The sequence below is a fragment of the Marmota monax genome, unplaced genomic scaffold (assembly GCF_021218885.2).
Source record: "Marmota monax isolate L192 unplaced genomic scaffold, Marmota_monax_Labrador192_F-V1.1 WCK01_AAM20220418_F8-fsc00052, whole genome shotgun sequence".
In the NCBI taxonomy this organism is placed as follows: Eukaryota; Metazoa; Chordata; class Mammalia; order Rodentia; family Sciuridae; genus Marmota; species Marmota monax.
In genome coordinates, this window is record NW_026693473.1 from 7,712,296 (window position 1) to 7,784,384 (window position 72,089).

A 72,089-nucleotide genomic window follows, 5' to 3' on the forward strand; every position below is an offset into this window, starting at 1 on the left:
ACTGTGGGACCCTGTTTGCTTAACCGTATAGTTTCTTTCCTCCAGGCTCAGATTGGACAGGTGGAACTCATGGTAATCAGACAGCAATATGCTCCACTGGCAGTAATGGAAAATGAGACCCCTTAATAATTATGATCTATCACTTTTAAGATTAAAAGTAGTCAGAAAAAGGAGTGGGGAATGTAAGAGTAAAAGAAATTGAAGTTAAAGTGTAAAAGACCAGGCATTGTAAAGTTTCTAAGCTGCAAGGCCTGAGTTAAAAAGTAAAGGACCAGGTATTGTTAAGTTCCTATGCTACACCCCCAAAACCTGAAATTCCTGTAGCTGTTAGGACAATACCTGGAACTGCCCAGTAAATATTCCCCCTGACCATCTGGTTGTTTAATAACTTAGGACCCTGGGCGGCTTGGCACATAGGCATCGCAGGACCTAAACCAATCAGTTTGAATGTGTACCCCGATTTAGAACTGACCTATCACCCCCGCCCAACCTGTTTCCGCCAATGAATGAACTAATCATGTTTAGGAATTGTTGTTTGATTTTCCCTCAGTGTATGATGATTTGTTAAAGGAGACTGTGATGTATGCAAAGCCCCCGCCCTCCCCCAAAAGTGTACTTAAACACTGTTCAAGCCCTGCTCGTGGCTCTGGGCTGCTCTCCCTTCTTGAGTGAGCACGGAGCCCCAGCACGCTGGATTGGATCCTCAATAAACCCCTTTTGCTGTTGCATGAGCCGCGGTCTCTTGGTGGTCTCTTCCTCCGACGTTCGCCGGACCCTTACAATATGTCTGATAATAAAAACTGATCACAAAAGATTCTGTCAGGGGGCTGGGGTTTTGGCTCAGTGGCAGAGTACTTGCCTTGCACATGTGAGGCACTGGGTTCTATCCTCAGCACCGCATAAAAATAAACAAACAAAATAAAGACATTGTGTCCATGTGTAACTAAGGAAAAAATTCAAAAAAAATTCTGTCAGAACTTTAGCCTTACACAAGGCCACCAAAACATTACATAGAAAATGCTTCTGTAAGGCCACCACAACATTACACAGAAAATGCTTTCTGCCCATCAATTGTCTATTTACTCTAAGACTAATGCCACCCTTATTATTGACACTTGTAACCAAGAAATATTGTTTCAAAATCTTTCTCTCCCCCCACTCCGCCTTTTTTTTTTCAGTCCTATAGATTAAACCCAGGGCACTCTATTACTTAACTACATCCCCAACCCTTTTTATTTTATTTTGAGATGGGGTCCTGCTAAATTGTCTGGACTAGTATTGAATTGACATCCTGCTGCCTTGGCTTCCCAAGATGTTCAGATTACAGGAATGTGCTACCATGTCCAGTCCAAAATGTTTCCTATAATCCTTTTTATTTCACCTTTAAAAACTTCCCCTTGCCTCTCTGTGAATTTTCCCATGTTTTCCTGTTGACAGCCACAACTTAGTCAGAATGACACCTGGCATTTTGCCAGAGGGAATGGTTGAAATGTGACCCTGCCCCGGGGAATAGGGCGGCTCCAGGATTAGGGCAGATCCTGCTGCCTCGGGCACCGGCTACTTTGGAGTTCCTGTTGAGTTCTCACAGGGTTCTGAGAGAATTGGCGCACGGAGCCCGGTGGGGGGAGTATGTTCCCGGAAAGTGTGTGTAGAGTGCTGGTGAGAGTTGGGGAATAAAGAGTTGCTGTTTGAACCTACAAGGCTTTGTGGCGGCTCAGTTATTTTGTGCCCAGCCAGACTGCGGCATTTTCCTATGGCATGTGTATTCCCATTGCAATGCTCTGCTATTCCCAATTACATAAAATTATTCTTTGGAAAATCTCCAATTTTCAGTTGCCAGTGTTTTCATTTAGGGTTAGGATTTTCTATTCCTATGGATTTTGCTATTTCTAGAATGTTATATAAATAGAATCAAATAGAATGTAGCTCTATGAATCTGACTTCTTGAATTTAGCATGATGCATTTAAATTAAAATTTGGCCAGGCGTGGTGGCACGTGCCTATAATCCCAACAACTCAGAGGCTGAGGCAGGAAGATTGTATGTTCAAAGACAGCTTCAGCAATTAGTAAGACCCTGTCTCAAAATAAAAATGAAAAGGGATGAGTGAAGGGAAAGGGAGGAACGAGAGACGGGTAAACGAGAAAAGAAAGATGGAGACCAGGTAGAGATACACAAAATTGACAAATAAAGGCCATCTCTCTACAGGAGAGAGAGGCAATACAGGCTTGGGTTCTGGGACTTTTATGGGGGAGGCTCAGGAATCAGAGCAGGGTGGGTCCTAATGTGGGTGGTTAAAGGTTGGATTGGTATGAGGGAGCAGTAACCCTTTCTCAGAAATGCCTTTGGGCGGGAAAGCAAAACTTTTTCTTTAAAATAGTGGCTGTCACTTAAGATTGGCCATCCAGATGCTAAACAAGGACCTTATACTGTGGATATTGCTCAATGGTTAAGCACTCGTGGGTTCAATCCCTGGTATTGAAAAATTAAAAAATAAAATTGGTGTTGGGGATGTAGCTCAGTGGTAGGTAGCATATGAAACCCTAGATTAAATTCCCAGCACACACACACACACACACACATACAAAACACACACACACAAACACACAATCATCATGTTGTTCCCTGTTTCCTCTTTAATCCCTGAGCAAATTTCCACTGTAATAATGTATCATAATCTGATTACCCTTTTACCAATTAAATAACATTTGAGTTGTTTCCAGTTGGGGCAATTTTGAATAAAGGTACTATAAAGTCATGTACAACTATCTGTATGAACATGTTTCCATTTCTCTGGGGAAAATACCAAGGTGTAGAATTGCTAGCTTATATAGTTACTATGTAATATTTTTGACTTTATAAGAAGCTGGTAAATTGTCCTGTGACTCTTTAATTTCAAGTTTGGAAAGATAGCAATCATCACCTTAACCAAGTGATCAAATTTAACATTACTAAGAGTAGGGCAACTTAACATTTTTTGTTTTTAATGTGATGTGTTAGGAATCACAGCAGCAACTATGTCTTATTCTTAGCAAAACTGTTACCAATCAAACTTATAGGTCTGTTTTTCAAACTACAAAAAAATACAGGAAGATCAAGAAACAAGTTAAAAAACACTATGGGGGGCGGGGGTATAGTTCAGTTGATAGAGAGTGCTTGTCTGGCATGCACAAGGCCCTGGGTTCAATCCCCAGCACTGGGGGGGGGGGGGCGGGAGACTATCAGGGAGCACTCAGGCAAATCCAGGAAATGGGCATTCACAAGCCTGTCTCAGTCATTTCAAAAATTAGTGGTGGGCTGGTTTATAGTTTAATCAGCAGAGCAATTGCCTAGCATGTCCAAAGCCCTGGGTTCAATCCCTAGCACCACCAAACAACAACAACAACAAAACTCAACATGGGTAGAGACAGGGCGGTAAGAAGGAATAGCAGTGGACAGTTATAGATGAAAAGAAAGTGAAAAGGCATCACTGCATCCATATGCAGTGGGCTGGGGATGTCATTCAGTATAAAGCACACAGAGAAACATAATAAAGTGTGATGCTTTGATTAGATCTTGGTTGCAAAAAGAAAAAAAAGCTATAAAAGACTTTTTCGGGAAGCCAAAAATTATGTGGACTCTATATGAGATAATATTAGGAAATAATTTTCTTGAATGTTATAATGACATTATAAAAGAAAATGTTCTTATTTCTAGGAAATATACTCTAAATGTAGGAATAAAATATGATTCTGCAACTTTTAAGTGATTCAGTAAATTTAAAAATAAATAAAACAACTATAGTAAATGTAAATAGTTGTTGAATTTAGGTATTGATTACATAGGTATTCATTGTAATGCTCTTTTCCCGCCCATGCTAGGTGAACGCTGTACCATTGAGCCACAATCCCAGCCCCTGAAAATCTTATTATTTTTATTTCTAGAAGTTTTATTTACAATCTTATTCATTACTTTAAAAAATTCTTGTTTCTTGCAAATGCTTTCAAGATAGCACTGTTTGATTTCTTTAAACATGGTAGTCATATTTTATAATCCTTGTCTGAGGAGACCATGTGAAGATAAAGAGAATTACCACATCTAGGCCAAGAAAGGGGGGCCTCAAGATGAAACCAAACCTACCAGGGCTGGGGATGTGGCTCAAGCGTTAGCACGCTCGCCTGGCATGCATGCAGCCCGGGTTCGATCCTCAGCACTACATACAAACAAAGATGTTGTGTCTGCCGAAAAATAAAAAATAAATATTAAAAAATTCTCTCTCTCTCAAAAAAAAAGAGAAGTACATTCAACAATCTAACAACAACAAAAAAAAAAAAAAAAAAAAAAAAACCAAACCTACCAACACCTTGATCTTAGACTCCCAGATTTCAGAACTGCAGGAAAACTGTGAATGTGTAAAGGTCGGGCGAACGTCAGAGGAAGAGACCACCAAGAGACTGTCTCATGCAACAGTAAAGGGTTTATTGGGGGTCCAGCATGCTGGGGCTCCAAGCTCACCTCGAAGGGGTAAAGAGCAAAGAGCCCCAAGAACAGCTTGAGCACAGCTTATATACATTCTTTGGAAAGGACTTCACATACAGCATAGCAAATCATCACACGCTGCGGGAAAATCAAACAACGCTTAACCATGATTAGTACATTCACTGGCGGGAACAAGTCGGGTAGGGGTGATTGGTCAGCACAAAGAAGGGTATACATTCGAACTGATTGGCTTAAGTCCTGAGGTGTGTACGTGCAGGACTGCACGGTTTCTGGGTGGGGAGGGGGTTGTTTTTACAGAGCAACCAGATGGTCAGGGGAGATTTCAACATACATTTCAGTGGCTTTTCCGGGAGTTGTTTTAAACTTCCACATGAATTTCAGGTTCCAAATACAACTTAACAGAACTTAAAAACTTTACAGAACTTGAAACAAATCTTATCTTTTACATTTCAAATTCTTTAACCTTTCAAATGGAACCACCCTATGACTCAGTATCCTCAGTATTTATCCTAAAGAATTAAAGTCATCATACTGTAACAATATATGCATACTACATTTATAGAAGCACAATTCACAACAGTCAAACTATGGAAACAGCTTAGGTGTCCACTGATGGTGGATCCATTCCTGTGATTTAAGCCACCCAGTCTATAGTATTTTATTATGGCAGCCCTAGCAAACTAATACAATTCCATACCTGTAGTAACTCTGGCCTTTCACTTCTTTATTCCATACCCCATGGTGCTGCACTTTGACTACATATCCCTTGTGGCTCTGAAACTTACATGTTTTTTTTTTTTCCCAACCTTATCCCTGACCTCCTCCCTGATTTTCTTTTCCTGTTGAGAGCCACAGCCGAAGGGGCCCCAGCAGACTTCCAGCTGCCAGCAAACTTCCAGCTGCTGGCTGGTCACGTGGGTGGAGCCAAAAAAGTCCCCCAATGAGCAGCTCCGTGGTCTGAAAGGGCAGGGAAACAGCCCAAAGAGCATCACCGCAGAGGAGCCAATCAGCTAGATGTTGCTCATTGGGCTGTTTCCCTGCCCTTTCAGACCATGGAGCTGCTCATTGGGGGACTTTTTTGGCTCCACCCACGTGACCCAGCCAATCGGCCTCAAGAGCAGGAGGATTGTGGGAGGTGGAGAGAGGCTTGTGTGGGAGAGAGAGGCTTGTGGGAAGCCGGTGGGGGCAGTTGGGGCTCTGAGGGTTTTTCCTGAGAGGCTGTTTTGTTTGGCGTGTGTGGTTCTAAAAATAAAGTTAGTTTCTTTTGACAAGTGGCTCCTGATTGTGCCCAGCCAGACTGCGGCATTTTCCTTAAACTTTTCCTTCCTCATCTTCTCCCTGATCTTCTTTTCCCTGTTCTTCTCCTTCCTGATTTCTCCTGCCTAATCTCATTTTCTCTGAATTTCATTACTTGTAATCAATTAAAAGCCCCCTGTTCCAGGCTGGGGTTGTAGCTCAGTGGTAGAGCCCTTGTCTCACATGTTTGAGGCACTGGGTTAGATCCTCTGCACCACATTAAATAAACAAATAAAATAAAAATTTAGAAAGATATGAAAAATTGTGCTCTGTATGTGTAATAAGAATTGTAATGCATTTTTCTGTCATGTAGTTAAAAAATAAAATCAATTAAATAAAAAATAAGTAAATAAAGTTCTTCATTCAGAGACTAAAAAAAAGATATAGTGTTCATCTACAACAAAATATATATATTTAAAGCCCCCTGTTCCTGCTGATGGGCAGAATCACAGTCTTTTGGACAGGAGTCCCCCTGTGTTTCTCCTTTGCTAGCAAAGCAATAAACTTTCCTTTTCCTTTTTTTTTTTTTTTTCAAAATCATGTCTTCATTATTGGATTGGCACCCGGGACAAGGACCAAGCTTTCAGCAACAGTGCCATGAAATTTTAAGCTCAAGTTCACCAGGTTTGACAAATGTCCTCAAAGAAAGTAGGCTTAATGTTTTCCTTTCTGGGATTCCACTTTCCTTTTAATTTTGTCTCAATAATTTGTTACATCTTATCTGCTCTGCAATGGTCTTGTTTTTTGTTTGTTTGTTTTTGTGGTACTGGGGATTGAAACCAGAAACATTCTATATTCCCTGTTTTTATTTTTATTTATTTATTTTTTAGTTGTAGATGGACATAATACCTTTATTTTATTTATTTATTTTTATATGGTACAGAGAATCAAACTCAGTGCCTCACAGTGCAAGGCAAGCATTCTACCAATGGGTCACAACCCCAGCCCCCACCCTGTTTTATTTTGAAATAGGATCTCCGAAAGTTGCTGAAGCTGGCCTTGAACCTGTGATCCCCATTTCTCAGTCTCCCAGGTAGCTGGGATTGCAGGATTGTGCTATCACACCTGAATTCTGCAATGGTTTTTAAAAATTTCTGTGGGCATTTTTTTTGTGTGTGTGTGTGTGTGTGTGTGTTTTGCATCTTGTGGTGCTGGGGATCAACCCTAGGGCATTCAATACACTAAGCCAGTGGTCTACCACCGAACTATACTCCTAGTTACTGTTTGTTTTAAAACAGTATTCTGCATTTTTAGTGATTTTCTGTGTCTAAATACCTCCCCCTACAGAATAGTTTTGCAGAAGCTGCAGCTGCATTGTAATTGAAAAGTTAATATATTAAATGCATTATCAGTTCTGGTAATAAAAGACTTTAAAAAAGAAAGAGGGAGAAGGGGGAAGAAAAGGGGAAGAGAGAGAGAAAAGAATGAAATGTCAAGAAAGAAATAATAGTTAGAGAAGCTGAAGAAGAAGCAAAATTAAAAATAAATATCAAGATTGTAAGCCTGAAAGGAGAAAAAAAGGGATTTCTAGTAAGAGATCAAGAAGAAAAATGAGTTTTCTGGTACGGGAGGTATTGCTCAATGGCAGAGTGTCCACCTATCATGTATGACGTCCTGGGTTTGATCCCTGGCATCACAAAATAATAATTTAAAAAAGTGAAGTTTCAGAGAATGACTACAAGTATGGTTTAGGGTAATAGTAAGACATCGAAGGGCAAGAAAGGAATGACATTTTCAGTCAAATGAGAGTTTCTGTATAATGTAAGTATAAATTTTACTTCACAAACTGATGTAACAATTAAGTATAATTTTATTTTTCCATAAATCAGTTTAACTTTTATTATTCCCAGACCAGGATATCTTTATGGAACCTAGGGATGAGGTAGTCTCATTACTTGTAATCAATTATTACATTATTACAACCATCTGTAAGACGGAGTTCCTGTTCTATAGAATCTTATCTGGGACAAAAACCCAGGTCCCATCATCTCAAAGTTGGGACCTAATCTGTTGTCCATATCCCGAGTTTTTTAATTTTTGTTTTCCCACCCTGAAGCCTTAGGTTTTAAAATTAAAAATCTAAGAATGTACCCCTTTTCTTTCCCCTTGCTTTCTACTACATTGATAGCAATAAGCATAATTTTGACTACAAATATTAGAAAACTTGAGTGGGGCACCGTGGCACACACCTGTAACCCTAGTGGTTCGGGAGCCTCAGACAGGAGGATTGCAACTTCAAAGCCAGCCTCAGCAACAGTGAGGCACTAAGCAACTCAGTGAGACCCTGTCTCCAAATAAAATACAAAATAGGGATGGGGATATGAGTTCAATCCCCTACAAGAAAGAAAGGAAGTGTTGGGAAAAGTATAAACGGCAGCCATACCCCAGAGAAAAAACCCCAACATGGCGCCTAAGCACCTCTTCTTCCTACCTTCTTCTTTTCTGCAGTGGCGCAAAAAGTTCCCGCCCGTGTGAACTCTCCCGCCGGCGCCAATTTCAAATCTCGCTGGCGGGGAACCTTAGCCCCAGTGAGAACTAATTCCTGGGCTCCAGAGCTGATATCTGAAAGAACTTGCCAATAAACGGGTTGCCTGCCATTTATCTAAACCCTACCATCTCCCCCTTAGTTCTATATAAGCACACTGCTTTTTGCAATAAAATTGGAATTCTCCCGGCGAAGTGTCTTTGCGTGGGGAATTCTTTCAGGAAGGAAGGAAGGAAGGAAAGAAAACTTGGCTATCAGTGGCTAGTAAAAGAGGGTCACTTCTCTTATATAATAAGATGTCAAGAGGTAGACAGGCTGGTAATTGTTCAGTGAAGTCAGGGCTGATAATTCTGTCTTTTGCTCATGTTTGCAGGATAGCTTTAGCAAAAACTTTCTCAGAAACTCCCAGCAGAGTTCCCTGTTTTTCTCATTGGCTATGATTGTGTTATAGGGCATAATTGCAAAGGAAAATATTTTTTATCCAAAAGCCCCTACCTTTGTGATGAGGTGACCTGGCTATTTGTCCCAAATTAGATTCCACAGGACAGGAACTCCTCTTACAAAGCAGTTCAGGGCTGGGTTAGATACTACCCGGGGTTGTTTTAAAATATTATCTACAAATTCTTTGACCTGCCTTCCTTCAAAAAAGGGTAACTAATTCCTCTCCTCTTTAGAAGGGGCCAGATTTAGTGACTTACTTCTAATAAAAAGAACATGTCAGAAGTATGAGACTTCCAAGATTATGTCATAAAAGGAATTGCAGCTTCCATTTTGTTCCTTCTTGCATTACTCATATCATGAGGATACTCAAGAAGCTCTGTGGAGAGACCTGTGTGGCAAGGAGCCAGGCCTTCTGCCAACAGGCAGCACTGATTGACTTGCCATCACCAGTCTTTCATTCAGAAACCACAGCCAATTGACATCTTGACCATACTTGCCGCAGTCTGGCCGGGCACAAATAACCGAGCCGCCACAAAGCCTTGTAGATTCAAACAGCAACTCTTTATTCCCCAACTCTCACTGGCACTCCACACACCACATGGGAACACACTCCCTCCATCAGGCTCCTTCCAATCTCTCCGAACTTCATGGGAACTCCAAAGTAGCGGGTGCCCGAGGCAGCAAGAGCCGCCCTATTGCCTGACAGTAAAGGTCAAATATACAATTCAATCAATCCAGCATCACAGCAATTATATATAGCTTAACTCAAATCATCATCTCAATGGTTCGCTGGCAAATGCCAGGCCTCATTCTGACTGGGCCTTGGCTCTCAGTCTCCCCCCTTCTGTTTAATTAAACAACGAGCATGTGGTTTAGGGACCGTGCCTGTCTTAGGTTGTCCAAATCTACATATGGTGCTTACCCGTCATCAGATGAGCTGACCTCAAGGCGTCAGCCTCCTGTCTTAGGTTGGTACCATTGCAATTGGATCTTACCTGTCATTGACTACCAGTCCAGCATACAGCCATACTTGTGGATAGGCCTTTGCACCAGTGTGTGTGTGGGGGGGTGAGGTTCTTTGCCTCACCTCTGTTGGCCCCCAAATTTGGCCTTCACAAGCAGAAGGGAGGAGGATGCAAAATGCCACGACACCAAGCCAATTGGCGGCTCCTTTGGAAACATTGTACCACCGATGACACCATCAGCAAAGATACTCCAGCACTACCACAATTCGCTGCACCAACTGATAATTGACAATGCATACAAGTGATACATAGTCCCCGCAATTTCTGCAAGCAGTTCAAAGCAGAGGAATCTATTAATATGTCCATTTCCTCCCAAGGTAAATCAACTCCTTGATTGAGCATCACTTGTTGAGTTACATTATTCATTGATGCATCAGTTTATACAGTTTGTTGTGATAGCTATCGCAGAAGCTGTAGTTTGGTTTTATCTTTGTCTTCACTGGCACTGGGATGAAGATAGGAATTCTGGCAATGATGGATAAAAAAAAATTATGTAACATTCCAGCAGGCACTAAAAGAAAGCAATTTTCTGAACAATTTATATTATCCTGAACAGAATTATTAAATATAATGAAAAGGAAAGGTGAAAGTAAACAAACACATCTGTTAACCTCCTTTTTTTGTTCACATATTAAAACAATCCTCAACAGTTGTTTACCCAATTTAAATTAAACCATTTAAATCACGTGAATAAAAAAAATATTTGGATCCATTTTTTCATGAGCGCTCCTCATATATGATATAGACATACGCACATACAGACATACAACACAAAACACTAGTGTGCACACATGACACAATACATACAACACATAACATAATAAAGGCCTTGTAGCTTTTTACAGGTGAAATCTCCATTGCAATGTTTAAAAACTCCATAGTCAAAAAATAGAACTGATCAGAAAAACATTAACCTAGGTCTGTATGAGCTCAAAAAATAAAATAGAACTTCATGATGTGGGAAAGGGCAATAATAATAAAATAGATATTGAAAAAAGCATCCTGGTTACCACCTAGGTTTGACTCTTCTTTTGATATCTCATCCTTCTTCCTGTAACTTGCATATGGGTCTGAAGGTATTCCCACAAGCAAGCCCCAAGGTTTCTTACATTTGAAACAGGCTTTAATGGTGTTTATTATTCATTAGCCTCCAGGTGTGGGAGAACCACTGTTGCAGATGTAAGGATATCAGCTGTTATGGATTTGAGCCAAGTCATCTTCTTTTTGGTCTGTAGAAATCGCTTTAGTTAATCTCTCTGGAATCCAAATCGGCTGCTGTTCTCCCTGTGGAAACACACAAACAGACCCCCGACTCCAGACAATCACTGGGTCAGGACCTTGCCACTGTCCTGTTAGAATATCCTTCCAAAGTACCTTGGGCTTATGTACATTTTTTGGACACATATGCCTTTCCACAGCACTAAGTCCTGATGAATCCAAATTTAAAAAGTTTAGAGTAAAAAGGGTTATTTTAAGTTTATCTTTGGGGGATATATACCCCTTTTGGGGGATATATACCCTCTTTTTGCTTTAATAAGTACATTTTAATAGTTTGATGAGCTCTTTCAACTATGCCTTTTCCCTGTGGATTGTATGGGATTCCTGTTATATGAGTAATGCCAAATGATGAGCAAAATTGTTTAAAAGAGGTAGAAGTATAACCAGGACCATTATCTGTTTTTAACTGTTTTGGAACACCCACAGTGGCAAAATTTTGTAAGCAATGAGCTATAATATCTTTAGTTTTTTCTCCGGCATGAAGGGAGCCCATCAAAAATCCAGAAGAAGTATCAACTGTAACATGCAAATATTTTAATTTTCCAAATTGTGGCAAGTGTGTGACGTCCATCTGCCAAATATGATTAGGTATCAGTCCTCTAGGATTGACTCCAAGATTAATTTGTGGTAAAAAGGTCACACAATTTTGACATTGTTTTATTATTTGTCTAGCTTGTTCCTTAGTTATTTTAAAACAATTTTGTAAAGTAGTAGCATTGACATGGAACCTTTTATGAAAATTTGTATCTTCTTCTAGTGTAGAGAAAATATGTATGTCATGTGTAGTTTTATCTGCTAAATCATTGCCCAAACTAAGGGCTCCAGGCAATCCTGTATGTGCCCTGATATGTCCTATAAAAAATGGATCTTTTCTGTCCCAGATTAGACTTTGTAGAGTGGAAAACAAAGAGAAAACAGTAGAGGAAGGGGAAATCCTACCAGCATCTTCAAGGGATACTATAGCATTAACTATATACTGACTATCAGAAAATAAATTAAATACAGAATCTTTAAACATCACAAAAGCTTGTAATACTGCATTAAGCTCTACCTTTTGAGCTGATTGTTTGGGTACTAAAAATGTAAAAGTTTGATCAGGGGTAACTACTGCTGTACCATTATTTGACCCATCAGTGAATATATTTGGAGCATTCATGATAGGCGTTTTTCTTGTCATTTTTGGAAAAACTACAGGATGCGAAGACCAAAAAGACAATAAAGGATTAGATGGTAAGTGATTATCAAATGAAACATTAGATTTACACATAATTACAAGTATTTAACTCATTAGCTAACTCATCAATTTGATCCATAGTATATGGAGTAATAATTTTATTGGGAGAAATTCCAAACACTCCCTTTGCTGCTTTTATTCCTTTGAGTATTAATTGTCCTACAGCCTCAGGATACCTAGTAAGAATAGTGTTAGGAGAATAAGATAAATGTATCCACAATAATGGACCTTCTTGCCAAAATACTCCTGTAGGAATATTTTTTGTTGTTATTACAATAAATAATAAAGGCAAACTTATATCAATTCTATCCAAATGCATATTTTCCATATGTTTCAATAATTTTTAATGCCTTTCTTGCTTCAGGCATTAACACTCGGGGTGAATTTGGATCTGATGGACCTTTCAGGATATAAAATAAAGGTCCCAACTCTCCTGTTGGTATGGCTAGATAAGGCCTTTTCCAATTTATGTCTCCTAATAACTTTTGAAAGTCGTTAAGTGATTTGAGTTGATCTACTCGTATTTGAATTTTTGGTGGATGGACCATGGTTGAGGATAATAGAACTCCTAAATAATTTATTGGAAAATTTAATTGTACTTTATCTATTGCTATCTCTAGATTATAATTTTTTAATAAGTTTGTAAGTGTGGCATAACATTCTAGCAATGTGTTTTTATCTTTGTGTGCTAATATTATACATCATCCATATAGTGAAATATTTGTAGTTCAGGATTTTGATTTCTAAGTGGCTGGATTGCTTTGTTAACATAGATTTGACACATAGTTGGGCTGATATCATCATGGCTCAATGATCTGGGATCACCTGAAGCAGATGAGACTCTTTCTGACATCTCATCTGAAGGGCAACAGTACTCTAACTTTTTTTTTTTTTGTTCACCTCACTTCATCTTATCACCTCAGCATGTTATTCTCATTTTAGCACAAGAAGAGTGAGTGGAGTACAATAAGATATATTTTAAGAGAGAAAGAGACCACATTCACATGACTTTTATTATAGTATATTATCATAATCATTCTATCTTATTGTTATTAAACTTACTGTGCCTAATTTATAAATCAAACTTTATCATAGGTAAGTATGTATAGGAAAAAACACAGCATGTACCATGTTCAGTACTATCTGAAGTTTCAGACATCCACTGCGGGGGGGGGGGGGTTGGAATGCATTCCGTGTGGATAAAGATGAACTACTAAAGAAATAAAAGAGATGTTTGTCCTTTTTAAACTTTTTTTTTCAGTGTTGGGAATTTTTTATTTTCTAGGTGAATCCTTTTCTGAAGGAACCTGCCCAGTATCCCACCTTGATAAATGCAGGAAGGACCAAATAGTGCAAGGACCAGATAAAATATTGGTTAAAATATTTTAAAAACTTATTCTCTCATACTTATGCTAGTCATAGAATCTTTTCAACAACTTTATGATTTAACCATTTAGGAAACATTCAGAGAGGCTGGGGCTATATATACAACTGGGAGCAGAATTTGAATTCATGTTTATCTGATTCTAGAACCCAGTTCTTATCATCTTACCATAAACTACCTATAGGTTTTTAGAAGTGTAACTTGAATGTTTCAGACCTTATCAGCCTATGGGTGCAAATGAGTTCACAATAATATTTATCCAAAATTTTGCTGGCAGGTCACCCTTACTTGCTCACACAGAATCTCAGCTTCCTTCAAAATGTATCCCAAGAAGACCAATAGAGTAAAGGAATAGGATCAAGAGGGAAGAAGGAGAGGAGGGGATTGAAAGTACTGGAGAATGAAACCTACCAAATTATGTTATGTTCATTTATGAATGTGGTATAATGAATCCCACTATTATGTTAGTTTAATGCACCTTAAAAAATGGGCAAGTGAATTAACACACTTCTCAAAATAAGAAATACAAATGGCCAACAAACATCATAAAAATGTCCAACATCTTTAACAATAAGAAAAATGCAAATCAAAACTACTCTATCTTGCTTCAATTTGAATGGCAGTCATCAAAGTACAAATACTAATAAATGCTGGAGAAGATGTGGAAAAGTGGACACTTTTCCACTCTTGGTGGGATTGTAAATTAGGACAACCAATATGGAAATCGGTATGGAGGTGCCTCAAAAAACAGGAATGGAACCACCCTATGACTCAGTATCCTCAGTATTTATCCTAAAGAATTAAAGTCATCATACTGTAATAATATATGCATACTACATTTATAGAAGCACAATTCACAACAGTCAAACTATGGAAACAGCTTAGGTGTCCACTGATGGATGAAAATGTAGTATAAATACACAATGGAGTTTTATTTGGCCATAGAGAAGAATGAAATCATGTCATTTACAGAAAAATGAATGGAAGTTTAGAGCGTTATGTTAAGCAAAATATGCCAAACTCATAATGTCAAGGGTTGCATGTTTTCTCACATACATGGAATCAAGTTGTAGGGAGGATCTTATGAAAATAGAAGGGAAACCAGTAGAATAGAGGAAGGGGATTCAGGGGAGGGAGGAGAAGAGGGAAAAGGGAGGTAATGGGAAATAAAGTTGACCAACTTATATTACTAAATTGTGTGCATCTACAAATACGTAACAACAGTGAATTTTGTTATTATGTATAATTATAATACAGGATTAAAAAGAAAAAAAGAATAAATTCACTCTATTAAATATTGCTACTCTCTTGTCTCTTTGAAGGAAAACTGATACACAAATGCAGGTGTTGTGCTAAGGTAATAAAGTCCTTGTTCTCTGACCCAAGTATCTCATGTCTTCTGCCAACATCCATGAAACAGTAATAGGCTCATTTATTACAAGTAGAGTAAAATCAACTCCCAGGCCTGGCACATGGCACAGGCTGGAAATAAGGTGTTATGTGGTGGAAGGAACTCTTCTGAGTCCAAGTAGAATTGGCTGCTATGAAGTGGCAGGCATAAAAAGCAGGTAAATTTAGGGGAATCCAAAGAAGAGCCCTTCTTCTCTCTCTTCAAGTCTCTTAAGCCATCCTACCACTCGCTTGAAACTGAGCCACCAAGCAAGAGTGGGTTGATACTAAAACCCAAATCTATACACAAATGCATTCTGTTCCCTCTTTCTCTCTCACCACAGAAAAGCCATCTTTCCTCCAATGTGACACTGTTTCCTCTTTTGCCTGCATGTGTATAAAAAAGTTTCTTTTCAAATGAGCCTTCTCCAATGACATTTAAAGACACCCAGGTGTTCTCTTCCTCACTCTAGCTATGCCCTAGCCCCAACACCACCTTCAGAATCAAACTTCTCTACCTTATTGGCTATACTACCATTTCCATTTTATCGCTTCATATTTGCTTCTGAACCTACTCCAATCTCATCTGCTCACACTGTATGATAGACCCAACCTGATCTTTTATTAAAATTGGGAGCCATCTTGCCAAAAAGCCATGGAAAGATAATTTTGGATTTACTATAAATTACTGCAAATTCTGAACCTGCTTGGAATGCCTGCCCGTGCCTTGAACTCACGCATGCCTGGCTCTCTGACCAGATAGCAGCCCTCTCTGAAACTTAGTGACACCTCATAAATATTGGCCTTCCCTGACCAGACAATGACCCTCTCTGAGGCTCTAATGGTCCTCATAAATTCTGATGTTGGGGCCAGCAAAAAAATGTAAACTACCATTAGTGTGATGCTTGTCAGAGTTCTGTTATCTGTAACCCCCCCCCTTTGTGTAACTTTCTGGGCTACAAAGCTGGGCTGAAGGAAAGCTGGGGTGCTGTCTTGTTCCCGCCGTTTTGGGAGGGAGAGGCAGCCTGGCTGGTCGAAATAATAAGCTTGCTTTAATTTGATTTTAATTGGAGTCAGTGGTCTTTTCTTGCGTCCTGGTCAAACATGTACCCAACCCAATTTTACTGGGGTCACTCACCCAAGACCTCAAAGTTGCTAATTGCTATAGATGTTCACCAGTCTTTTCATTAGAATCTGGCTCACACCTTCCTTAGTACAGTCTCCTATTAGCTTTGATAGTGCCACACCTGGCTTTTCTCTAGCTCTCTGATCTTCTTCCCCTCTTCAGCTTATGCTTCTTTATGGGTCACTCAATCTGCCCTCAAGGTTGCCCAGGCTCAGCTCTCTCTTCCTTTTTTTTTTTAATAGTTGGACACAATATCTTTATCTATTTATTTATCTTTATGTGGTGTTGGGGATCAAACCCAGGGCCTTGCCCTTGCTAGGCGAGTGCTCTACTGTTGAGCCACAACCCCAGCTCCCCTTTCTCTTCTTTTTTAGGATAGGAAGTCTTACCATATATTCAGCATAAATTACCAGAAATAAATCAAATGTGATTTACACATTTCAATTGTTAAGTATATTTAATTCTTGTATTTTTAAAATTTATGCATTTATGTATTTATTTATTTGATACTGGGAATTGAACTCAGGGGCATTCAACCACTGAGCCACATCCCCAGGCCTATTTGTATTTTATTTAGAGACAGGGTCTCACTGAGTTGCTTAGTGCCTTGCTGTTTGCAGAGGGTGGCTTTGAACTCCCGAGCCCCTGGGATTATAGGCATGTGCCACCATGCCCGGCCTTATGTTTATTTTATATAATTCATATTTCACAAGGCAGCACATGAATTGCTTGAAAGAACATGAGTCTTAGACTTATTTGGATACAAATCCTGACTTTTCCTTCTGTCAGAATCACCTCAGGAAGTGTCAACTGCTCCAGTCTCAATTTCTTTATAAAACTGGGAGAACTATTCCTTTTTTTTTTTAAATCCTCTTACAAGGTATGTAGAACTGCACTTAATCCCTTCCTTTTCTCCTAAATAATGTTAAAAAAAAGAGATCGTGCTTCCCTCTCTATACCAGGTTAAATAACAAATTAATTAAACATTTAAATATGAAAAATAAAACTACAGTATTGGTGAGAGGGAGTGAAAATTTGTATATGTAGTGAGAAAATATTTTAAACAAAAATTCAAAATTCATTTTTAAAAAATTGAAAAATATCAAGATTAAAAACTTCACCATGGCAAACATAAGAAACAAAAAGTTTCATAATCTAAGTCAAATGTCAAAAAAGATCTCCTCTCTCCGACCCCAAATCTGAGTTTATACTTAAGTCCCACGCATAGTCGCATTGCACAAAGCAACCTGTCTATCTAATTGATGTCATATGGTTTTAGGAGGTGTGATTGCATCAGTTGTGTTGGCTATAGAGGCAGAGGAGCTTTAGAGGTGTGTTTCCTGAAGTGAGACCACCAATGATGAGCTGATTTCAAAACACGAGACCATCACCGATTGGTTTCCAGAAGTCAGTGGTTTATAGAAGTGTGTTCAGTGAACCAAATTGTCATTGATTAAACAGGTGTATAACCTATAACCTATTTTAGTGGTTGCTTGTTAGAATGGTGCTGGTCATCTATTTATTTATTTATTGGTACCAAGGATTGAACTCAGGGGCACTTGACAACTAAGCCACATCCCCAGCCCTATTTTGTATTTTATTTAGAGACAGGGTCTCACTGAGTTGCTTAGCACCTCACTGTTGCTGAGGCTGGCTTTGAACTCGAAATCCTCCTGAGGTTCCTGAGATGCTGGGGTTACAGGTGTGCACCACCATGCCCTGCTCAAGTTTTCTATTATTTGTAATCAAAATTATGCCTATTGCCATCAATGTAATAGGAAGCAGGGGGAAGGAAAAGGAGTCCATTCTTAGATTTTTAATTTTAAAACCTAAGACATCAGGGTGGGAAAACAAAAACAAAAACTTGGGATATGGACAACGAGTTAGAAAAAGATCCTCCTGCTTCAGCCTTCTGAGTTGCTGAGATTACAAGGCATGCACCACTATGCTTGGATTGTTTTCCAGTCACTCTTGAAATCCTGAGATTTTAAACACTATTTTCAATTCAATACATTTAGAATTGAATTAGTGACAGCATTTCAAGTTTGTAGAAGTAGAATCTCTTGCACATTAAAACCAATTTGATTTAGTGTCAGTGCCTCTTGCTAGCATTGTTACACATGTCCTCTATCCTGATCTTTTGTAATCTAGGTTTACTCCAGAGGGTTACTTCATTATGTTCTAGTTCCAATTACTTAAATGCCCTCCTTTTAATAAGAAAATGAATTGTATCCTGGTGTTCTATAATTTCTAGGGGGTACCCTACTAGAAGCTCTGGGAATTTAATGATGATGTCTAGAGGATTGATTTTATATGGAGAAAACAAGAAAGAGGAGTTCTTGGCATCTCCGTACATGAAGAATTGCAGGGAATTGTAGGGTTTATAGGGAGTCAGGAAAATGGGACAATGATAATGGTAGCTTCAAGTGACTGCCAGTCTGTGTGGGGGTGAGGCACACACAATTTTGTTTTCTGAATCATCAGTTCTGGTCTTAATCAGGGAAAGAGAAACTAAACAATTGGGTTTTCTACAGGTCCTTGAAGGTTCTCCACTTTTCTTCCGTTGATCTTTAATGAGATTTGACCTCTCCTGGGAATTCGTGGATAAGCATCTTTAAAAAAAAATTAGAGCTTTATAGTTATACATAATATTTGAGTTCATCCTGACAAACTCATACGTGCATGTAAATTAATTTCAGTTCATGACCCACCCCCCTTGGGTAAGCATCACTTCCCCACACACAATACTACTCCATCTTGGGGCTGGGATGTGGCTCAAGCGGTAGCGCGCTCGCCTGGCATGCGTGCGGCCCGGGTTCGATCCTCAGCACCACATACAAACAAAGATGTTGTGTCCGCCAAATACTAAAAAATAAATATTAAAAAATTCTCTCTCTCTCTACCTCTATCTCTCTCACTCTCTCTTTAAAAAAAAAAAAAAAAGAATCAATTTAAAAAAAAAAAAAAAAAAAAAATACTACTCCATCTTGTCAAGATAGGAGCTTCCAGGTTTTTGCCTTAGAAATTTCTGGATATATTAGTCTAAAATCTGTTAAAGGAAAACATCTTTGATGTGTTTTCCTACCCCCATGTCTTATTTCCAAACCTGCTATTCTAAATTCTGCTATGATGTTAAAAAAAAAATCCCAGAGTCCTTTGCCAGCTGGCTTCCTACTAAATTTTATTAATGAGTTTCTTTTTTTATATTCCTGCCAGTATAACTCAGGCAGTGGTAGTTGACTCAACCTCCAAATTCCTTCAACTCTAGTTCTAGAGATAGACTAATTGGGCCATTTAGGAAGTACCAACAGCAACTGGGAGGTGTTTCTTCTCAGATGTCTACATACCCAGGCTTCAGGATCCAACCTACCCCATACTCTAAGCTCCTACATTCTAGTAATCAAAAATAAAAATGACCTTTTTGTTTCTCAGCTTTGAGGGTGGCAGCCACTTTCTGCAGTTATCATCTTTGGCTTATTTCAGTGTTCCTTTTTGTCCTATCACCTCTATAACTAATTCCCTATGCTGAAAGCCCACTGTTGAAATACTGTGGTTTTTAATTTCTTAACTGGACCCTGATCAATATACCCAGCATAACCTACCTTTGTTATATATAACTGAATAGGAATCAGACCTCCCTTCCTGATCCTAGAACTCAGAAAAATTTTTAGTTTAACCTTAAGTAAAAGAGACAATTTTTTTTTGGGGGGGGGTACTGGGGATTGAACCCAGGGGTGTTGTACCTCTGAGCTACATCCCTGCCCTTTTTATTTTTTAGTTTGAGACTGGGTCTTACTAAGTTGCTTAGGAACCTAGAGGCTGGCCTTGAACATTTGATCTTCCTGCTTCATCCTCCTGAGTTGTTGGGATTACAGGCATGTGCCACCATGTCTGACCCTTTTATTGTTCTTAATATAAATGAGACAAATGATGGGTAGGACAGACTCAATTTATGATCCCTGAGAGTGAGCCTTCTTAATTGAAATCTCAGGAATGGATCCTAATTTGTTGCAGCCTGGGACCACATAAGTCAAGTTGAAGAGAAATGTAAAAGGAGAAGAAATCTGGATTCTTTAAGTCCCACCCATTGAAATCAGGGTCTATGTTTCTTCAAGTCCTTCTAAGACAAGAGAAAAATATTCTAGGGGGAAAAACTGTACTCAAAATGTACCTATTTATTTTTGTAGTATTGGGTATTGAACCCATGCCTTGTGCCTGCTAGTTAAGAGCTTTATCACTGAGCTATACCCCCAGACACAGCCTTAAAATTTTAAATTGTGATTATTATGATCTTTACACAGGAATAAATGGGTAAACATGTAGTACTGGCTCAACTCCCCAATCCTCTTCTGTTTGTTTTGTTTTGCTTTGCTTTTTCTCAAAGCTAGGATCTCATGCACTAAACTACACTCCTAGCACCCTGTGAACCTAGGGGTGCTCCACCACTGAACCCCATCCCCAACTGTTTTTGAGACAGGGTCTCACTAAATTGCTGAGGCTGGCTTTGAACTTGTGATCCTCCTGTCTCATCCTCCTGTGCTGCTGGGAATACAGACCCGTATCATTGTGCCTGGCTCCAATCTTTTTAATTCGAAAATTTTAGTGTACATTTTGTACAACTTTATTCATACCACATATTTGGGCTAATATAAAAACTTGTGCAAGTCACAGATATTTGTGAGAGTTGGTTTTCTTTGGAGCAAAGTCTCTTGTGACCTGGCTGGGAAGAGGTGAGAGGAATGATCAATTGATGAAAGATAACTACAATTTACTGGATGTTGTATCTGAGGACTTATGGGAGCATGAAGTCATTGATCAATCTAAAAAGTGACTTCCAAAAGTGAACTGATGGCGGTTAGGTTGTAGCTCAGTGGTAGAGTGCTTGCCTAGCACAGGTGAGGTATTGGGTTCTATCCTCAGCACCACATACAAAGTAAATAAAGTTATAAAAAATATTAAAAAGAAAGGAGTGGACTGATGGACTAGTGGGAGAGGAGGTTAACCAGGAGGATCATTTTTGTTACTACCTGAGCCAAGTGCCCAAGCATATTAATTCCCTTAACTCTTCATAGCAATTCTGTTGGTGACCTTATGATTTCTATTTTACAAATGGAGGCAAATGAAAGTTAAGTAGCTGCCCCAAAGTCACACAGGTAGAAACCAAATCAATAAGGGAATTGTTTTCTCTCTTTCCCTCCTGCTCTATGTGCCGTTTTCATAGTTTAATTACCAGCCCTGGGCTGGGGTTGTGGCTCAGTGGTAGAGTGCTTGCCTAGCTTGTGTGGAGCACTGGGTTCAATTCTCAGCACTACATAAAAATAGAGGTATTGTGTCCATCTACAACTAAAAAAAAAAAGTTTTTTAAAATCATTCTTGGCCCTAGAAATAGTTAGCATGTCTGATTTGGCTGTTGGGATGGCCTGCAGACTCCTTATGGGGCTTTCCATTGAGAATCTGTTCTGTTCAATAGAGTTCCTTCCACTGGCAGATCCTAATTCTACTCTTTTGTCTTATCAGCACAATTAACCTGATAACAACTCTGTGCCTTTCATTAGAGGTTTTCAGTCTCCCACTTTTAGCTTCTGCTTAGCAGTCTTCTGCAGTCTTCTTCTTCTTCTTTTTTTTAAGAGAGAGAGAATTTTAATATTTATTTTTTAATTCCGGTGGACACATCTTTTTATGTGGTGCTGAAGATCGAACTAGGGCCGCACGCACGCCAGGCGAGTGCCCTACCGCTTGAGCCACATTCCCAGCCCTGCAGTCTTTTTGATGGGGAAACCAGTCATATGGTAGATGACCCTCAAATCTCCTAGTTACTCCAGTCTCAGGAGATGGCCAAGAGCTGTCAGTTTCTCTGTTCATTAGCAGCGTTCCCTATTGTTGGCAGCAGGTCCACCCTGGCCCCTGGAGCCCTACCTCCACTAGTTTGTTCTGCATGCCAGTGTGGCCAGCTCACAAGGCCATGGCGAACTTGCGGTTTTTCTGTTCCTGCTTATCCGTCTGAGACATATGTATCCCACGGGAATGCCTTGACCTTTTCTGGTCTGATGGACTTATTGTTAAGGGAGGTTTCGGTACCTGACAATAATAGATGTTGAAACTAAATTTCTCCCCCCTCCCTCCTGCTTTTGGGTAGTTTTCCATTTCTGCTGCTTGGGGTATAAAAAAAGGTATGTTAGCAATAAAGATTATTGACTCCTGGATGAAGAACCTTGGTGTCCTGTGTGTCTTTTAACCTCGCCGTCCCTCGCCGGACTTGGCTCCCTTGGCCGGACGCGGCACCTATTTCTTGTCTTATACTTAGAATATCATCATGCTACCAGAGAAAAGGTGGTTGTACATATCAACTTGTATTTCTTAAGCTCCCCTTTCTCTAGTGTTAGCCTTTTAAGTCTTCAGTTTTGGTAGCTCATTAGTGCTTTTTTTTTTTTTTTTTAATGTTTTTAGTTGTAGATGGACACAATATCTTTATTTTTATATGGTGCTGAGGATCAAACCCAGGGCCTCATGCGTATGAGGCAAGCACTCCACCCCAGCCCTGCTCACTAGTGCTTTTAAAATAGACAATTTTACACTTGTATCTGGCTTTTCTCATTCATATCAGAATTGTGAGTCTGCTAAAGCCCTATCTGGAAAGCATAAGCTCTGCTTTCAGATAATTTAAAAACTCCATATTAAGGCAAAAAAAAAAAAATTACCTTCAGTGCTATTTTTTTTCGCACTGAATAATTTCCTAATTAACAAACAAACGACAAAAGGGCCACCTAAGTAGTTCAGGCTGAGATTTATAAGCTTCCTTTATCTTGTAATATTTTAAGAACATTTATAAGCTATTTTGACTAAATGAAATATTCAATCATTCAGAATTCAAAAAGTAAAAAAGAACATGTATAAAATTATTCTACTTCTCTCAACTCATCTCTCCACTGTTAACACTATAATTGTTTCTCCTGCAAATACAATATGCGTGTGTGTGTATACATATATACACATAAAAAAATTGGTACTGGGGCTTGAACTCTAGAGGCACTTAATTACTGAACCACCTCCCTGTTCTTTATATATATATATTTAAAAAAAAAATATATATATATATATATATATTTATTTATTTATTTTTTAAAAAAACTTTTTTTAGTTGTCAATAGACCTTTATTTTTATGCGGTGCTGAGAATCGAACCCAGGGCCTCACATGTGCTAGGCAAGCACTCATCACTAAGCTACAACCCCAGCCCTTTATATTGTATTTCGAGACAGAGCCTCGCTAAGTTGCTGAGGCTGGCTTTGAATTTGCAATCCCCCTGCCTTAGCCCCCTCTGCCGCTGGAATTACAGGTATGAGCCACTGCACCCAGTCCTTCTGTATTTTGTGGAAATACATATAAATTTACTTTATTTTCTGGACAAATGATCGCATACTATATATGCTATTGTACACTGTATATTTTTTATTTAACTTTTATTCTTCTCTTCATAGTTTTTAAAACTGCTATATAGTAGTCCATTGTACCATCATTTACTGAATATCTATTATGAATACTAAGGTTGTTTCTAACTTATTATTACAAACAATGCCATCACAAAAATTTTATATGCATGTCATTCAGCACACATATGAGAGCAGCTTTAAGAAAACCCAAGAGGCAGAACTGCTAAGTTTCCCTCCACAGGGATTTTCAATTATCTATTCATACCAAGCAATGCATAACAATGCCCATTTCCCTCATTCTTGCTAAAATTAAAAAGCACCACATACATACACAAAAATGAGAAAATACTTCATCTTTACTAATCTGAAGGGTGGAAAGACATGTGATATTATGTACCTTTTTCACATATTTAAGAGACATTTATGTTTCCTGAGTATGATGTCTCTTGGGAACATAGGTGTCTCTAATTTTCCCAGATTTGTTAGTCTTTTTTTGTGTGTGTGGCATTGGGAATTGGGAATCAGGAGCCTCATACATAGTAGGCAAGTGCTCTACTACCGAGCTTCACCTTAATGAAATGACAGATAATATATATATATGTGAAATTAGCTCTCTGTGATGAATTGAAAATATTTCTTCCCCCAGTTTGCCTTGTCTTTCAACTTTCTTTATGGTAGGTTTCACTTTTTTATCTTTGGTACCAGAGAGAACCCAGGGGCACTTAACAACTGAGCTACATTTCCAGCCCCCCCCTTTTTTTTTTTTTTTGAGAAAGGGTCTCATTACACTGTTCGAGGCTGACCTCAAACTTGTGATCCTCCTAACTCAGCCTTCAAAGTCACTGGGATTACAGGCATGTTCCACCATATCCAGCTTTATGATAGTTTTATTATAAAGAACTTATGCTTTTTATGTAGCCGATTTCTATGTAAGTATAGTGAAATATACTGTCCATTTTAATTTTAATAACTCTTAAAATTCATGACATCTGCACAGCTTTAGTACTCCCTGAGAAGTTAAACATGCTCATATCCCACAAAAATGATAGGGAAAAAAATGTTACATTCTAATATGACTGGCACAAAATATTAATTTCTAATAAAAATGCATATGTGGTAGGAAGAACAGAAAGATTAACAGAAAAATTAAAATTTATCTTAAAGCCAACTCTAGTCAAGAAGACTTCTTCAAAGGCAAATAAGTGGTTAAATATATAAATACTGCAACATGGGTTATTTATTTTTTTAGTTGTAGATGGACACAATATCTCTATTTTATTTATTTATTTTTATGTGTTGCTGAGGATCGAACCCAGTGCCTCACATGTGCCAGGCAAGTGCTCTGCCACAGAGCTATAGCACCAGCTCACGGGCTATTTTTTATTGATTTCCTTTTTGGTCAGGGAACATTTCAAGAAAGTTTAGATAACTTTTAATTCAAGGAGTTCCAACAATGTCTACTTTAAAACATCAAGTGAATTGTTCTTAGAAAAATTCTGATTTGATAAGACAGATTTTAATCTGTTTTAGACAAATTTGGTTAGTTTCTGACTATACCTCATCTTACCACAATCATTACTCAGAGGGCATTTTTTTTTTTTTTTTAAAAGAAAAAACTAAAATTAGCAGCAGAATTAAGATCATTAGTCTCTAAAACTTCACAAATGAATTTAGTGCTTCTGATTTAACTTTCAGGGGCAAGAGAGCAAAATCTATATACATTCTATTACTACCCACAAGCACAAAGAAAAATATCAATACAAAATGATAGTATAAAGAAATAAACTCATGGTTGTTTCAAATTTCAAAACATGAGACATTGTCATATGACTCTCCTATAGCAAATTCCTTTTTTTTCTGGAACAGCACTTAACAGAAGTATGAATTTCCAAAAATTAAGAAAACAAATTTGTTTTGGTACTGCGGATTGAACCCAGAGGTGCTTAACCACTAAGCCACATCCCCAGCCCTTTTTTGTATTTTATTTAGAGACAGGGTCTCGACAAGTCACTGAGGCTGGCTTTGGCTTTGAATTTGCGATCTTCCTGCATCAGCCTCCTGAGCCCCTGGAATTACAGGCTTGCTCCAATGCACCTGGCCACTAATTTTGATTTTGACAGTGGACACTATGGTGTGAAAAGTTGTAAACCCAAAATGTTTTCAGTTGTCATTTACAGCAAAGAAATGACAAGAGAGAATGTTCTGGCAAATAACACCAGCTACTCCATTCTGGACCCAGTTTCTGATCATCCATTCAGTTCTAATGCTCCTAAACTGCCAATCCATCCCACTGGTCTAATCCCAACTCTTTCTTTATGCATAAAGAATCTAGTTTCCTTTCTGTCAACTGAATTTTAATTTACTAGAAAACTCTCGATTTAACTTTGATTCTAATCCATTTTAAGATGAAGAAAATGCTATAATGCTCAAAATTTAATTAAATTGGAGATGGAAATTAACTACTCAATTGGTATGGTAGATATATTTCAAGTGCTCTATAAATATAAGGGAAAGTAACAAGAAAATCTAGACCCTATATTCTACATAGATTTCTTAACTACCTGATATAGTATAATCTTTGTTTTGATTATTCATGACAAAAAACGAGCAAAGGCCATAAAACTTTTTCCTTTTTTTTAAAAGAATGGCACTTCAAGACTTCTTGGCTTGGCGAACACATCTGTATATACAAAAGGACTGTTAAACTTAGTACATGTTAGTTATTAACAATGAATAGGGACCCTTTCTTATCACTGAGTTTTATAGAAAACACATTTGTATATGCTTCCTTTTAATCACATAGTCTTTAAAGATAATAAGTATGCTTAGACAGCAGAGATTAATGTGAAATTTATAAAGATTCTATGACAGAAGAGAGCTTCACAATCCAGCTTTACTAGAAGACATTCCTTTTACCCACATTATTTGGTGTATCTCTGAAACATCTGAAAAATACTTTTCTGTGAATTACTAGGCTGTAGAGAATGAGTACTTTTAGATACATTACAATTTTCTTTAGTAGAATTTGATATCTTTTTTCCGTTAGCCGAACTGTTCAACTGGATTTTAAAAGAAGACTGCCAGTTTTCATCTCTTGAGCCTCTTCGAGGTTTTGGATGCTCTACATCAGTCTGATTTTTGAAGTTTCTGTCTTTGTAATTCTTCTGCCCATTTAGTAAGTTATGTGGAGGTGAGGATGTAGTACGTAACTGGTACCCATCTGGGGATCCTTTTTGCCGATTTGGCTTCATTAGTTCTTTATCCACCTCTTTCTGCAGTTGTAACGCTAATAGCCGGTCTTGTTCTTCTTGTTTGTGTCTCTCAAAAAGTAAATGCTCCAAATCTATCAGTTTTTGGGTAAAATTCATTTCTGTTTCCTCTTGATCTGAAGAAGATTCCGAGAATGTTTTCTTCCTTTTTAAAGAAAAGCATGAATCTATGACTGCTTCAACTGAAGATTCCTGGCTTTTTCTTTTCGAAACACCTTTACTGTCTGGTTGGCTAGACTCTGTCTCAACTGGGTTGTCTCCAATTATTTGTATCATATTTGATGAAGTACGCCCATTCTCTGTCTTGCCACAAGGCTTAACTGTAGCTTCTTTAGAGTAGGGAACTTTGGTTTTAGGTCCTTCATACTTTATGACATATAACTCTTGATCATGATTGTTTGATCTTTTGGCTTTTCCTTCAAGGCACTGTTCTGCATCATAGACACATAACCATGGCATAGGTGACTCTACTGAAGACTTTGTACCTTGTTCTTGAATTTCAAGGCACATTTGAGGAGAAAGTGTTGGCATATCTTCTTCAATTTCTGTATCTTGCCCTGTAGGGCTCTTCATATCACTTCTGTCAATTTCCTGTAGAAAACAAAAATACTGAGTGTACAAGGGGAAAACACCAAATCATAATATATATCTAATAACACAGCTGAATGTTTGTTAAGTATCACTAACAAAGTATTTCTTCCCTCCCTCTTTTTTTTTTTGCGGTGCTGGGAATTGAATCCAGGATCTCTGTGTGCTATGCAAGTTCTTTACCTCTGAGTTACACCCTCAGGCCTACTTCTTTCTTAGTATAATTGTTAATTCTATATTCCAGTTTAGATTACAGCATTAATTCATTTTCACCCCATGGAAACCTACAAATCAAAACTCACAAACTAGATTCTATGTATGGCCAAGAGCTGGCATCAGGATGGTCTGAACTCTTTCACCTTACAAAGGACTTCTAGTCTGGGGCTGTCAGGAGCCTCTCTGGACAGAAGTTATGAGCACATCTTTAAGTCCTGAGTAAAGGGGTACTGTACAGTTATTGTACCCCGCATACATTGGGCTTACCTCCACTTGGATAAGGAAGGTGTAAAAAAGGAAGGTGTGGCTCCAGGAGCGGCCATGACGGGATGGGGTTGAAATGTACCCACCTGTTCCTTTGTAATCCTACCCCTTTGCCATTTTGGGGATAGAATGTTCCATGGAACCTCACCTGTGTGTCCCCTCTATAAGAATAAATAATTCCAGTGACTCGCTCTCTTTCCATGGACCCTTAAGGTCACAGAGCCGTTCCCGGATTTTGAAAAGGTACTTTTGTGTGTTTGCTTGCTTTCTTCAGAGTTTCCTTAAGTTATTGGAATAGTCAAATTTTGTGAACCCAGTACAGGTCACCAGCTCAGACAGATGGCAATATGGGCCTTTTAAGCCACTTTCTGCACTGTGGACCTTCCTTTTGGCATTTTGTTAAAATTTCTAGACAGACATCTTCTGGGAATAATATTTTCAAATATAAAAATTAAAATACATAGTCTTACAAAGGGAATTAATTTATACTGTAACCCAATTATTAAAATGTTAATAAACCAGGGCTGGGGATATAGGTTGGTTGGTAAAGTGCTTGCCTTGCATGTACACGGCCCTGGGCTCAATCCCCAGCACCACAAACAACAACAACAACAAAAACAGATAAAATGTTAATAAACCAAATGTTCATCTATTGACACATTAAATAAGAGCTAGTAGCAAGTCTATTGTACTATCAAAGTAGAGATGATTACAAATAATATTTCAAGAGATCTGTAACAAATATACTGTGACATGAAAATAGCTGCATTTTCTATTGATAACAAAGTCACAGATACTATTACTATGGTTGTTGTCTGCATCCAAAATTAAAAGAAATATTAAAATTATAAATTAACGAAATACATACTCTTTCTTCCATCTAGACCTTAGGTTAAGAACTCTTGCTTTAGTCAGTATAATTCTTCTTCTCACTTCTAGGTTTTAGGTAAGTCAAGACCTAGGATTAATTTTGACAATGGGAAAGCCTTAAGAAGAAAGGCTTTGAGGAGAATGTGCCTCAGAACAAAGAATATCTTGTTTGTGACTTTTTAATCTATTCTTTTGCCTATTTTGCTTTCCATTTATCCTTCCTGATAGCACTTTTTTATGAACCAATGTGGATGGAATTGGCCAGACTCACTGCTTACCTCATTTTGCTGTGAATACAACAGTGGGGGAAAATATCCCAGTCCTACAATGCCTCTTCTACAAATCCTCTGTTCGTGTATGAGCAGAACTGTCAGTTGAATTCTTCCCTCTACTACTTACTTCAGAGACTTGAAGCAAGTGTCTTAACTCTGTGCCTCAGTTTTCTTCTTTCTTTCTTTTTGGCAGTTTAGGGCCTCACCCATGCTAGGAAAGCGTTCTACCAAGAGTTGGACCCCAGCCCTTTTTATTTTATTTTGAGAAAAGGTCTCAAGAAGTCAACCAGGCTGGCCTCAAACTTGTGATCCTCCTGACTTAGCTTCCTGAGTCACTGGGATTATAGGCCTGTACCACCATTCCTGGCTATTTTTTGGTACACAGTAAATGCTCATTGCATGTTTAGTGGTATAAAACCACCTAGACTTTTTTTTTTTTGAGGAGGGTATCGGGGATTGAACTCAGGGCCACTTGACCACTGAGCCACATTGCCAGCCCTTTTTGAATTTTTTTAAAGTTTATTTTTTTTTTAATTTCCTTTTTGCATTTTTTAAAGACAGGGTCTGAGTTGCTTAATGCCTTGCTTTTTGCTGAGGCTGACTTTGAACTCTCATTCCTTCCGTCTCAGCCTTCCAAGAAACCACCGAATTTTTTAAAAAAAAACATTTTTTTTTTTTTAGTTGTAGTTGGACACAATATCTTTTTTGTTTATTTTCATGAGGTTTATCTTTTTTGTTTATTTTCATGAGGTGCTAAGGATCAAACCCAGTGCCTAACATGTTCGAGGCAAGTGCTTTGCCACTGAGCCACAACCCCAGCCCTCTCTGGTTCTGTTTACCTGGAAATCTGATAAAGGTGAAATGTCACACATATTATTAGGCTATATGACTTAGTAAAAAGGGCCTGTGATCAATGACCTACCTGTCTCTGTTCTAGGATTAAAAGTGTTCTAAGCTCGAGGCTTCTTTTCTAAGTGACTTATCATTCTTTTGACTGGGTATGTTTCTTACCAGGACCCCAGGAAGCTACACCCACAGGCTGTTGCATGCTTTGTTTCCCATCTTATAATCTTCTATGTGAAGCTGGTACCAGGTATAATTCAGTTTTATGAGATTCATTATCTAGGTCAAGGATCAGAAAAATATGGCCCATGGACTTAGCCTGCTGCCTATTTTTATAAACAAAAGTTTTACTGGAACACAGATAAGCTCATTTGTTTACATTTGGCAATGGATCCTTCCAACTACAACAGCATGATTGGATAGCTGTGACATAGACTGTTTTGATCACAAAAATTAAAATAGCTCCACCTGGTCCTTGAGAGAAAACATTTGTTGATCCCTGGGTTTAGGTAAGTCTAAGATAACTAGATGACTATAAAAGGATATTCCATTAACTATAGTGCTTTAAAAAAAGTTAGGAAACCATAAGTAATCTATACCATCAGTAAATGTGCCTAATCAAGAATGTCTTCAGCATTAACATACCTTAGATGTGGAGTTTCTCCTGACTTCTTGTACAACTTCAGACTGTGTTGCTGATCCAAATAGAGATTTAGGTGACAAATACCTTTAAAAAAATTATACAAGTGTGAATACTTTGAAAGACGAGTAGCATATACTCAATATGCTAAAGCCAGATTAATTATTTATGCCCAAGACTGTTCAGTTTACTCATTAGCTGATTTGTCAAAGTGTATTTCACCTCCTGATCTCAGGTATTTTGGTCTAACTCTAGGACAAAACTTAAAACTGGGAGTATTACAGGGCTGAGGGTATGGATCAACAGTAGAGCATCAGCCTAGCATGATTTAAATCCTGTGTTTGATCACCAGCACAGTAAAAACAAACAAAAATCTGACATCGATATTTTAGTGAAAGAAAAAAAAAAAAAAACAGTAAAAAAGGAAGTAAAAATAAAAAATAAAAATTTTTTTTTTTTTTTTTTTTTTTTGGGTTCTCGGCAGACACAACAACTTTGTTTGTATGTGGTGCTGAGGATCAAACCCGGGCCGCACGCATGCCAGGCAAGCGTGCTACCGCTTGAGCCACATCCCCAGCCCTAAATATTTTTTAATTCTTGAAAAAAATGTAAAAGGTTGATAGCATTAAATTATGCAAACCCTTCCCAAATTTACAGAAACAATATTTTAAGTATGTTAGTGTCTTTGCATATCAGAAACTGTGGTTATTTACTCCATTCCCCCCACCCCCTTTGCAGTTCTGGACATTGAAACCCAGGCCTTACACATGCTAAGCAAGTACTCTATCACTAAACCACATGCCTCTAGCCTCTGTTTACTACATTTTAATCTCTATTGAAAAACAATTCATGATTAGATTCTTACCATTATATAGTTTTTATACCAACTACCTGCTTACAGACACGCAGATGTTAACATATGTCAACATAATAGCTAATCCCTAAATTTCTAAGAGTCTATTATAGGCTGTTTGCCACTAAAAATATATAATATATAATAAAATGGAAAATGGTATAAGTAGGGATAAAAAAGGAAGATTACAGGTTGGTAGGTTTATTTCTTAAACAGTAAACTAATCACACACATAATTGTAATAAAATTTAGCAGAAATCTTCCAAAATGTTGATTGTTTTCAAGTGGTGGTAACTTTGGGTGATTTTTAAAAAGTAGATTGGAAAAGAGAAAAATCCATTAGTTAGGAAGTATATCAGTATCAAGATATTAGAGTTATATGACAGTTATTTCAAAATTCCTAAGAGAATAAAATGTGATCAAATATATAACAGAATCAAGTAAAGAGTCATTAAACTCTTCCAGTTATTCTTTATTTATAAAATAACAAGTAACGTATCAATACATGCTCATTGCAATAAACAAGTAAAGGAAATATATATATCAGCCCTTTCTATTCTCATGTGCTTCCTCATATGTAACTTTTTTTTTTTTTTTCCTTTTGATGCTAGGAATTGAGCCCAGAGCCTCCTTCATGCTGAGGACCCGTCTCCCAGTAAGGAATCCTTTATTGGTGACAGTTAGTACATGTCAAATTTGTACAATTATTGATCCCCAAAAAAGAGCTCAGTTACTTATCATATTACTGGTCCACAGAGTTTGAAAGTGAACCAAGTAATTGCAGGAATGAATGAAATCAATCCTGCTTCTTTTAAAACATATTTTTAGTTAGCTGATATGACACATGCTATCCCCAACTCCAAGAACCATGGTGGTTCTATACAGGAATCAGCTAATCTACCCTTCAGATGAACTGGATTTCCAATATTCTCCCTGAAACAGCTTTTGTTTCTCTTGAGTTTATTTTCAAAATGCCTGCATGAAGCAACCTGAGTAATCTGATAAAGAACTGGCAGATTCTGCAGTATCTTGGCTCAGTTACTCCTCACCAACCACTCAAAAATTCTTTTTTGTCATTGTTTTGCTTGTTTGTTTTTGCTGAACAAATGCCTGGGGCAAGCTCTCTTCCAATGGGAGGCAGCCTAGTCCTACTTTCAGAGCATAGCCCTGTAATCCAAGTGACTCAGGAGGCTGAGGCAGGAGTATAGTGGTAAATTTGAAGCCAGCCTGGGCAACTTTGTGAGATTCTGCTCAAATTTAAAAACAACAACAACAAAAAAGGTGTGGCGGGGAGCTGAGGTACATGTAGCTGATTGGTAGAATGCCCCCAGGTTCAATCCTCAGTAAATCCCACTCCCTCCCAAAAGAGACATATAATCTTCTGTGATTCCCCCCACCCCCCGTCTTAAAGATCATTACAAGGAAGAATATGGTGGGCATGGTGGCACAGGCCTGTAATCCCAGTGGCTCAGGAGGCTAAGAGAGGAGGAACACGAGTTCAAAAAGCAGCCTCAGGGGGTTGGGATTGTGGCTCAGCAGTAGAGCGCTCTCCTAGCACGGGAGGGACCCAGGTTCGATTCTCAGCACCACATAAAAATAAAGGCATTGTATTGTGTCCATCTACACCTAAAAAATAAATATTTTATTTTTTTTAAAAAAGGCAGCCTCAGCAATGGCAAGGCACTTCAGCAACTCTCAGTGAGACCCTGTTTCTAAATAAAATACGAAATAGGGCTGGGCATGTGGCTCAGTGGTTGAGTGCCCCTGAGATCAATTTCTGGTACAAAAAAAAAAAAAAAAAAAGAATATTTTGCCTCATAAAATAAATAGTTTTACAAGAGAACAGTTAAAAAATGTAATACAGGGCTAGGGATATGGCTTAAGCGGTAGCGCGCTTGCCTGGCATGCACGCGGCCCGGGTTCGATCCTCGGCACCACATACAAACAAAGATGTTGTGTTCACCGAAAACTAAAAAATAAATGTTGAAATTATCTCTCATCTCTCTCTCTCTTTAAAAAAAAAAAAAGTAACACATCATAATTATGGGGAGGGGATCCTGACTAGAAAGGAAAAGGGTACCAAGGGTTACCTTTTGTAAATATTTTATATCTTAATCCAGGGGATGATTTATATACATGTAAAAATTCACTAAGTACATTTAAATTAGTGCACTTTAAAATATGCATACCATACTTCCAAAAGTTTTTAAAATTTACATTACCATGAAAACACAAATACTTACCACCTGGGTTTAAAGGGAAAATGGACTGGGGATGTAGTTCAGTGATACAGTGATATCCTGGGTTTAATCCCAGCATTGGGGGGGGGGCGGGGAACCCACGACCCACCCCCCAAAACCAGCCACGTCTCCAGAGAATGTCTTAAAATATATTTTTAGTCTTTCTTCTCCTTTTTTCTCTCCCCATTTTTTTTTTCATTTCCAAATTACTAATGATGGTGGACATCATTTCATGTGCCTACAGGCCACTTATACTTCATCGAAGAAATGTCTAAGTCCTTTGCCCTTTTTTAATTTGTGTTGTCTTTAGTTGTTGAGTTACAAGTATTTAATGTAATATTCTAGAGACTAGACCACATCAGTTTTTATTTTTTTGGTAAGAGAAGAGTCATGCTATGTTGCCCAAACTGGCCCTGAACTCCCAAGATCAAGTGATCTTCTTGCCTCAGTCCAGTTGACTACTTGGACTACAAGTGAGGTACCATGCCTGGATCCATTTTCATAAAACTTTTTTGGTGGCACTAGGAATCAAAGCAAGGGCCTTAGATACATAAAGATTCATAAGTCATATCCTTAAGCTGTTTCTAAATTTGTCACTTGGTTTATTCTAATAATTTAAAAGTCTGTATTTCAAAATATACTTTTAGATAAAGATTCATAAGTCATATCCTTAGGAAATATATGTCAAAATGAAACACCTATCTGTTTGCCCTCCATTTCCACTTCTGTTAATGGGGATTGAACCCAGGCCTTGTGAACACTATGCAAGCACTTTGCCACTAAGCTACATCCCTAGCCCTGCTTTTCCTATTTTAAAAGATTTTCTTCTGATTTCTACTTTGCATATCAATCATCAGTATTAATAATATTGATAGAACCACACTTTTTTTTTTTTTTTCATTTAACAGCAACCACCTTATTTAACTCTGCTTTCCAAAAGTCCTCCCATTCTAAATCCAAAATTTCAACAAATTTTGGAAGGAGATGTGAGTTACCTGCACATATATACTAAGCTGAACCAGAAGTCCTCACATGGTTTTCAAGACCAGATTGTGGTTCTTAAACTTTTTCAACTATGAATTTTAGCATGGGAAGCCTTATGTCCTCACAAAACCATCAATTCTACCTATTAAGTGATTCTAGAGGGCTATTATAAGGAAACTAGCTCATGCCATCCTTGATTACTTTATTCATGGTTTTTTTTGTTTTGTTTTGTTTTATAAAAGTAGCAAAGAAATACTATGCATAAACTGGGAAAAAAAGGAGAGGGAGAAACTCTTTCAATGAAGATGAGCCTATCTTGGACTAGGCTATTTTTACTTGAATTTAAACTATGAAGCAGAGGAATTCAACTGGTCATTTTGTGGAAATCCAACATGCAAACCCTGAGCAAACTAGACAAACAGTACTAATCTACTAAAATAGGTGGCTGAGTAAAAAGCATGACAGCTTTCATATCTCTCCTGTGCTAGCTAGGAATGACATGGCAGTAACTGATTTCTTTTCACTTTACATCAATATCAGTCTGTCTTTAGTGTTTTCATAAAGAGCTCATGAAGAAAACCTTAATTACCAGTGGTATTATTTGAACAAAAAACACTAATACTGTAGATGGTCAACAGATAATTGATTATGTCATATTCACTTACTTCTGAATATTTCCAATGTTTTTTTGTTTGTCCTTATTTTTCTTTTGTGACTTGGTTGTGACTGGATCAGATTTTCTGGAATTCAAAGGAGAAGCCAAGGTACTCCCCTCGCAGAAATTATTCTTCAACAAGAAAAGCACAAAAGACATAGTTAAAAATAGCTTTATGAGAAAATAAGCTATTAATTACACCAGTTAATTCAGAATTCACAAAATGTTTCCAGAACTACATTTAATTTCTATATATTCTTTGAAGAATAGTGACCATACAAAACTCAGTATAGTCAGCTCTCCATTCCTGTACCCAGGGATTCAGTTGATCATGAACTGAAAATATTTGGAGGATTCCGGGTATGGTGGTGCACGCCTGTAATCCCAGCAGCTTGGTTAATCTATCACCCAGCAATTTCTATTCCGAAGTGTATACACAAATGAATTGAAAAAACTACTTCTCAGGAAGGTAATTATGTAGAAACCAATGCCCAATGAAGTATTAGTCACAAAGTGAATAGATGGAAACAACCCAAATGTGTATTATTAGATGAATGGATAAACACAATGTAGTATATACATGTAACGGAATATTACTCAGCGATAAAAGAAACGAAGTTCTGTACATGTTATAACATGAACTGTGAAGCCATTAGCAAAATGAAATGAAATAGAAAAAATAGTATATGATTTAAACTGTATAAAATATCTATAGGGCTAGGGTTGTGGCTCAGTGGCAGAGCGCTTGCCTTGCACATGTAAGGCACTGGGTTCGATCCTCAGCACCACATAAAAATAAATTAAAAAATAATAAAGAATTTGTGTCCATGTATAACTAAAAAAAAGATTTGTTTAAAAAAATATCTACAACTGACAAAATCATAGAGAAAAAATGTTGGGCTGAGGCTGTGGCTCAGTGGTAGAGCGCTTGCCTACCATGTGTGAGGCACTGGGTTAGATTCGTAGCACCACATATAAGTGAATAAAATAAGGGTCTATACATCTAAAAAAGTATTTTAAAAAGTACACCAGGTTTCCAGGAACTAGGCAAAGGGACATTTGTGGAGTTATGGATTCATGGTTGCAAAGTCTCTGTTTGGGATGTTACAATTTTTGGAAATAGTGGTAGTGATTGTTTAAATTGTGAACGTAAGAAATGTCACTGAAATATAAAATTTAAAAAGGTTAAAATCGGGGCTAGGGTTGTGGCTCAATGGTAGAGCACTTGCCTACGATGTGTGAGGCACTGGGTTCAATTATCAGCACCACATAAAAATAAATAAACAAACAAACAAACAAACAAATAAATAAATGGATGGATGGATGGATGGCTGAATAAATAAGTAAGTAGTGTGATTATTAAAAAATGTTAAAATCCGGGGCTGGGGATGTGGCTCAAGTGGTAACGCGCTCGCTTGGCATGCGCAGGGCACTAGGTTCGATCCTCAGCACCACGTAAAAATAAAGATGTGTCCACCGAAAACTGAAAGATAAATATTAAAAAATTCTCTCTCCTCTCTCTCTCTTAAAAAAAAAAAAAAAAAGTTAAAATCACAAATTCAATATGGGGCTGGGGATGTGGCTCAAGCGGTAACGTGCTCGCCTAGCATGCGCAGGGCACTGGGTTCGATCCTCAGCACCACATAAAAATAAAGATGTTGTGTCCACCAAAAACTGAAAAATAAATATTAAAAAATTCTCTCTTTCTAAAAAAAAAAAAAAAACCACAAATTCAATAATGAAAATTTATGAAATATAATAATATTACCCGTGAACTTAACATATATAAATCATTTTTTAATCAGTCCCTAAACACACAATGCCTACATAATAGACTCCAGTACCATTGAATTTTTATAGTCAAAGAAGATCCTGGAACTAATTCCTTGCAGATATCAAGGGAAAACTATAAACAAAACTATAAACAAAACCAAGTTCACCAATGTTGGTCTAAATTAATCCATTCTTACTGTACATTATGAAGCATTAAAAGGTATAATACTAATCTCACCAATAATTTCTGAGGATTTTTCTAATAAAGTGTTATATAATTATAACTATTTTATAGGAGAAACTTTAAAGAGCTAAGGATATATCTGGAGTAAAAGTTTTGTAGAAAAATAACTCTGGGCTTTAAGGGTATATCAATAAATATCATATATATTCACTTATTATAACTAGTCTCATAAGTTTCTTATCATACTACTGGAAAAGTTCACGATTATTCACCATTACTAAACCTTCATATTAAACCAAAAATTTTTCTAAAATTTTAATAAAATTACTCTCATATTGCTATGTGAAAACTAGGATTACAACAAGACACTTGAAAGATGTTTTACAGATAACTCCAAATTCTTCTCTTTAACATATTTTCTTCCCTGTTCCATTTATTATTCCATTCATCAATGTTTTTACTTACTTTCCTGATAATATAGTTTTAAAATGTATTCTACTCAAATTTAGAAAAGAAAGGATATGTAAAAAAGGGCAAAGCTGGGTGGGGTGGCACACACCTGAAATCCAAGCAACACTGGAGGCTGAAGCTGTAGGATTGCAAGTTCGAGGTCAGCCTCAGCAACTTAGCAAGGCCTGAAGCAATTTATAGAGTCTCTGTCTCAAAATGAAAAATAAAAAAGGGTTCGGGGTATTGTTCAGTCGTTAAGTGCCCCTGGGATTCAATCTCTGGTAACAAAAAAGAAAAGAAAAAGAAAATCCAGGTTTATAATACATTATTTAAGAAACAGACTGAAAATGCAGCTCAGTGGTACAGTGCTTGCCTAGTAGACATGAGGTCCTAGGTTCAATCCCCAGTACCACAGGAAGAAAAGAGGAAAAAAAAAATTAAGCTCTTCACTTTCAAAAACGGATCCACATCTATACAAAGAAATATTATTCTTTTAAAACCACTACATATATATCTTAACACAACTACAAAAATCTTTAAGATCCATCAAGTGAAAACACATAAGAAATAAAACAGTATGACTCACCTTCAGGTGAATAAGTGGAAAAGTTTTTAAGAAACTGTTAATAAAGTTGCTTAGCGCCTCACTAAATTGCTGAGGCTGGCTTCGAACTCATGATCCTCCTGCCTTAGCCTCTTGAATCACTGGGATTATAGTTGTCTGCCACTACACCAAGCCCAAAAGTTTTTTTTCTTTCTTTTTTAAAGAGTAACGTGGATCAGGGATGTAAGGTCAGTAATAAAGCACTTGCCTATCATGGGCAAAGCCCTGGATTCAATCTCCATAACAGTGGGGGATTGGATAACTTTATAATGTATTATGAGGGCATGTGTGGTTACAATTATGTAACAATAAATAAAAATACACTTCCTATAGCAAAGTTTGTTATTTAAAAAGTTTTGTTTTAAATAGAGCAAAGATATAGCTTCTAATTATAGTAAATGCTTCATCTTCAACTCGATGAAAACCACATGGTCAAAGCAACTGAAATGTTAATACTTCAAAGTTCTCTTCTAAAACTTACAATGTTAATGCTTAGCTTTCTTGCCAGTTCTTCATCATTTTTTAGTTGTTCTTCCACTTCACTTCGCCTTTTCTCTGCCTGCTTTTTTTCCTCTTCTTCCTCCTCTGCCAATAATCTCTGTATATATTCTTCACTGGCTTTGTTTTCTTCTTCCTCACTGGCTCGTCGCTCTGCCTCCACCTAAAAAATGATTAATAGAGGATAATTCTTCTCTGAACTTAATATAATTTGCAGTGTTTCCTAATAAAAATGGTAAAAGAAAAAACTGGTAAGATCTAAATATTTCAAATGAAATACAAATCTGGGGAGGCAAAAAACTACCGAATAATTCAAGAAGCTCCCTCAGTTAGTCCAACGAAACCTTGATCAAAGACCCAAAACCTTTATCTTCAGTCCTTATCATAGTTTCTATTATACTGCTACACATTTATGGACATTCTTTTTGGTAATACTTTTCTCAGTTGACAGAATGTCATGTACTAAGATAAACCTAACTTTCTGAATTAAAACCTAGGAAAGGGGATGGAATAATAGAAACTGACTTATACTAATCAGGGCCTATCCTTGAAATTAGGATCAATCCCCTAACAGTGGGCAGGAATAGAACAAATATTGAAGAAGTAACCATTACAAGACACACAGAAAAAACAATTACTGTCTTCAAGTGGAAGAGCTGAATTCCAACTCACTTCCTAGGACCTACAGCCACCACACTGACAGTTCAAAGGATTTGATTCCAAAGTAAGTTCTTCACCTAATTCAAACAAATGAGACATGAGGGAAAGTTTGTTGAAGGACTTCTGTGTTAAGTTTTCTTGCTCTTAAAGAAATGCCCAAAGAAGACACTGCTTCTTTTCTTCTGCATGTGGTTCTATTGCACCTGAAGTTTGAAACTGTACAACCATCTTGCATTGGCCTGATTTTAGAGCCAGCTCACAAAAATTAGCAAAGAAATGGAGCTGGAGCTCCCGAAGAAACCAACCTTGAAGCCCATAGCCTCTGAAATTCCAGTTAATTATAATTTCCTAGCTTTGTCTGGTGGCACACACCTGTAATCCCAGCAGCTCAGAAGCCTGAGGTAGGAGGATCAGGAGCTCAAAGCCAGCCTCAGCAAAAGCGAGGCACTAAGCAACTCAGTGAGACCCTGTCTCTAAATAAAATATAAAATAGGGCTGGAGATGTGGTCAAGTGCCCCTGAGTCCAATCCCCAGTACTCAAAATAAATAAATAAATAAATAAATTCTTATTGCTTTAAGTAGTTTGAATTTGGGGCTGGGGATATAGCTCAGTTGGTAGAGTGACTGCCTCACATGCACAAGGTCCTGGGTTCCATTCCCAGCACTACAAAAAAAAAAAAAAGAAAGAAAAAGTACTTTGAATTTTCTTTTCAGTTTTTGCTGCACTGGGGAGAGAACCCAGGGTCTTGCACATGCTAGGCAAACTCTCTACCACTGAGCCACAACTCCAGCCCTATACTAATTATTTAAGCAAATAAAATTATATGTAAAATCTGAGACTAAAAACACAGCAGAGAAAATTTTCAAAAAAAGATGAATTATTTAACACCTACCTTGCTTATCTCTTCTTCATATTCTCTTCTTAATTCCCCAGGTTCACTTAACAGACGAATGGGCTGGTAGTCATCAACTAGTCACATCAAAAAGAAAATAATATTATAGGCAAATAGAACTTTATGGCTAATTTTGGCCTTCCACTAAACTGTATTAGTTTAAATATATAAAATTAAGATAAAATGCATCATAAGTAGCTCCAGCAATAATATCTTCTTTTGGGATTCCATTTTAAAATGCCAGAAACTTTTTGGTTCCAAATAGTATGTGAATATATAATCCTTAATTCTTCCTCTAGATACCATTACAATAAGAGTAAAGGCACTTAAAAAATATATATGTAACCCCACAACATTAATGAGATTAGGGAAGGGGTTGTCTAGTCAGTAAACATAGGTTAACCAAGTTCAAGAAAATGGGAAGCCAATGAAGAGATGACTAATGGAATCCTTGGAACGAAAGGCTATAGTTGAGGTCAAAGAGAATCTACCCATATCTGCCCAGAGAGTGGCTCAGGCCCAGAAATATAAGGCACAAAGGAATTCAGAGTGACAAAGTGTGGGACTGAGGACAGAAGAATTCAAAGTTTATAAACTCAGAAATAGAAGACTTTACTTTAACCCAGAGAAAAACCTTTTGCGCCCTGGCAGCTACAGCTGGCAAAGTACAATGGCCAGCTTCCACCTGCAAGACCCCAATGTCTGCCAGTCACCAGTCCCTTCTATATACATGGAGCTTTATTCCAGGATCTCATTTTAAAATATGAAACCCAAACCAAGGATCACCGGACATGAGAAATAAATCTGTAGGATTAAAGAGAAATACTAAGCTATATAAAAAAGGGGGGGGGGGCGCGGGGGGAGGCGGAAACCACCTTGGAATAACAAACAACAAACAATTCAGGAATAGGAACTATAAACTAAATGTATATATGTATGTGTATCCCCTCAGCAGAGCTGATAAGAATTTTATTCCATAAAAGAATAAGATACTATAAAAAGGGAACATCCGTAAAAAGCTATTCCTGCCAGGCATGGTGGCGCATGCCTGTAATCCCAATGGCTCTGGAGGCTAAGGCAGGAGGATCCCAAGTTCAAAGCCAACCTCAGCAATGGAGAGGCACTCAGCAACTCAGTGAGACTCTGTCTCTAAATAAATACAAAACAGGGGTGGGGATGTGACTCAGTGGTTGAGTGACCCAGAGTTGTATCCCTAGTACCAAAAAAAGGAGGTATTCCTTACAGGGGCAGCTTACTTATAGAGACAGTTACTATCCAATTCCAGTGGACTACTGTCATCAGTAAAGTCAGGCACACTGCTGTCATATTTTTCTGCTTTCCCAAGAAAATCTAGAAATCCAGGTTTTCATATGAAATCTTCCAGCTAATTAATTAATGTACCAGGGATTGAACTCAGGGGCACTCAATCACTGAGCCACGTCCCCTGCACTATTTTGTATTTTATTTGAGAAAGGGTCTCACTGAGTTGCTTAGCACCTCACTGTTGCTGAAGCTGGCTCTGAACTCTCAATCCTGTCTCAGCCTCCAGAGCAGCTGGGATTACAGGCATTCGCCATCGTGCCTGGCAAAATCTTCCAATTTAAATACTGGTGCCAGATGGGTCACAAAAAATATGTCTGCAGGCTTCATATGATCAAATAGGCCAGAAGTTTGCAAATTAGTAGAGAAATGTAAAACAGTGATATAACTCCATAATAAACTGAGATGAGGTATGCTAAATTCTCACTTATTTTAGCCATTGAGGAAAATCCATGAGACAACAAAGGAATACATAGGAGATACAAGTTTAAGTCTCCTTAAAACACGAAGGGCCGGAAACTAAGCCTAGGTAAATAAGAGGAACAACACTTCTATTACAGCACTTCTAATAAAGGAGAATGGGATATATTCAAAGAGGTAGTTCTTTATCAGCTGTTATAAATTAGGGGTTGGCAGATTTTTTTCTGGAAAGGACAGTACAATAAATATTTTGTCTTGTGGGCCATATGGTCTGTCACTCAATTCTACCATTAAAGTTCAAAAGCCCCTATAGTCATAGATAAATGAACATAGAGCATGCATTTGAATAACACTTCATTAGGAAAAAAGGTGAGCCAGACATGGTGGTGCTTGCCTGTAGTTCCAGTGACCTGGGAAGCTGAGGCAGGAGACTCACAAGTTCAAAGCTAGCCTCAGCAACTTAACAAGATTCTGTCTCAAAAATAAAAAATAAAAGGGCTGGGGATGTGGCTCAAGCGGTAGCGCGCTCGCCTGGCATGCGTGTGGCCCGGGTTTGATCCTCAGCACCACATACAAACAAAGATGTTGTGTCTGCCAAAAACTAAAATAAATAAATAAATGTTAAAAATTCTCTCTCTCTTTTAAAAAATAAATAAATAAAAATAAAATAAAATAAAAAATAAAAAGGACTGGGGATGTAGTTAAATGCCCCTGGGTTCAATCCACTGTCCAAAAAGAAAAAAAGATCAAAGTCAAGTCTGAAAAAAAAAAAAAACCTACAAAAATAAATAAAGAAAGTCAAGTCTGGCCTGTGGACCATAGCTGAATAGCCCCAGCTGAGACTATCCCTAACAAAGTTCTCAAGTAAAATTCTACTCTGTAGGGCTAGGGAGGATAGAATTTTAAATGATTATAAATACTTGGAAAAAAAAATTCACTTGAAACTAAGTATATTGCCCAGGTTTGTAATTCCCACTACTGAAGCTAAAGCAGAGGATCACAAGTTTGAGGTCCTAAGTAACTTAGTGAGACTGTCTCAAAAAACAAAAAGGGGTTGGTTTAGCACCCCTGGGTTCAATGATTGCCACCCCACCAAATTATATGAAAATACAAAGAATCTAGAATACCTGATAAAAAAGAACAAAGTTGGAGAACTATCATACATTCATTCAAAACATTCTATACTGCAAAGTATAATAATCAAGACAGTGTAACATCAATATCAAATCAACCAATAAATAAATTGTATAGGAAAAAAACCTACATTTTTTAGAAAAAAAAATCTTCTCAATAAATGTATAAGAAATGATGAATATCTACAATGAGAAACTTTCTCTCAATCTTGATCTCACAGAATACTCAAAAATTAACTTAAAATGGATCACAGACCTAAGCATAAAAGCTAAAAATTACAAAGCTTTTAGGGAAAAAAAAACAAAAAACCCAGGAATATCTTTGCCTCAGGCAAAGTCACAAAAAGTAATAATCATAAAAAGAAAAGTTATGAATCAGACTTCATGAAAATTATAAGTCTCAGCTTATGAAAAGACATAATTAAGAAAATGAATAAGCCAGGTACATACCTATAATTCCAGCCACTTGGCAGGATGAGGCAGGAGGATCTCAAGTCTGAGGCCTGAGGGACTTAGGGAGACCTTGATTCAATATAAAAATTTAAAAGGGCTGGGGGTGTAGCTCTGTGTTAGAATGTATGAGGCATGTGTGAGGCCTTGGGTAGAATCCCCAGTAGAGGGGGGGAAAAAAAAAGCAGAAATAAAAAACAAGAGCCTAAAGGAAAAAGCAAGAAAATGAATAAAATTGCCAATAAGCCCATGAAAAAGGACTCAACATCATTTGGGGAATGATGAAAATACAAATTAAAAACTATAATGAGGGCTGGAATTATAGCTCAATGGTAAAGCGCTTGTGTAACGTGTGATGCCCTGAGTTTGACTCTCAGTACAGCATATAAATAAATAAAATAAATGTAAAAACAACAACAATAAAAAAAAAACTATAATGAGATGCTACTAAGAACTACTAGAATGGTTAAAATAAAAAAAAAAAAAAAAAAAGAACTATACCAAAGGTCAGTGAAGATGTGCAAAAACCAGAACATGGAGATGTTTGTTAGGATTATAAATGATAACATTTTAACGAAAGATATGATAGTTTCTTTAAAGAACAAATAAGTGCCTGTTCTATGACTGAGCAATTCTACTCCTGAGTACTTATGCAAGAAAATGAGAATATATAATAACAAAAAAACTTGTATGAAATCTTCTCAGCAACTTTATTAATAATAGTTAAGTCAGGTGTGGCAGCACACACCTATAATTCCAGCAACTGAGGAGGTTGAGGCAGGAGAATAGCAAATTCAAAGCCAGACTCAGCAAGTTAGTGAGATCCTGTCTCAAAATAAAAATAAAAAGGGCTGGGGATGTGGTTCAGAGATTAAATGTCCACAGTACCAAAAAAAACAAAAAACAAAAACAAAACTGGAAACGTTGTACATCGCTAATGGGAATATTAAACAATATAGCCACTGTTGAAAACAGTTTGGCAGATCCAGCAATTCCACACTTAGATATATGGTCGGCCTGCTGTAGTCACTGGCTCTGCATTTGTGGATTCAATCAATTCCAGATTTAAAATATTCAGGAAAAAAACTGTATTAAACATGTATGAACTTCTTTTTTCTCATCCTTCCCTTAAACAATACAGTATAACAACTATTTACATAGCATTTGGTATTATAAGTAATCCAGAAATTGGTTTAAAGTATATGGGAGGACTGGCTCAGTTGGTAGAGTGCTTGCCTACCATGTACAAGGCCCTGGGTTCAATCCCGAGCACTACAAAAACAAACCAAATAAAGTATATGGGGGGCGCTGGGGTTGGAGCTCAGTGGTAGAGTGCTTGCCTAGCATGTGTGAGGTCTTGGACTCAAATCCTCAGCACCACATAAAAATAAATGAAATAAAGGTATTGTGTCCAACTACAACTAAAAAATAAATACTTAAAAACTAAATAAAGTATATGAGAGGATGTGCATGATTATAGGCAAAATACCACACCATTTTATATATAAAAAAAATTGAGCATCTATTGTTTTGGTATCTGAGGGAGAAGAAAACCAATCTTGATATCAACAGATGACTATATACACAAAAGAATAAAAACAAGTATTCAAACAATTACTTGTATATGAATATTCATATCAGCATTATTCATATAATCAAAAGATGAAAAAAATCCCAAATGTCTATCAATGGATGAGTGTAATACAATATATCCATGTACCACATAGATATATAATGTAATACAAGATATCCATGGAAGGCCCTCAAATGAAGTACATGTTACAAAGTACAAGAACCTCAGAAACTGGGTGAAACAAGCCAGACACAAAAGATATTGTATGAGGTTATCACAAACCTGGGAGCAGGGTAAACTGGGGGAATTCATTGCTTAATCGTTAGTTTATGTGGGATAATGAAAAAATTGGAGAGCCCGGGTTGTATTCAGTGGTGGAGCACATGCCTAGCACATGTGAGGCACTGGGTTCAATCCTCAGTACCACATAAAAATAAATAAATAAAATAAAGGTATTGTGTCCATCTACAACCAAAAAAAAGTTTGAAAAAAAGTTTGGAAGCAGTGGTAATAACTACCTTGTGAACATAATTAATTGCCATTAAATTATACATTTAAAAATAGTTAAAATGGGCAATGGGGCTGGGGTTGTAGCTTAGTTGTAGAGCTGGCCTGGCATGTGTGAGGTACTGGGTTCAATTCTCAGCACCACATATAAATAAATAAATAAATGGGCTATGGGGATAGCCCAGTATTACAGTTCCTGCTTAGCATGCACATGGTCCTCAGCACAAGAAATAAAAGGTTAAAAATTTTTATGTTATATATTTTTCACAATTAAAATAAATAAATATATATATCAAAACCCATTTAAATTGAATGCTTTAGCTGGGCACAGTGAAGCAGGCCTATAATCCCAGCTACTCGGAAGACTGAGACAAGAAGATCTCACAAATTCAAGGCCAGCCTCAGCAACTTAGCAAGGTCTTAAGCAAGCCTGTCTCAAAAAGGGCTGGGAATGTTGATCATTGGTTAAGTGCCTCCTGGTTCAAGTTCAATACCTAGTACAAAAAAAAAAAAATTGAACACTTTAAATGGATGAATTGTATGGTATTTCAATAAAGTAGTTTTTTAAAGACAACTATTGCTTAAAAATGTTTAAAAGGGCAAATTTTGTTAATATTTTTTTTTTACCATAAATAAATAAATGGCAAGTATACCAGAGCACAGGCACCATATTCAAAGCCTAGACAGAAAACACTGAAATGAATGATTTATTGTTCACATTAGTAGAAGTAAGATGCTAGAGTCAAGTGTTTGGTTTGGGGCTCTTAAGTCCACAGTATGGAGGGTTTTGATTTAAAATGACTGAACTAGATGGGACTAGTAATAGAAAACTATTTTAGGTGTGCTGTATGCTTTAGAGAAGGGAATAGACACACAATGAATGGAAATGTACAGATTGCTAACAGAGAAAGTAAAAGTATAAGAAATATTAACATAGAAATCAGTCGTTCCCCCTGTGGTTGTTGTATACTAAACCTTTGCTTATCTGTATATATGTATGTGCGTGTACACATACATTATGTGTGTATATATGCGATTTTCTTTCTTTCATTTTTAACACAAACAGCAATCGAACACAGAGCTTGGGCATTTTAAAAATGGACAAAATCTTGCTTTTGACTTTAATCAACATTTTGGGTGCCCACAAAATCAAAACCTTCAAGAACAACTTAGGCAAATACTAAACAGATTTTTTTTTCTCTCTTTTCTTTTAAAATGGAAAAATGGTGACTCAAGTTTTTTGTTGTTGGGTTTTTTTGGGGGGAAGGGGGGTGCCGGGGATTGGACTCAGGAGCATCTGAACACTGAGCCACATCCCCAGCCCTATTTTGTATTTTATTTAAAGACAGGGTCTCACTGTGTTGCTTAAACCTCACTTTTGCTGAGGCTGGATTTGAACTCACCATCCTCCTGCCTCAGCCTTCCGAGCCGCTGGGACTCAGGCGTCCGCCACCCCGCCCCGGCATGACTCAGTTTTTAAAATATTTTGGATTAGCCAATTAACATGCTCGGTTTTACTCACCAATTTCCTCCGATCCTTGCCCAGAGATTCTAAGCTTGCACTCCTTTGGATAGTGTTTTTGAATCGTTTCCCATAGTTCCATATTGATAAGAGAATTTCTACGGGTATGATACCGAGTCCACGAAGAGACCCGGCGGCGACAGAAGGGACAGCACAAATTTGCCTTTTCGACAGTCGACTGGAAGCACGGATTACAGAGCGTGTGGTTACATGGGAGGGTTACGGGCTCGATTAAGATTTCCACACAGATCTGGCACTGGCATTCCGACAAGGAAGGGATGGCGTCCTTGGGTAGAGCCATTTTAATATGCTAATGAGGCCTACTCAACATCAACACCTGAAAGAAAAAGAATCGTCTTTTCAGCGAACGACAGAGAAAGCAAATAAACAGTAATGTGTTTAACACTATGTCCTGCAGCGAACCACCATTCGACAGTAGGAGCTTCAAACAGGGCTTGAAGCAAAGAGACGCTGTACAGGTCAGGTAACCAACAATAAGACCTTGCAAGGCGGTGACTCTCTTCTTAAGACGAACGTCCAAGAAAACAAATGAAGGTTTTAGTAGGAAGAGCAAGGCTCCTAGGAAAGAGCACCACCTCTGCGGCAGGCAAGACACGGGGCTCCGACGCAGCGGAAAGTCCGCGCCAAGTGCCCCTCCTCCCCCTTACCAGGTCAGGAGGCTCCCGGTGGCTCCGGGGCTGACTCCGGGCCACGGCTGAGAGAACGCCGCTTCCGCCCGGACACCGGGCTCCGATCGCAGGACTTCCGTTTTACCGTTGCTGCGGGTGCTGCCCGCGAGCCACCGCCATCCAGCTTTAGGCGGCCCAGCGCAGTGTCCTATTGCCCACGGCCTGACACGCCCCTCACAGCTCTTTTGTCAGGAACAAACCCTATTCGCAGCAGAGCTCCGGAACAACCAGACAAGAGCTAGTGACGTCACAACTGCCCGCCAAAACGCCCTTCCTCTTGCGACAACCCACCTAGGGCAGAGCCTCTAATGTTTGGCTGGGCGGGACTTCCGGGACCTGCGCACACCGCCCAGGCGGTTCCGCCCCCGTCTCTTCCCGCGATCTCAGCTCCTAGGGTCTAGTTGGGTATTCCCTGCCTTTCCTTGAAAGGTGGCCTCAGAGGCTGCAGAAACCTTTTTTTGGTACCAGGGATTGAACCCACGAAGGCTTAACTACTAAGCCACATCACCCCCCTCAGCCCTTTTTTATGTTTTATTTGAAGACAAAAGAGTCTCGCCGAGTTGCTTAGGGTCTCCCTAAGTTGCTAAGGCTGGCAACTTGATCCTCTTGCTTCAGCCTCCCAAATCACTGAGATTACAGGTAGAAAAGGGAAACCTCTAAAACTGGAACCATAATTTTTCTAATTTTTCCCTCAGTAATCTTCAAATTACCTTTTTCTATTAAGGTCCTAGTGTCAAAAGAAAATTTCGACAAATTCAGCTTAGAGATCTTAGTTGACTTTCTTTTGTCTCCCCCAACCACTATCCCCATACCAGGGACTGAACTCCGGCACTTGACCACTGAAGCGCATCCCAGCCCTATTTTGTTTTATTTAGAGACAGGTTCTCAGTTGTTTAGCGCCTCACTCTTTCTGAGGCTGGTTTTGAACTCGTGATTCTCTTGTTTCAACCCACCTAGAGGCTGGGATTCCAGGCCTGCGCCACCAAGTTGGCTCTTAAACTACCTTTTATTTTCGGTTTTGTTATTGGGTTCCCATGAGCTGGGAAAAGATTGGCTTTATAGGCAGAAAAGGGATGAAGAAAGTAAAAACAACAAAAAAAGACTGATGGTTGGTTTCAAAATTTCTTTCCTTGTAAAGTTGAAACAGGATTTCCTTATCTTACTGGATAAAACTGGCCTATTTGGGGATTTGGCTATCCTCTCTCTCTCTCTCTCTCTCAGTTTTGGTGATGAACCCAGGGCCTTGTACATGCTAGTCCAGTACTCTACCACTAAGCTACATTCACAGTCTCATCTCACCTGATTTATTTTGGAAGGTTAGTTTTGATTACCTAGCCTGGAAATTTGGCATGAGTAAATCCATTTCGGTTTGGTCTATTAGGCATAGTATAAGAACTCAGTCCAACGGCCTTCTATTTATTAAACATTAGGAAAGCATCCCTAAGAAAGTTGTTACCAGAGGTTCACTTCTCCGAGAAGTTAATGGTCAAAGTAACTGTAGACCTGAAACAACTTGACAGGCACTTATACTTCCTTCTATAGACCAGCCCCTTTAAGTCTGCTGCTTAGAGATAGATTGTTTTAGGATTGCCTTCCTTTCTAAAACCTTGAGGACTGCAAGCTTTGAAAAACCAGCCTCTACCTCAGAGCAAAGCCTGTCCAAGGAAGGGACATGGCCTTTGTCCTTGGAAAGACCCACAGAGCACTTCTAGGCACATTCCCACCCTGCTAAGTTGTTTATCTACAAATAACAGGAGAGATCTGCTGTGCCAGGTGTCCCTGACTCAGTCAGGCTAGGTGGGGATCCATAGCAACCCCTAGCAGCCACTAATCAGCAAGAGACAGGGAAATACCTGGGATGCAGATGACCCTCCCAGTAGTTTATGGTGTTGGGAAACCATGTAGTTCAGCACGAACACCCCTCTTGGCTTAAACCAATCAGTTCAAACGAATCCCTCTCTTGTACTAACCAATCACCCCTACCCAACTTGTTCCCACCAGTGAATGTGCTAATCGTGTTTTAGAGTTGTTTGATTTTCCCGCCGTGTGTGATGATTTGCTAAGAGATGCTATGATGTATGTGGGGGTCCCTGCCTTCTCCAAAGAATGTATAAAACTGCTGCAAACCCTGGGCTTGGGGCCTCTCAGCGTCACCAGTTGCTGTGTGTGCTCAAGCGGAGGACCGAGCTAGCTCGAAATAAATACCTCTTTGCTGTTTACATTGATCTTGGTCTCTGGTGGTCTTTTGGGGGTCCCGAGTTTGAGCATAATACATTGATTACTTAAGATATTGAGTACATTGTTCAAAATATTGTTCTGTAACCTAAGTCAATCATGATTAAGGTTTTACGTTTTCACCTCAATCACTAGGTGCTAGGTAAGGCAACTAGACTACATGACTCTTGACCTATTGTTCACTTCTAACTTTAAAGCATACCTATAATTATTTCATTAACCTTTAACTTTAAAGCATATTTATGATTATTGGTAAGCTTTCTTACTTCTAAACTAAAATCCCAGTAAAACACACTTAAAGTAGTGAAATTCTATTATTTAAAAGCCTACTACTCTGAAGTGCCTCTAAAATATATCTATGTTAATTTTACATGATTCTATTTTTAATTTCCAAGGTAATTTCCTTTTTTCATATGACCTATTCAACTGCTTTCTTAAAGAACTTCCTTGATCCTTGGTCAAAGCACATCAATTCTTATGTCTTTGTAATCTTTTAATTAAAGAGCAGGCTCTGCACCTCAACCCATTTGTCATTTATATTAACTATGTGTTTTCCATTTTCATCATAAGTTTCTGTGTAAGGCAAAGGAGGGTCTATTGGTTGGGGAATGTATTTTTATTAGCCTCTTGTCCTTGGGGGGATACCATAAGCTACGTATGGTGGTCCTTGTACTGTTGGCACAGCAATTGTTTTTCGGTAGCTAGGCTATTGTACAGGTTGTGGCTTTAGGATGGGGTTGGGGGGGGCTAGTTATCCATGGAATAAATATTTGGAATTGTTATAAATAAATAATATGGAATCCATGGAATAAATATTTCTTGTTGTTTAAGCTTGAGGAATAACACCATTGTTTGTATCCTGAGAGACACTGAAATGAGCCTCATGGCATGTCTCAATTGTATCCTTAGTCTCATTCTGGGAATTTTCCTGCAATCTCAGGCAATACATACTTTTATTATTGATTGAGTATGCCCTGTTATCCATATCAAGAGTATCATCAACAAAACACTTAACATTCCTAATGGTTCCAGTTTCCAGATGGTGCATCCCCCATGCTGTTACCCTGTCAGACAGCAGGTGCAGGAACGCCTTCACCACTCCTGTAATCCCATAGACTTGGGAAGCTGAGGCAGGAGGATTACAAGTTCAAGGCCAACCTTAGCAATTTAATGAGGCCCTAAGCAATTTAGCAAGACCCTGTCTCAAAAAAATAAAAAGGGCTAGAGATATAGCTCAGTGGTAAAATGCTCTGTGGGTTCAATCCTCAATACCAAAAAAAAAAAAAAAAGTGTACACCACTTTATTGTTAGGTTTCCATATAGGGCAAAGCTCTAGAAAGGAGGTTAACAAGAATATAATTTCACATTTTATGCATTTCAGCTTTAACTTTTTGTGTGTGTGTGTGTGTGTGTGTGGTGATAGTGGCATTAGGGATTGAACCCAGGGTCTTGCACGTGCTAAGCATGCACTCTGCCACAGAACTACATACCCAGGCCATTAACTTTTTGAACCACAACTGATTCTACAGAATTGGTTTCAATGAAAAACAAAATGAAACAGAATTTGGCTAGGAAAATGATGGGAAATTCATAAAGAATGTGATCCCCCTCCCCCAGAGTACTTAAAAGCCAGGCCCAAGGTTTGGTTTTGTTAAGCAAATAATAAATAAGGGTGTATAAACAAGGTCGTAGGAAGAGAAAAGGAAATCAATGGGCGTGAAACAGTCTTTAAGTCCATTTGGATTTGCTGAGGGCATTCAGGTTGGGTAAAGAAATGGTTTCCACCGCCTGGGGTTGTGGCTCAGCGGTAGAGCGCTTGCCTAGTGTGCGTGAGGCCCTGGGTTCGATCCTCAACACCACATAAGAATAAATAAATAAAGGTTAGGGCTGGGGTTATAACCAAGTGGCAGAGTGCTTGCCTAGCATGTGTAAGGCACTGGGTTAGAGCCTCAGCACCACATATAAATAAATTAAATAAAGGTATTGTGTCCACCTACAACTAAAATTTAAAAATAAATAAATAAATAAAGGTTAAAAAAAAGAAATGGTTTCCAGGTGGAGTCTAAACAAGGAGTTGTGGGTTCTTGGTAGAGAACTTTGGGAACTTGTGGTCCAATAATAACATAGGAGTAAGTGATTTTATATATAAGAAGCTCATGTGTTAACTGTTACTAGTATTGTTATTTGCTGTTATAAAGAGAAAGTCACATATGAAGAATTCCTGAAGCATACTATTTTACTGTGAAAAGAGAGATGGGAAACAGACTTGGGCATATATTCCAAGGCAGTAGGTTCATCCCATGTGCCAACTGACCAGTTGGCAGTGGATGCCTGGAATATGTGTAAAGTACAATTCCCAAGGAATATCTGGCTGAGCAGGACAGCATACTATATAATGGATTAGTGATGTCTACTGTGGGTGGTGAAGGGAGTCATCAGCATACATTCTATATATTTGTCTTCTTTATACTGAAGCTTTATTCCAGTCAGTTGCCTGTTAATAAAAGGCGAGGTCTAACTTTGTCCAGTTGTGTCAGTCCTTACTTGCTCCATGTTTTGGGTTTTTTTTTTAAATATTTTTTTTAGTTGTAGATGGGCACAATACCTTAATTTAATTTATTTATTATTATGTGGTGTTGAGGATCAAACCCAATGTCTCACGTATGTGAGGCAAACACTCTACCACTCACTTGCTCCATGTTTTACTCCCAGCACATAGTTGAGACATGCCGCAGTCTGGCTGGGCACAAATGCCGCAGTCTGGCTGGGCACACAATCACGAGCCACCACACAGCTTGTAGATTCAAACAGCAACTCTTTATTCCCGAACTCACACCAGCCGTCTACAATCACGTTCTGGGGAAATCCACGTTCTCTTCCCAAATCCACGTTCTCTGCCCAAATCCCACCTCCACTGGGCTTCTATCTCCAAAATATACTGTCTGAATCCCGTGAGAACTCAAGGGGAACTCAGGCAGCAGGATACGCCCTATTCCCAGCAGGAATAATCTTAAACCTTAAACCTGGAACCTAAACTGGGAACGCCCTAAACACGATTATCTTAAAACCGGGAACACCCTAATCTGCCTTGGTCCTTGAGCAAGGTCACGTACATTCAATGTCACTGCAACATGTCAGCAACATGGGGTACGCTGGCAAGGAAATTGTCATACCTACTTGGCTAATGGCTCCCAGCAGAGACATATTTTTGTATGACATAGAGCCACATCCCCAGCCTTTTTATTTTTTATTTTGAAACAAGTTCTCCATAAATTGCTTAGGGTCTTGCTAAATTGCTGAGGCTGGCCTCAACCTCTGGGTTACTGGAATTACAGGCATGCATCCTCATGCCCATCTTCCTCCTGTGACTTCTGAACAATGAAGAGTTGGCTTCTTTTTTGAAATTTTTTTATTTGTTTTGTGGAGTTGGCTTCTAATAGCTGCTAGGAGGGCATGGATAATGCATATTGAAGTGAAGGATATCACTCCCCATGGAGGAACTTTGGGCAATTGAAAACAGTTTAGACTGAGTGAGTACAACAGACAAATTTGCTTTCCTTCTTCCTTCGAAGGCCTAATTTTCTCAAACAGTATGTGGGTACAGAAGGACAGAGTGATAGATGTACCTGTTGAACAACCTGCTATGTCTCTCATGGCTCATCTTCAAGGTATATTACTTCATATCCTTCTCTACCCTACTTTCTTTCAGCATGCCTCCTCACTCTGACCACCTGAATTTGTACCTTCCAAATAAAGTGTCAGTACTTAATCCTCACCTTGTAAACAGGGTCCACATTTTTAAATATTTCTATTACAACACCTAGCACATGGCATTTGGTATTCAATAACCATTATAAATAAATGATCAGTTAATTCTCTTTTTAGTATAAATAACTATGATACTATACTAGAGAACACATATATGCCAGCATCTCATAATATAGATTTTAGGTGTTTTATTTTTATTCACCTTTTAATAAGTAGTACATTCACATAGTTCAAAATTCAAAATGTCCAAAAGGGATTAACAGTGAAATGACTTCCTCATATCTTTGACCTCTAAGGTCTTAATTTCTTTCCTGAAACAACTAATATAATTTCTTATGTATCTCTGCAGAATTTTATGAATCTCTGCAGAATATATGTTATATAACATATATACATATGTTATATAATATTTTTCCACTTAACAATAAATATATAATTAACAACACCAACAATACATTATGGTGATAACTCCCCATCATTAAACAAAGAGTCTCTTCATTCTTTTATAGAGCTAAATAGAAAATATTCATTGTATCACTTACAAAATCTTTAATACTGCTTTTACTTTTTGCCATAACAATAAATCTGCAGTAAATAAATTATGCATACATTTTACTATTTTCAAGATAAATTACTACAAGTGACATCAGGATCGTGGGGCAGAAGGTTAGTTTTTGACTGATGATATCAACTCTTTTAGGGGTGACTTTTGCTCTTCAGGGATCCTCTCTGCTTTCCCTTTCTCAATGACCTGAACAGCCCTCAGCAAACCATCCTGCAGAGCCTGGTTCTTTACCATGTTAGTGATCATGAATGTGATATCCCTGATGTACATCTGTCGTACTTTAGCAGCATAATGATCTGCCTTGTGACCATATGCAATAAAGAAAGTACAAAGTGCTGTGATATCTCCTTCTTGCAGCCCACATTCTTCCAGAACAGACTCCCACACAACTCTAATGCGCTTGTTCTTAACTTTTCGTCTAAGGACAGAGGCTAAGGTGGGAAGACCTCTCACCAGGTCTGGTAGTTTCTCAAGTACACGTGTGTGCAAGCTGATAAGTACTTCAATGACGTAGCTGTATAAAATATTCAATTCAATTGAAGTGAACCTATGAAAAAACATGGGGGACTTCTTATGCAACGGAACACTATTAACAGACATAAAAATGCATTTGATCATTACAAATCCAGTAGAAGAACCAGTTGTTGTATTTTAGAAAATACTTACTTTAGAACTAGACCCTGCACTAACCTAGATAGCTATGTTCTCAGGCTACCCTACTGTATGTTCTTCAGTGTCAAAGGAGTTTTATTATCCATCTCTGTGCTAGTGAGACTTTGGCAAGTAACAGGCACTGTGACGACATGTGTACCACAGGGCCTAGCATATAATACAGGTGCTAAAATTGATATTTTTTTCAATGCATAAACACAAGAAAATGTAATTTCTTCATAATCCATAGTTGGGACCATACTAAATTCAGTTTTGAAATAACAACTAAAAGCTTTTACCATAAAATTCCTCTGATTTCTCTATCAATACTCACTTCAGTGCCAAAACTGCTGTCCACATTTCATCTTGAGCTGCTTGGCTTGCCAAAGTCTTGCTATGATGTTCAAATTTCTGTGTCAGATTATCTTTGGTATTGTCCAGTTCTTTGAATTGTGCTTCTAAAGCTTGGAGTTTGTGGTCTACTCTATAGGATAAAAGAATCAGAGTTAGTTTAGGTCAGGGGAAAAAAACTAAGGTATTTCTTTAACCTAAGGTTCTAATGCATTATGTACAACCACCATGAAATTTGGTGTGTGTGTGTATGTGTGTGTGTTGCTATGTATCAAACCCAGAGCCTTGTGTGAGCTAGGCAAGCACTCTACCACAGAGCTATACCTCCAACCCCTGGGTAAATATTTAAATTTAAAATTATGAACAGATGGTACTGGGAAATTAAATTGATCAAATTATTTTATGTACATGTATGAATGTATAAAAGGAAGCCTACTATATGTATAATTATAATGTATCAATAAAAAATGTTAAATAAATAAATAAAATCATGAACAGATGTTTCCATTTGCCATTCCTTCTAGCATTCATATTTGTTCTTTCCTTACTTCAAACTTCTTAATTATCTAATTACTTGAATTATCTATCATGTCTTATCTTTATATTTCATACTTTGAGTATTTTATACAAGCATGACTTCAATTCTCACAACCATAAGATTTGAAACAGTCATTTTTACTAGTTTATAGATAAAGAAATTGAGTCTTAGAAAGATTGAGATTTAAAGTCATGTAACTAGCTAATACTGGGACCACTGTATAATTATATGGCTTTCTCTACCCTATCATGACTGTACAAATTTCCTTCAAGGTTCAAATTTCACCACCTTCTTGTTTTTGATTATTTTTAAAAATATTTTTGTTGGTTGTTGATGGACCTTTTATTAACTTATTTATATGTGGTGCTGAGATCAAACCCAGTGCTTTACATCATGCTGGGCAAGCACTGTATCTTTGAGCCACAACCCCAGCTCCTCTACCACCTTCTTGATTTCCTCTGGATCTGGAGATCTTCTTACCCTCCTGCTTCTCTCTTATAGGATTGATCTCTATTACCTATCCCTCTTTACCCTTACTTCATTTGTAGAGTTAGCTTTTCATAAACTAAGTTCTTAGAGGAAGAAAATCAGAGACCATTTCTTAGATATCTTTATGCCTGTCCTCCAATACCTAGAAGAGGTCTTACCTAGACGTAATAAAATATTTCTATGTTACATGATTGACATTTGTGATGTGAATGAGAGGCTGAGCCTTGTAACCCAACATGGGGATCGAGTAGCTTTGAATAGCCCTGATCACCAGAGGGCACTATGGCAGCAGAACTATATCTAACTGGACCACAAAAAAAAAAAAAAAAAAATTGGAGAAACAAAACTCACTTTCCTGAAGCCACCCACTTGTCTTTCATGAAATAAATGACGCATAAGAATACAAGTTATTTCCCCAGTGACCTGAATACCTTTGTGGTTGCTCTATCCTTGATGATCTTCTTTTGATCCTTAGTTTCTCCAAAGGCTAATTCAGCTTCAGGTACTACCTTGCTCCTAGGCTCTAGACCTGTATTTTCATCTGTTTTGCACATTTCTACCTGGAAATGTCAAACTCAACAGTCCTGAGCTGAATGTACTAACACCCCTTCCATCTTCAGAAATTATTATGGAGGGATTTTTCACTGCTTCAGATTCTATTAACACAGATAAGATGGAATATGAAATGTGCATTTCATAGATATACAAACCTGCATAATCTAATAGGGTAACAGTCTCTGTCTACAAGTAAAAAACCATGTCACCTGGCACACTGTTTGTATTAACTTTTAGATCTTTGAGACTATATTGCTATATAGCTCATCTCTAGCTTAAACTCTAGGAATAAATTCTAGCTTGTCAATCTGTATATAAGTTTATAATTGCAGCATTTTTTTAATCCTCCCGCCAAAAGGCATTCCTGGACCATTCTAAATAATTATTAAACAACATGCAAATCTGATTGCAGTCTGCTTTTACTATAATTCCCTAGCTCTGTTAATGACCTTACCAATTTATCCAATTACTTGAACTAAAAATCTCAGAATAATTCTCAACCCTGTTTTCTCTCATCCTCCAATTAATGTCTCTTTAATCTATCCTCTCCTCTGCATCCCAAGATCTAAGCCAGCTCATCCTCTGTAATCAAGAAACTTGCTTCCATGTCCAATCCATCCTCCAGACATAGTTTTTAAAATACAATCTGATTGGGCTGGGGTTGTGGCTCAGTAGTAGAGCACTTGCCTAGCATGTGTGAGGCTCTGGGTTCAATCCTCAGCATCACATAAAAATAAGTAAATAAAGTCATTGTGTTCTTCTACAACTAAAGAGAAGTATATATTAAAAAATACAGTCTGATTATGTAACCCAACAGATGATATACCTTTTATGCCACCCTGATTTGCCCAATAACTTTAGATCCCAAATGGCATCTCCTCAGCAGGAAACATGAAGCCATTCCCCTTTCCTTCATCTTCTGCCTGTTCTCTTACACATTTTAGTCACTAATATGTAATTCCAAACTTACATATGGCTTTCATGTACTGTTTCCTCAGTCTAGATTCCTTCCCACATTTTCATTTCCTCATAAACTTCACTCTCATTGCTCAAATGTTCCTATAGAAAGAGTCCTTTTCCTAATGTCAAAGGCAAAATTGAGTTTTCTGCCCTTGTGTTCCATTAACTCTTTAGAAACCACCATTAGCTGTGCTGTGCACTCCTTGAGGGCAGAAACCACATTTTACACTTTTTTTTTTTTAACAAAAGCAAAAAGCTTTTATTGAAGGCTGACCAACAAGGAAACTGGAGACATGCTCAAGTCTCTCAGTTTGGATTATTGTAAATCTAGCATTTAGTATGTATATGAATTGAATGGCATTACAGCAGATTTTTACATTTTGGGAGTTGGTACCAGGATTGAACTCTAGGGCATTTGACTACTGAGACACATCCCCAGCCATGTATTTATATATATATAAAATTTAGAGAGAGGGCCTCACTGAGTTGCTTAGCACCTCGCTTTTTGCTGAGGCTGGTTTTGAACTCACAATCTTTCCTGTCTCAGCCTCCAAAACTGCTGGGATTACAGGCATGTGCCACTGCAAACAGCTTAATTTACATACTTTTTTTGAACTTGGAAGACTTAAACCATTTTAACAGAAAATTCTAATTAGCATGTCTGTAGTTCTTTTCTTATTTCTACTCTTTATTCTTTGCTTCCCCATCTTCCCAGAATTTGAGACACATGCTTATTGCCCCCTAGGACCCCTTAGCAACCTTTTTATTGCCTCCTTCAAGGATATCGAGGTTGTGGTTTCATTGTTCATCTTCTTAAGTAAAAATGAAAAGAAACAAAATAAAGCAAAACAAAACCCAATAGATGTTTGAATCCAAGGTTTTCTGCTTGTTTTTCCACTCAGCAACAGGCAGCAGCAATGTGAACATTCAATCTAAATTCTGCCTAAAGGTCACTGAGTACAAGAGCTTTTAATAGCTTGTTCCAAATATAGTTTCAAATAACTGATCTTGTGAACACAGGTGTCCTAGAATGCACTATAACATTTGCCTTTGAAAACTGACCCATAGAGTATCAACATAGACCCACAAACTTATACAATTATAATTACAATTTTAATTTTAATTATATATATATATATATATTCACATAAAATTAAATATATATGCTAGTATTAAATTTGATGGAAATGTTACCCATATTTTAACAGCTTCCCATTTTTATGGAACTTACAAACCAAATAAGTTTAAAAAGTGCCCCACATCTTTTATGATGATTATGATTTTAAAGGTAAAAATCTACCATTAGAAACTATAGGTATTTATTGAGAGTTTCTAGTATTAGACTAGGAATTACCAAAAAAAAAAAAAAAAAACAAAACAAACAGGATTGGGTACATAAAACAGGATTCCTGCTGGGCAAATTGGTTTGAACCTGGTGTGGGGGGGTGGGGGTGGGGGGAATTGAGAAAGGGGGCTTTTAAAGAAGTGATTCAAAGGCTACATTCCATCTATCAGGAGTTGTAATTCATTTGTTAATTTGGGAGTTAAGTCATTTCTGAGATCTTCCAGTGCCTTCTTCAAGTTTGAATAATTTCATTCCAATGGTGGGGTGTGTGTGTGTGTGTGTGTGTGTGTGCTCAAGGACAGATAACTCTGCCTAGAATGGGGAAGAAAGGTAATCCTGTTTCCCCTAATGTATTAGGGAGTAGGGGGGGATTTGGAAAAGAGAGAAAGAAATGTGTCTATTTTAAAAGTAAACCACATTGGCAGAGCAGCAAGGGTTATATTCAAAGCATAAAGTGGAGCACTGTTACAACAATACTCCAACTGAGGAAGTTTGAGCCTGAACAAAAATTACCCTTATGAAGGTTTTTGTGGCACTGAAGTTAGAATTAGGCAGTCAGTTTTATAAAGGAAGATGGAAAAGCCTCCCCTTCTCTTACTCTTAACTCCCCTCTCCCTCCCCCCTCCCCTCTCCCTCTCCTCCCCTCTCTCTCTCCTCCCCTCCCCTCCCCTCTCCCCCCTCCCCCTCCCTCTCCTCCCCTCCCTCCCCCTCCCCTCCCCTCTCTCACCCCCCCCCCCTCTCCCTCTCCTCCCCCCCCTTCCCCTCTCCCCTCTCTCTCCCCCTCCCCTCTCCCTCTCCCTCCCTCCCTCCCCCTCCCTCCCCCCTCCCCTCCCCCCCCCCCCCCCCCCTCTCCTCCCCCCCCCCCCCCTCCCCTCCCCTCTCTCTCCCCCCTCCCCTCTCCCTCTGCTCCCCTCCCCTCCCTCCCCCTCCCCTCTCTCTCCCCCCTCCTCTCCCTCTCCCCTCTCTCCCCCTCCCCTCTCCCTCTCCCTCTCCTCTCCCCTCTTCTCTTTCTCTCTCTCTCTCCCTCCCTCCCTCCCCCTCTCCCTTCTCTTCTGCGACTGGCCACTAGGGTCCTGCTAATAAAATGGTTGTTTTGGCTTGTTGAGAGGGAGAGGGAGAGGGGAGAGGGGAGTTAAGAGTAAGAGATGGGGAGGCGGAGAGTAAGAGAGGAGAGAGAGAGAGGGTGAGAGGAAGAGAGAGAGGAAGAGTAAGAGAAGGAACACGAACAGGGTACTGATATTTATGGGCTTAACACAGGAGAGGAGGAGCAAGGCGAGTGGGCTGTTACTTCTTCATTGGCCGAAAGTTCGCGCCACTTCAGGGATTGGAGGTGACGGTTCGCGTGCCATTCAGTGAGTCATGGACCTGAGCTCCAGGAAGATAAGTGCCATCTTTACCAACAAGTCTAGATAGGTAAATCAAGTCAGATGGAGTCAGGACAATTTTGAGGGAGTCCAAGTTGGCAAGTTGGAGACTGTCCCCTGAGGGATTGAAATGTTAATTCATTCAGAGCCCTTCCTCCACCCTTATCAAGAGCCTGCCCCTGCTCCAACCCGTTGCTAAGGTAACCTGTCCCAGGAATCGCCCCTCCCTACAGGGAGTTATAAAGTTGTTAATTAATGTGTCCTGGGCTACTCTACCCGGTCCTTCCTCTTCAGCACACCTGTTTACCACTTTTTGGCCATCCCACCGAGCATACCTGGGCTTAGAGAGAAAGATAAGGGGAAGAAGGCTGGAGAACAAAGAAAGCCTAGGACATAGAAAAAGGGCAGAACACCTTGCTTCTTGGGATACCAGGATACCAGCTAAGGCCTCCTTCTCCCTCCCAGAAGAAGTCTATGTTACTCCTTTTTAAGTAAACCCTGTTATATGCTTGCCTCAGCCTGCTTCTCTAATGTTCAAACTTCAACATTTGAGGGAGCAGAACTCATCACTGATAACTGGCAGTATCAGCAGTAGCCTTTGCTCAGTGCATAATTCTGAGGCACCAGGAGTAGTGGCAGGCACATGTTAGTTGTGGAACTGTTATGCTCAAATTCGGGACCCCTAAAGACCACCAGAGACCCAAGATCGATGTAAGCAGCAAAGAGGTGTTTATTGTGAGCTAGCTCGGTCCTCCGCGCACACACACAGCAACTGGTGATGCTGAGAGGCCCCGAGCCCAGGGTTTGCAGCAGTTTTATACATTTTTTGGAGAGGGCAGGGACTTCACATACATCATAGCCTCTTTTAGCAAATCATCACACACCGTGGGAAAATCAAATAACAACTCTAAAACATGATTAGCACATTCACTGGCAGGAACAAGTTGGGTAGGGGTGATTGGTCAGTACAAAAGGGGTATTCGTTTGAACTGATTGGTTTGAGCCAAGAGGGGTGTTCGCGCTGAACTACATGGTTTCCCAACATGTTATCAACCACCATAAACTGAGAGGGTCATCTGGCATGCTGATTGGTGGCTGCTAGGAGGTTGCTATGGATCTCCACCTAGCCTGACTGAGTCAGGGACACCTGGCGCAGCAGATCACTCCTGTTATTTGTAGATAAACAACTTAGCAGGGTGGGAATGTGCCTAGGAATGCTCTGTGGGTTTTTCCAAGGACAAAGGCCATGTCCCTTCCTTGGACAGCTTTGCTCTGAGATAGAGACTGGTTTTTCAGAACAAGTAAGTATTCCTGATTACTGGAACGTGTCTCAATGAATAGGTAGGATAAATAGTAAAATGGTCAGGCAGTCAGGGTAATAAGTCCCATTTAAGACTTTTTTTTCAAAGGTAAAGACAAGTAAATGGAAATAATCAGAAACATTCCCACAAGGCTTTGTCCCAGATGTTGGGGTGGGGCAAATGGAGGTTACAGGAAAGTTCGAATTCAAGGACTAAAAGGACACAGTAAATTAGAAGGTCATGGGTTGAACCAATAGCCTTGATACTTTTATAATACCTGGTTCACATAGATTTTTGACTAATAACATTGGTACTTTTCTAAGACCTGATTAGCACAGACAGTGATCAATGCTCCTCTCAGTAGCTATATAAATCCCTAAACTAGTACAGTTGCCCCGTGGGAGCTCTGCCTTTCTTCTTTTCACTTGAATAAATCCTTGTATAGGGATACCTCTTCTCCTGTGACAAAGTCACAATTTAATGGTGGCTTAATATATTTGTAACAGAGGTTCACTTGATACTTTGACTATATCCTTGTGGCTTTGAAACTTACATGATTTTTTCTTTTTCCCAATCTTCTTATCCCTGATTTCCTCCCTGATCTTCTTTTCTCTAACCTTCTCCTCCTTCCTGATCTTCTTTTCCTAACCTTGTCCTTGATCTTCTCTGATCTTCTTTCCCCTAACTTTCTCCTCCCTGATCTTCTTTTCTCTGGTCTTCTCCTTCCTGATCTCTCTTCCCTAATCTCATTTTCTCCAAATCACCTCTTTAAAAAAACTTCTCGGTTCCCCATGATGGGCAGAATCATAGCCTTTGGTACAGGAGTCCCCTGTGTTTCTCCTTTGATAGCAAAGCAATAAACCTTCTTTTTCATGTTTTTTCAAAACCATGTCCTCATTATTGGATTGGCATGGGACAAGGACTGACCTTTTGGCAATAATTTTTCCAACATCCCAGCCCTAGGCATCCGGTCTCCTATAGATTTGCCTGTTCTTAAGTGGGGTACAGTGACACATGCCTATACAGTGGCACATACTTAGGAGCATGAGGCATCAGGATCGTAACTTCAAGGTCAACCTGGGCAACTTAGCAAGATCATTGTCAGATCAGGCCAGGTAGGCAGCGACCAAAGGAGGCAGATTTAAAAGGGCCGCTGAATGTTGAGAGCCACAGCCGAAGGCGCCCCAGCAAACTTCCAGCTGCCGGCTGATGATTGGCTCACAGTGGCCCCAGCAACATCTAGCTGATTGGCTCCTCGGCCCCAGCAACATCTAGCTGATTGGCTCCTCTGCGGTGATGCTCATTGGGCTGTTTCCCTGCCCTTTCAGACCACGGAGCTGCTCATTGGGGGACTTTTTTGGCTCCGCCCACATGACCCAGCCAATCGGCCTCAAGAGCAGGAGGATTGTGGGAGGTGGAGAGAAGCTTATGTGGGAGAGAGAGGCTTGTGGAAAGCCGGTGGTGGCAGTTGAGGCTCTGAGGGTTTTTCCTGAGAGGCTGTTTTGTTTGGCATGTGTGGTTCTAAAAATAAAGTTAGTTTCTTTTGACAAGTGGCTCCTGATTGTGCCCAGCCAGACTGTGGCATTTGGTGGCCCGTACGGGGAATGAACCCGCGACTTTGGCGTTCTCAACATTTGGCATTACTCATATAACAGGAATCCCATACAATCCACAGGGACAAGGCATAGTTGAAAGAGCTCATCAAACTATTAAAATGTACTTATTAAAGCAAAAAGAAGGAATTGGGAAGGGGTACATATTCCCCAAAGATAAACTTAAAATAACCCTTTTTACTCTAAACTTTTTAAATTTGGATTCATCAGGACTTAGTGCTGCGGAAAGGCATATGTGTCCAAAAAATGTGCATAAGCCCAAGGTACTTTGGAAGGATATTCTAACAGGACAATGGAAAGGTCCTGACCCAGTAATTGTCTGGAGTCGGGGGTCTGTTTGTGTGTTTCCACAGGGAGAACAGCAGCCGATTTGGATTCCAGAGAGATTAACCAAGGTCCTGACCCAGTGATTGTCTGGAGTCGGGGGTCTGTTTATGTGTTTCCACAGGGAGAACAGCAGCCGATTTGGATTCCAGAAAGATTAACTAAAGCGATTTCTACAGACCAAAAAGAAGATGATTTGGCTCAAATCCATAACAACTGATATCCAAAACTCCAGTTTGGCTATTCTTACATCTGCAACAGAACCAGGATGCTTTTTTCAGTATCTATTTTATTATTGCCCTTTGCCATATCATGAAGTTCTATTTTGTTTTTTGAGCTCATACAGACCTAGGTTAATGTTTTGCTGATCAGTTCTATTTTTTGACTATAGAGTTTTTAAACATTGCAATGGAGATTTCACCTGTAAAATGTTATAAGGCCTTTACTATAATGTTATGTGTTGTATGTATTATATTATGTGTGCACACTTGTGTTTTGTGTTATATGTTTGAATGTATGTATGTCCATATATCATATATGATGAGCGCTCATGATAAAATGGATCCAAATATTTTTTTTTCAAGTGATTTATATGGTTTAATTTAAATTGGGTAAACAACTGTTGAGGATTGTTTTAATATGTAAACAAAAAAGAAGGTTAACAGATCTGTTTGTTTACTTTCACCTTTCCTTTTCATTATATTTAATAATTCTCTTAAAGATAATGTAAATTGTTAAGAAAATTGTTTTCTTTTAGTGCCTTCTGTAATGTTACATAATTTTTTCTTTAGCCATTATTGCCAGAATTCCTATCTTCATCCCAGTGCTGGTGAAGTCAAAGATAAAACCAATCTACAGCTTCTACAATAGCCATCACTGAACTGCTTGCAGAACTTGCCTGGACACATTGTGAGCTCACCTGTATGCATTGTGAACTATCTGTTGGTGCAGCGATTTGTGGTAGTGTTGGGGTATTTTTGCTGATGATGTCATTGGTGGTACAATTTTTCCAAAAGGAGCCGTCAATTGGCTTGGTGTATCTTCCTCCCTTCTGCTTGTCATGATCGTCCAGCTAAAATTTGGGGGCCAACAGAGGTGAGGCAAAGAACCTCACCCCCCCGCTGGTACAAAGACCTCTCCACAGGTGTGGCTGTATACTGGACCGGTAGTCAGTGACGGGTAAGATCCAATTGCAATGGTACCAACCTAAGGACCATATGTACTATTGGACAACCTAAGGCAGGCACGGTCCCTAAGCCACATGCTTGTTGTTTAAACAGAGAGGGGGAGATGTTGAGAGCCACAGCCGAAGGGGCCCCAGCAAACTTACAGCTGCCAGCAAACTTCCAGCTGCCGGCTGATGATTGGCTCACAGCGGCCCCAGCAACATCTAGCTGATTGGCTCCTCTGCGGTGATGCTCATTGGGCTGTTTCCCTGCCCTTTCAGACCACAGAGCTGCTCATTGGGGGACTTTTTTGGCTCCACCCACGTGACCCAGCCAATCGGCCTCAAGAGCAGGAGGATTGTGGGAGGTGGAGAGAAGCTTGTGTGGGAGAGAGAGGCTTGTGGAAAGCCGGTGGTGGCAGTTGAGGCTCTGAGGGTTTTTCCTGAGAGGCTGTTTTGTTTGGCGTGTGTGATTCTAAAAATAAAGTTAGTTTCTTTTGACAAGTGGCTCCTGATTGTGCCCAGCCAGACTGCGGCAGCTGAACAGGCTTTTGAGATATCACTCCTGGGCGGAACTCGATCAGACCCACAGAGGGGACAGGGGAAGGGTCTGAGGAGAAACCGCGTGGAAGCTTGACCGAACTGGACTTTTATGGGGCTTACAGCAGGAAGGGAAGGGCTTGGGACAGGAAGAGGTATTTTTAGGGTCCCTTGCCCCCTTGGAGTTGGTCAAGGGAGTTGGCTGAACTCCAGGATTGGCCAGGGGGTCCTGCTGATTTACAGGTGTTAGTCAGGAGATCTGGCTGATTGACAGGCATTTCTGCGGGCATCTGATTGATGTTATTTTCTGGTGCAGGCTGCTTTGTTCTAAGCCACCAAGTCACCACCAAGTTGCCACCGCCACCACCGACCTAACAGTCATGTCTTAATATAAAAATTAAAAAATATAAAAAATAAAAAAAGCTCAGTGATAGAGCCCTCCTGAATTCAATCCCCAGTACTGTAAAACAAAACCAAAAAAAAAAAAAAAAAAAAAACCCCAAACAAATAGATTTGCCTATTCTTGTCATTGTATAGTAATTTTTATTGGATGATAGTCATTATAATGTTCCAATGTTGATTATATGGATTTTATTGTATTCCTTTCAAGAATAATTGAGTTTTGTCCTGGTAGGCCATTAGTTTACTGTAAATCAGAGCCATCTTTAAAGGTATGTTTCTATTTATTTATTTGGTACTGGAGATTGAACCCAGGGTGCTTAACCACTGAGGCACATCCCCAGCCTGTTTTATATTTTATTTAGAGACAGGGTCTCCCTATGTTTCTTAAGAGCCCCACTGTCGGAACCGCCCTCCGACAGAGGTAGTGAAGTGCACTAGACCAGCTAGTGTCTCCGGGACTGAGCGAGATGATGAATGTCAAGATCTGGCCCGCCACCCAGCCTGGCCAAGAATCACACCGAGTCGGGAGTTGAGTCAACCATAGAGGTGCAGCAATTTCAACTTTATTGTGTCAGGGACAAGGTTATATAGTGATAGGAGGGGGTAAGAAAAGACAGTAACGAGAACCAATAAGGGGCAATTACGTCACTATCACTATGGGGCCTAGGCAGATTTCAGACTGAACCATTAGGTGGGGCTAAAGTCAAAAAAGCCTGCGCACCAATCCAGCCAGGTCACATATATGGAAATGCTCTGGAAGAACCCATGAGGCCACCTCAACCAACACCCAATAATAGCCACAGTCCTAAGGGAGGTAAAAGGTCCCAACACCCCACCAAGTTGCTGAGACTGGCTTTGAATTTGCGATCCTCCTGCCTCAGTCTCCTAAGACTCTGGGTTTACAGGTGTGTACCTCCATGCTTTGCTGCCCACATTCCTGTTTGGTATATCTAGAAATAGAATTACTGTGCCACAGGCTGTTCTTAAAATCTGATTTACACATATACCAATTAGTTTTGAAAACGGTTTTATCATTTCATTCCCATATGCAGTTCTAGTTTCTCTGCAGTTCCACAAATACTGATATTGTCAGTTTTTAAAATGTTAGCCTTTCTGGTAGGTATGTTTTAATTTGCACTCCTAGTTTCCAATGAAGTTGATTGTTGGAGGCTGCAATCAAGTCGAGATGGTGCCTGGCAGTTTGCCAGGAGGAGTGGTTTGTGAGGCAAAGCCACTGAGCCATTAAGAAGGTGGAGATTCCTCATTGGCTGACTGCTGTATCTAGATGATGCTAATTGAGTCAAGCTGTGTGTAATCATTTAGGTATATATACCTCTGTTGTTCCACAATAAAGTAGTTCCCGCTTCAACCTTCAAGTTGCTTGTCACCTCCCGGCCGGACTTCGGTAGTTGATCACCTTTTCATATTTATTGTTCTTTGGACATTTATTAGCTTATTCATATCTTTTACTCACGCATCTGTATATTTTTGGTTTTGGGTATTGAACCCCATGGCCTTTTTCATGTGTTAAGCCCATACTCTACCACTGAATCACTCCCAGTGCCTCTTTTGCCCATTTTTTTTAGTGAATTCTCTGACTTTTAACTATTGTTATTGATTGATCATTTAATTTATTCTGATTTTGAGTCCTTTATCAGTTACATATATTATTCAGATCTTTTTTTGATTCCCTGGCTTCGTTTTCACCATTTTTTTGTGTGTGTGTTGTGTATGTGTGTGTGTGTGTGTGTGTGTTTCTGAGGATCAAACCCAGGGCCTCACGTGTGCTAGGGCAAGCACTGTACCACTGAGTCATACAGTCCCTTTTAACCATCTTAATGATGTTTTGATGTGTGTGTGTATATATTTTTTTAAAGTTTCTAATTTTACTATAGTCCAACAGATCAATGCTTTCATTTTTTATGCCTTATGTATGAAATCTTTCCTACCCCAAGGTCATATTTTTATTTCCTTTTAGAAGTTTTATTGCTTTATCTATCTCATTTATATCTACAATACACTTGAAAATAATTTTTGGATAATGTGAAGAAAGAGATTAAGGTTCATATCTTCTCCTTGTGGATAAACAATTGACTCAATCCCATTTATTACAAAGACTGCTCTGCAGCACACTTTTTTTTTTTTTCCTTTTGAGACTGGATCTAGTGATGTTGCCCAAGCTGGCCTCAACCTCCTGGGCTCAAGTGATTCTCCTGCCTCAGCTTCCCTCTGGGACTACAGATGCATACCCAGCACTAAATCCATTCTTTTTTTTTTTTTTTTTTTTGGTATCAGGGATTGAACTCAGAGGTGCTTAACCAGTAAACCACATCCCCAGCCTCTCTAAATTTTAGTTAGAAACAGGGTCTCTCTAAGTGCTGAGGCTGGCTTTGAACTTGTGATTCTCCTGCCTCAGCTTTCCCCACACCCACCTAAAATCCTTTTTTTTTTTTTCCCTTTTTTGGTGTCTCAGCCTCCTGAGTATCTGGGATTGCAGACGTACAACACTGTGTGAACCATTTTTTTTCTTTTTGGAACTTGGGATTGAGCCCAGGGATGCTTAACCACAGAGCCACATACCCCAATTCTTTTAAATATTTTATTTAGAGACAGGATCTTGCTAAGTTGCTTAGAACTTCACTTAAGTTGCTGAGTCTAGCTTTGAATTTGTGATCTCAAAGGATGATCCTCACACTATACTGTAACATGTTAAACTGATTCTGTAAGCGATAACCAGTGTTTTTATTTGTTTGTTTTAGGAATAGGATCAAGGCATTTAGTTTGTTTTTGGTTTTGGATGGGGTCTTGTTATGTTGTCTAGGCTGGTCTTGAAATCCTGGGCTCAAACAATCCTCCTGCCTCAGCCTCAGAGCAGTTAGGACTATTGGCACACACCCATCCTAGGTATTATAATTATTAATACTAATTTGTGGTACTGTGATTGAAGCTAGGGGTCTTCTACCACTGAGCTATATTCTGAGATCCTTTTATTCACTTTTTTTTTTTTTTTTTTTTGAGGCAGGGTCTAAGTTGCCCAGACTAGCCTCCAACTTGTTTTCTCCTGCCTCAGCTTCCTAAGTCACTGGGATCACAGGCATGTGTCACCATGCCCCCCTAGGGGTGGGTGTGTGTGTGTGTGTGTGTGTGTGTATTTTTAAGTAAAATAATTTAAATTTTCAAGTAACCACAAAACTCCTTGTATTTTCTTTTCAACATCTGCATCAAGTCTCTGTTAAACACATATCATTTGAAAGAACATAGAATCTTTTTGTCTTTCTTTGTAACATGTTTTTCCAACTATGAACACATCAGTAATTCCCATGCCATTAAACATTTTTCTAAGCATATTTTAAAAATTTTTTCTTAAACTTTTAAATTTGTTTTAATTAGTTATACATGACAGTAGAATGTATTTATGCACTTTAATATATTATACATAGATGGGATATAATTTCTCATTTTTCTGAGTGTACATGTTGCAGAATCATACTGGTCATGCAAATATATATATATTTATATATATATATTATTACTATATATATATATATATATATATATATATATATATATAGTAATAATGTCTGTCTTATTCTACTATCTTTTCTATCCCCACATCCCCTCTCCTCCTCTCCCATCACTTCCCTCTACCTAATCTAAGATAACACTATTCTTCTCCAGTGTCCCTCCCCACCTTATTGTGAATTAGCATCCACATATTAGAGAAAGTATTCGGCCTTTGGTCCAGCTGGATATTTTTTAAATCAACAGGGTAAATCTGATTTGTGGCCAGGGTGATAAAGTACTGGTCTCGGAGGACCTAAGTTTTGCAGGGAATATCATCCTTTGAAGATTTCTCCAATGATGGAGATGGACAAGATATATGGTAGAATAATACAGCTAGTGATGTTCTGAAAAAAATGAACAAGGATTTTATGATCCTGGAAAATAACATTTAAAATTTTTGTTTTGACTTTTGGAAATTGAAATTATATTAATTGTAAAGAAATGTATTTAGGCTGGGCATGGTGGCACATGCCTATAATCCCAGCAGCTTGGGAAAATGAGGCAGGAAGATTGGGAGTTCAAAACCAGCCTCTGTAATTTATCAAGGCCCTAAGAACTTAGTGAGACCCTAAGTTTTATTTTTAGTTTTATTTTTATTCTCAAAAATAAAAAATGTGGTGGCACACAACTGTAATCTCAGCAGCTCAGGAGGCTAAGGCAAGAGAACTGTGAGTTCAAAGCCAGCCTCAGCAACTCAGTGAGGCCCTGACTCAAAATAAAATATAAAAAGGGCTGGGGATGTGGCTCCGTGTTTAAGTGCACATAGGTTCTATCCCTGGTAAAAAAAAAAAAAAAAAAAAAAAAAAAAAAAGCCAAAAAAAAAACAGAATAAGAAAAAATGTTGAAAATTCTAAGAACCAAAAGAATAAGGCATCATAAAGAGCAGTAACATCAGTTAGAAAATTAGAGTATGTTATTTTAAAAGGAGTAAATTTTCAGTAAGAGAATTAACAGATACAAGGAGAAAGAGAAGTATGTGCCTAGTCTCCCCAATGCTTTTTTGGAAACAAACCCATTATCAAAAGGGTTTTGTCACATGCAGCTATGTGTCCTGATTAATCTCAGCAGCTACGTGCCACTTTGGAGAACTGGTGGTAATAACATCAGAATGGCTAGTTGGGGTCAGTCTGGGCAGATAAGTGGGTCTAAGTAGTTAAACCTGCTTACCTTCTGTGTTCCCTTCCTGGATTTATGTTCCCTTCCAGGATCCACCCAGTCACTGAGGCCAGAAACCTGGGCTTCATCTTGACTCCAATATCTCCTACTGATAATGTGACTAATTTTCCTACTTGGCTACTTTAGGATTTACACTAAAATCAGTAGGGCACAATGGTGTATGCCTGTAATCTCAGTTGCTCGGGAGGCTGAGAAAGAAGCATCATAAGTTCAAAGCTGGTCTTGTCAACTTAAGTGCGGTCCTTAGCAACTTAGTGGGACCCTATCTCCAAAAGAAAAATAAAAAGGGCTGGGGATGTGGCTTAGTGGTTAAACACTCCTGGGTTCAATCTCCAGTACAAAAAAAAAAAAAAAAAAAAGATTTACATAAAAATACTCTGTGCTCCACCAGAATATCCCCATTACCTACAAACTATGGGTTCTAACCTTGCTACTTCCCCATATTCCCAAGCAAAATCATTGACCTAGTCCTAGTCTCACCTGGAGAAGCTAAACTCCAGAGGGTTTTCAGGACACTATGAATTCAAGCTTGAGTACTTAATTCTTAAAAAAAAAATTAGACTTCTAGAATTATTATTATACTAAAATTGTTTTTTAGAATAAAGTTGCTTAAATATGTCCAAACTCAACATTAGGAATTAACTTCTTATATATCCAGCTTTTATACAACTATAAAAATCAAAAGCAAATTGAAAGAACGATCAAGGCTTGCTGTGGGACAAAATACCCATTTATTGAGGAACAGCTCTGCATATTTATAGAGCCAGGGGCAGTTTGACATTTGGCATGGGGTGCTTTTGATTGGTGGGTAAGGATTAGGTGAGCCAGCAGGGCTAGTCTGATTGGTGGGTAAGGATCATGTGGGCCAGCAGGGCTCACCATTGGACAGCAGGATCATGTGAGTCAGCAGGGCTCACCATTGGATGGCTCTTCTTGAGGGATGGGGAAGTTAGTCTTTGGAGTCAGGGCAACTCCCAACATTCCCCCCTCTTTGTTATTAAATGAGAGTGGGTGTCGACTCATTCTGGCTGCTTCCTGCTGAAATGGGGTGGTGTGGGAGAAAGAGAGGAGGGAAGTAAGGAGCCCCCACAGGAGGGCAGAGAAGACCGGTATCAATGAAGGTTCCTTGCCACCACAGATCCATGATGATGTCAGTCCATTCAGCATAGATCTCGACTGGAGGTATCATCAGTAGCCAGGAGTTGGTAATTCCTGAGGAGAAGCTGGTAAAAGCTTGATTAGAAATTT

General features: G+C 38.8%; 3 protein-coding genes across 3 annotated transcripts in view; 1 reads left to right on the forward strand and 2 right to left on the reverse strand.

The window, feature by feature from the left end:
* LOC124101809 (uncharacterized) overlaps positions 1–731 on the forward strand; it is an 8,379-nt gene extending 7,648 nt beyond the window's left edge. The window contains 1 exon segment of the mRNA XM_046457981.2: positions 1–731. This exon segment is cut by the window's left edge and continues 2,871 nt beyond it. The gene's annotated coding sequence lies outside the window, so the exon portion shown is untranslated.
* A 23,573-nt stretch (positions 732–24,304) lies between these two features.
* On the reverse strand, positions 24,305–48,180 carry Rnf168 (ring finger protein 168). The gene is made up of 7 exons (XM_046458058.2): positions 47,915–48,180; positions 47,247–47,583; positions 40,322–40,398; positions 38,752–38,931; positions 35,270–35,391; positions 30,533–30,614; positions 24,305–27,425 (listed from the first exon to the last, which is right to left on the reverse strand). Exons 2-7 carry the CDS (start codon positions 47,545–47,547, stop codon positions 26,487–26,489), a joined length of 1,701 nt encoding a protein of 566 aa, XP_046314014.1. The 5' UTR covers positions 47,548–47,583; positions 47,915–48,180; the 3' UTR covers positions 24,305–26,486.
* A 4,805-nt stretch (positions 48,181–52,985) lies between these two features.
* Smco1 (single-pass membrane protein with coiled-coil domains 1) lies at positions 52,986–58,973 on the reverse strand. The gene is made up of 3 exons (XM_046457814.2): positions 58,807–58,973; positions 55,489–55,638; positions 52,986–55,050 (listed from the first exon to the last, which is right to left on the reverse strand). Exons 1-3 carry the CDS (start codon positions 58,854–58,856, stop codon positions 54,606–54,608), a joined length of 645 nt encoding a protein of 214 aa, XP_046313770.1. The 5' UTR covers positions 58,857–58,973; the 3' UTR covers positions 52,986–54,605.
* Positions 58,974–72,089: the final 13,116 nt, after the last annotated feature.

Coding starts and splice junctions, on each gene's coding strand:
- Rnf168 (XM_046458058.2), bottom strand. CDS start 47,547: ATGGCTCTACCCAAGGACGCCATCCCTTCCTTGTCGGAATGCCAGTGC. Junction 30,615..35,269: donor AACATTGGAAATATTCAGAA/GTAAGTGAATAT, acceptor ATTTTTTTAAAG/GTATTTGTCACCTAAATCTC. Junction 27,426..30,532: donor GGAGAAACTCCACATCTAAG/GTATGTTAATGC, acceptor TGTTTTCTACAG/GAAATTGACAGAAGTGATAT.
- Smco1 (XM_046457814.2), bottom strand. CDS start 58,856: ATGAACAATGAAACCACAACCTCGATATCCTTGAAGGAGGCAATAAAA. Junction 55,639..58,806: donor TTGAAGGAGGCAATAAAAAG/GTTGCTAAGGGG, acceptor TTTATCCTATAG/AGTAGACCACAAACTCCAAG. Junction 55,051..55,488: donor ACAGCAGTTTTGGCACTGAA/GTGAGTATTGAT, acceptor GTTTTTTCATAG/GTTCACTTCAATTGAATTGA.